At 32.1% G+C, this 72,089-nt stretch overlaps 5 protein-coding genes and 1 long non-coding RNA gene across 7 annotated transcripts in view; 4 read left to right on the top strand and 2 right to left on the bottom strand.

Moving 5' to 3' along the window:
- The window catches only part of LOC114177253 (uncharacterized), a 960-nt gene extending 402 nt beyond the window's left edge, over window positions 1–558 (top strand). The window contains exon 1 of the mRNA XM_028062526.2: window positions 1–558. This exon is cut by the window's left edge and continues 402 nt beyond it. Within this exon, the coding sequence (XP_027918327.1) occupies window positions 1–206 (206 nt within the window). The 3' untranslated portion in view covers window positions 207–558.
- A 3,515-nt stretch (window positions 559–4,073) lies between these two features.
- Window positions 4,074–5,215, top strand: LOC146887923 (uncharacterized). Its single transcript, XR_014993440.1, has 3 exons — window positions 4,074–4,420; window positions 4,577–4,678; window positions 4,946–5,215. It is a non-coding gene; the product is annotated as an uncharacterized LOC146887923 (long non-coding RNA).
- Window positions 5,216–6,976: 1,761 nt separating this feature from the next.
- Window positions 6,977–13,030, bottom strand: LOC146887922 (uncharacterized). Its single transcript, XM_085670467.1, has 9 exons — window positions 12,386–13,030; window positions 11,771–12,340; window positions 11,651–11,659; window positions 11,222–11,542; window positions 9,853–9,990; window positions 9,614–9,765; window positions 9,418–9,553; window positions 9,130–9,315; window positions 6,977–7,126 (listed from the first exon to the last, which is right to left on the bottom strand). Exons 1-9 carry the CDS (start codon window positions 13,028–13,030, stop codon window positions 6,977–6,979), a joined length of 2,307 nt encoding a protein of 768 aa, XP_085526593.1.
- Window positions 13,031–39,722: 26,692 nt separating this feature from the next.
- Window positions 39,723–40,582, top strand: LOC114177348 (STS14 protein-like). Its single transcript, XM_028062647.2, has one exon. The coding sequence runs from the start codon at window positions 39,810–39,812 to the stop codon at window positions 40,326–40,328; it is 519 nt and encodes a 172-aa protein (XP_027918448.1). The 5' UTR covers window positions 39,723–39,809; the 3' UTR covers window positions 40,329–40,582.
- Window positions 40,583–41,561: 979 nt separating this feature from the next.
- Window positions 41,562–46,945, bottom strand: LOC114175603 (uncharacterized). Of its 2 annotated transcripts, XM_085670543.1 has the most exons (13): window positions 46,507–46,945; window positions 46,353–46,423; window positions 46,201–46,246; window positions 45,771–45,843; window positions 45,223–45,306; window positions 44,952–45,068; window positions 44,117–44,584; window positions 43,433–43,839; window positions 43,219–43,318; window positions 43,061–43,120; window positions 42,873–42,959; window positions 42,586–42,714; window positions 41,562–42,208 (listed from the first exon to the last, which is right to left on the bottom strand). In XM_085670543.1, exons 2-13 carry the CDS (start codon window positions 46,360–46,362, stop codon window positions 41,906–41,908), a joined length of 1,884 nt encoding a protein of 627 aa, XP_085526669.1. In that variant the 5' UTR covers window positions 46,363–46,423; window positions 46,507–46,945; the 3' UTR covers window positions 41,562–41,905. The 2 variants fall into 2 exon arrangements, with proteins under 2 accessions (XP_085526669.1, XP_027916167.1); XM_028060366.2 differs by having other exon boundaries at window positions 46,353–46,945.
- Window positions 46,946–65,289: 18,344 nt separating this feature from the next.
- Window positions 65,290–70,736, top strand: LOC114176644 (glycine-rich RNA-binding protein 4, mitochondrial-like). Its single transcript, XM_028061753.2, has 4 exons — window positions 65,290–65,506; window positions 65,586–65,654; window positions 70,315–70,421; window positions 70,491–70,736. The coding sequence occupies exons 1-4, from the start codon at window positions 65,371–65,373 to the stop codon at window positions 70,596–70,598; spliced, it is 420 nt and encodes a 139-aa protein (XP_027917554.1). The 5' UTR covers window positions 65,290–65,370; the 3' UTR covers window positions 70,599–70,736.
- The last annotated feature ends 1,353 nt before the right edge of the window (window positions 70,737–72,089 follow it).

The raw sequence follows: 72,089 nt of genomic DNA, 5'->3' as shown, positions 1-72,089 counted from the left end.
ACAAATGCCGCTCTCGCCGCCAACAGAGTCTGCTTTTCCCCTGCGAGGAGAATGCCACACCTGGTGGGAAAGAGGCGCCGGACAGTCGTGCCGCCGCCGATGCCGCTGATAACCGTGTGGCGAGGAAAGGAATGAATAAAAATGGCGGTGTGAGGGGGAGGGGGAAATTCACCAGGACGTTGAGTTCCATACCGGAGCAGGGGTAGTTTCGGAAGAAAAATAAGACGTGCTCGCTGGGATTTTGTATTGCTGTATATATATATTTAAAAGAAAAAGAAAAAAGATATATTAATTTTTGAACGTTGTAGAGTTGTTTCATGAGAAACAACCATGGAGGTCTACGCGTTTAATTAATTATTTAATTAAAACCGGTGTTGTTAAAGGGCTAATTATGTGAAAAAGCCTACTGTAATTCACTTATTATACTAACTTCATTCTTAGGAAAATACTAATGTGTGTTTTCTTTTTATTTTTACCTTTTCTTCATCTCTGTTCATTTCCTTTGAACTTTACCTATTCACAATTCATTTCAGAACAAATATATGATAACTTTTACTATTTCACTCATGTACGTTTATGATGTACTTTTCTTTTTATTAAAATTGTACAGAATCATATGTAAGATTTGTTAACGAATCTTGTTAAACAGTATCTTTAAAGAAATAATTATGAAATTAAAAGTTTTTTTTTTTTTGTACTTCAATAAAAACTCTCCATTCCTAGTTTCTCAAGGAGATTTGTCTTTGTCGAATATGAGATGAAATTGATAAAATTAAGGTTTGTTAATAAATTTTACTCTCACGGCCTATGAATAAATGTTCTGTAAAATGAAAAATAAATCATAATTTTTTTTTCATTTATACCTAATAAGTTGTTCATTTTAGTTTTTGCAATATTTACACTCTTAGTAAGTTTCAATTTAATTTTGCAATGTATAATATCAAATAATAAGGTCAGGTACTTAACATTATCATTCACTTTCAACTTTTTAATAGCGAAAAAGTTTATGTCTAAGAGTATTTTTTTAATATTTTTGTTAATTTAACTTAGATATAAAACTTGTTTCTGATTAATCATGTGATGATTCGCTTTTCATTCCAGGCTAAGAACAGAGTCATTGGCGATGGTCGATTTTTGTAGGTTATTTCAGAGGAATTCTAGAATATGAGTGAAATTAATTATTGTGTAAATGTTTCCAGGCAAGTGCCTTCCACCTTTGGAGAGGGTACTTCATTGGAAAGTTTAGAGACCGAGAAACTAGTGAAAATTTTTATATCCTGACATTTTTCATGTTAAAGTTCTGTAAATCTTTTTAAATTCACACAGAAAAAAATATTTAGAAAACCAATTCATTAAATTCGTACGAAATTAAAAATTTTGGTACTGAAAGAAAAAAAAATTGAATATTTTAAAAGGATCATCAATAATTTAGTAGACACACAGCTATCCAAATTAATTAGTGTGTTTGATACAATGTGTTATCATATGATACAAAAGGTAAATACTAATCTATATTACATTTGCATTGAACGTTGAGTCTTGTAAACTATTTTAAATAAAAACTAATCGAATTTTAAACTATTTTAAGATTCAACATTTTATACATGGCAATAATAATTTGTATAACTGATTGAAAATTTACATTCATTAGACAAGGTTAACATTACCAGTTCTTGAAATGCTTAAGCCATGGTTTGGTAACTCGTTGGTTCACATGGACAGAACAATAAAATGAGTGCCTATCGTACCAAACACTGCTTCTATCATACCAAAAAGGGTCTACCATTTCTTTTATCCCTTTGTTGTTAAATTACTTAAAACACATATATTTCCCTCTTTTCATCTTATCACTAAACACTTTCTTTTCCTTTGTGTCTTTCTCTTTTCACTTGAGTGTATACACGTAGGGCATCAACTTATCATCATTCAATAAGAGAATTTTTGTACGCATAGTTTTACAACCCCTCTTTATTACAAGAAAGAAAAAACAGAGACCAAAAAGTTATAACGATAAAAAAGATTTCTATAATACCATCAAAATTTGTGATTTATTTTGCTTAATTTAAATATTTTCTTCTTTAAACGATCGAAGATTCCTTTTATAGTGAGGAGTGACTGTGACATATGAAACATCTTGCCAGAGAAGTGTTACTGAAAACTCTCAACCGCACAGGCGTTTCTACTTGAAATTTGAACGTAAAAAGAAAGTTAACACAAAAAGAAAAAATTCCACCCCTCATCCATTTCATTTTTATTTCTCTCTTATTATATTCTTCATTCCATTTATCGTTTTCTCTCAATCTTTTTCCTTTTACTTATCTCTTACCTAATCTTTGGGAGGACATAACATTTTCCGAATTAAAAATGCAGAGCGAGAAGCTTCCTTATCCTTAATCAGTTGTGACACCTGGTTGAGTAAGTGTAAAAATGGATAAACCTCACACGTAAAATGCAGTAAAAAACAACATCAACAACAGAAGCGAAATTAATATTTGAAGAAAAGAAGACGGAAGTGTTATATTTGGGTCGGTTACATAACATTACATTACACCTAAGAGATAATAACGAAAACAGAAACCTAGGTATACATCATCTACATAGAATAGGTTGAAGAACAGGAACTTATCCTCGCATATTTGTCAAGGGTAGAAATGCCAGCGACAAGGAAATCTGCACAGAAGACGCTCTTTCCTTGTTTTGGATTTTTCCTTCAACATGCATGAGCGGCTTCAGAGACACTGTCACACTGGTGACTACACTGTATTTCGTGACAAAAAGTACAACAACAGATCTGCTACAAATAGTAATCTAGTTGTGCGTGTGAGAAAATACACAGAAAAAAGGTAAATGATGAGGGTTGAGGAAACCTATTGGACAAAGGTTAGGTCTATAAATGAATGTGCCAAGTTATCAGATAATCTTTTCTTTAAATATTTGTGTATATGAAAATATATAAAATAAAAATTAGGGTTTATAACAAAAGAATTAACGCGTAGAATTTGGCACTTATATATACGCGGTTTGTTATTAAACGCAAAAAAAGGAGTGAGAAGGCACAATGTTGGCATTAGAAAGAGTCGCTGTCTGTGATAGAATTTTTATAAGTACAGCTGTAAAAAACGTATACAGTAGTATCGGGGTACGTAACTAACTACATAAATATGTATAGTAATGAATAATAAGGTTGCGTTTTGGTATATGGTTAGTGAATACGGAAGAGGGTTTGGTGAAGTAATGAGATATTTAGATTTGAATTTTGCGATATGTGACAGGGAGTTGCAGAGAAACAATGGAAATGGTGTGTGTGCATGGATGGTTGGCACAGCACGAATTTGCAGGCACTTGTTTTAGCGTGTTGAAGACATGAAAATGACGTATGTGACGACTCACTATGTACTGTATTTTTTGACCTGATTTGAATGGAAGCTGCTTTGCCCTGCCGTTTCTTTTTCTTTCGCTCGTTTAGTTTAAGAAGGAGCAGTAGCTACCATGACTCAAAATCAATAATAAGGACAAAAACAAAGATTCTATTTTCAACCATTCTTATATTAACCCTCTCATTATCTCCGATTAATACAAACATTATGCTAATAACTAAAAAGGACTTAATTTTTTTTTTATTTATTAATTTTCTTCTGATAAAAAATTATCTTTCTATTTATTATAACGCGTTTGGTGCATGGTAATGAATGCCCTGGGTGGTGAACTTGTGTTGATGAGTAATGACAGATCATACAAATTTATGAAATGAATCATATTTATGAACATTTAACTTTCTTCATCATTACATTTCGTTCGGACAATACTATACGAGATGATGGAATTTCATAATCAGGTTTTGTTTATAATACCTTGAGTTTGATGCCAGTAAAGCTCATATATCGATTAATAAATGATGCGATATCATCAAAGGAAAATAAAAATTAATACTGGGATGAACAGGTCAAACTTCCAAATTTGAACGTGTGATGGATGCGTAAGTCACATATGTATTTAAAAACCCCAATGGAACACGTATTTGATAAAAATAATGAAACTACATAAGCCGGAGAAAGACATGTGATAATCGAATTTAACGATAGAAAGAAGGCAATTAAGGAAAATTGAGTGTAGCATTGAATTTGTAAGAATGGCATTATGTTTATATACATATATAGGCACACACAGGGTGCGTCATTCTCCGTATCAACGAACTAATTATTTGAAGTTGAAGATGATACATGCATGAGATTGGACCTTTCAGCAAAGAATTTAAGAAAGGAAACATGATATGAATGAATATGTGCATAACTCGTTGTTGGTTTTAACATTGATTATGAAGTAAAGCCAGCTGGAGGAGGAATCCGATGTTGATATCTCATAAAAAGACTAGCATTCATTTAGTGCTCCATATTTGGTTCAACCTTTTGAACCTTCAAAGGTGTGTTTGCAAGAAATGCATTAATATTGTGTTTATGAGGAATTGTCATGCATTTTTCTTGATTTCGTGCCAATGAAATTTACGCTTTCAACTTAATTTTTATTTACAAGAGAATTATAAAAGAAAATTTGTTAATTGTGATTAAAATTTGGGTAGGAAGTAGCACGTGATATTAGTTGTTGAGTTGTTGTCCACTTGATCACCAACAAGTGGGAAAGGCAATTTCTCAATCAGGACGAACATTTTTATAATTAAAAGGTACGGCTCCTTCTTCTGTGGTCCTCACTACTCACTCACTCCACATAAGTTTGTTTTTTTCGGCTGTGAAGTTTGGGAGAAAGTTACATGTTTCAATGGTAGAAAATGATACAAGATAAATAAAAATTACTTTCTATCAACTTAAAATCATCGTTTATTAATAATATTATTAATCATTTTGTGAATTTTTCTGACACTAAATGTTAATTATCCAAAAATTTATATAACATGTGATCCAGCATTAATACATATCATTGAACACTGCAGACAAGAGTGGTCCTAATATAGACAATTTGGCATTAAACCTAGCATAACCTAGCATGGTCCAGAAACCTGATTTGGAAGGAGGAGGTGGAGCAAGAGTGTTTTGCCTCCATCATCTCTATCTATCTATATAAGCGTTTAAGATGCTCCTTCTTTTAGAGATACTTACCTTAGTTCATGTCTTTTACCCTACTGTGGTAGTTGTAAGAGGTTAAATCTTCAATTCCAGGAACTGCTTCCCTTAAAAGAGTTGGGGTCTGTACATGGTTTTCGCTTAATAAGCCAATGTCAAATTTCATCATGGGATGGAGACTCTTATCTAATTTACTATAAATATAAATAAATGATAACTATAAAAGAAATTATACATATCTAAATAATTATTTTTTATTTTTCAAGATTTTTAAACTTATTAATAATTTAATTAGAACTAAAAATTTTAACTATTTCTTTTTTAGTATAAATAATTATATTGTCGATAATAACCTTAAGATAATTTCTCTTATTGAACAATTAGATTATTAGCATCATAATTCAGAATATGCAAAGATATTTAATTTATCTTGTTTTCATATATAACTTATCTTTTGTCATTTTTAAAAACTGATTCTATTTTTTTTATTCTTCAAAATGTATACCTATTTAAAAAAAGCAGTTTAAGACTAAAAAATAATTTATCGTAATCTAATAAAAAATTGAGAAATGTAAATACTAAAAGAAAAATATATGATAATCAAGTTACAAGTAAAATTCGATTATAAAAAAACACACAGTACAATATTTTTTGTTTTATATTCATAAAAAATAATATACAAATGCTCATGAGATAACAAAAAATAATATTAATTATTAAACTAATATTTTACTATTAAGTGAGACAAAAGAGAGTTATTTTTTTTCTTTAACAATGAAAAATATATATATATGGAAATGAGAGTATAAATAATGAGTATTTTGCTCTTGAGAAACAAAAACAAGTAGGTGAGAGTGAGAGACGATAATGTAAAAAAACTCAAAATACAATGGGAGACAAAATAAAAAATATTTTAATAATTTTTTATTTTTTATTATATTTGATTTTGTATTTTATTATTTATTAACATTAAATGTTGTGCTTTATAAAAAAAATAAAAAGATATTTAATTCAATTCTCATCAATTTCCAATATGCTATATATAATTTAAAAAATCTAAAATTTTTTGACTACATATAATTTTTAAAAAATTTCAAAATTTTTGGCCACTACATATATATTTGAAAAATTTAAAATTTGTAGGGGAGTCATGAGAGTCATACCCTACTAAACACCCACAACTATATAAGTGCATATAAGATATTGACATCATTTTTAATCTAAAACTTCAACATATTGGGTTTATTGGTTTTTTTTTTTTTTATGTTTGACTTTGTCATCTACCTAAATATGAGATTTAAACTAATACTTTTATTGTTTCTAACATTTTGGAGTACATAATTTTTATTTATTGTAAGTATTTCTTTATTATAATAGTTACTTTAATTAAAAATATTAAAATTTGAAAAAGGTCAAATTGAAAAAAAGGTTAAATTTAAATAAACATGATAAGATAGTTATTTTAATTTACAAAAGTTATTTATTAATAAGCAAAATTGAAAAAAAAATGTGTATACAATTTTTTATATAATAGTATAAATTTAATTTTTTTTTATTTTATTATGTTATCTAATAATATAATTAATTATGTTATACATAATACATTGATATTAAGGATAAAATTGTAAAATACTATCTTCTTGCATGATTTTTTATCTATTCTTTCAAATAATCACACAAGAGTGAGACAGTCTGGGTAACGGATTATTAAAGATAAAATTGTAAAGTATTATCTTTCAGCGTATATTTGTCTTTATTTTTCACACAAGAGCGGGTAGTCCTTGAATTCCTTCTTCGAAATCACAAAATACAAACGTATGAGTTTCGTTCAAAATTATTTATGAACAGTTATCACCTGAATAGAAAATTTCTATTAGTGTTTGTACGGTTGGTTTTCATGTTTACTTCATCAAATTCTTCCCATCTTCAACAAGAGTATACGTACATGGAAGCACTATAGAATCTTTGTCACGTCTTCGAGTGTAGCAACACATATATAGCAGCACTTCTAAATCTTTACAATCCCAAATCAAAATTGCAATAATTTCAACCTGCTCATCCGTAAAATTTAAGTAATAAAAATTTTAGAAAAACAACATTTTTCACTAAAATTAAATGTCTCATTAGCAATCAATTTTAATGACAAAAAATTGTTAGTCATTATAGTGATCAATTTATATACCAATTTATAAAAAAATAATTATTGATTACTAAAATAATCATCATTATGAATAAAAAATTATAGTTGATTGTTAAATTGTTCACTAATTAATTAAAGACTAATTTACAAACTAGTTCATTTAGTAGCAAAAAAACTTGGTAGTTAATATTTAGTTACAAATTTTCTTTAATAACTAAAACTTTTGTAGTTAAATTTTAGAAATCAATTAAAAGATCAATTATAACTTTTTATTTATAATAGTAACTATTTTAGTAATCAGTAACTTTTTATTTTATAAATTAATATCTAAATTGATTATTATAAAATTAAAAAAAAAATTTATTAAAATTAATTGTTAATAATTTTAGTATTCTATTTATTTTGTTATACTTTTTAGTGACCTAGTTAGTCAATCAAAATCAGTCCACACTGTAGCATTCACGAAAGTCTTAAAGTGGGGATGGTGGATGATTGGATGTCATAGTTTTTCTTTTTTTTGCATGTTTTTTTCGCTCTACTTTTCGTCTGTTCAACTAGCTAGCTATGTAGCCATGTTTCGATACTTTTAAGATTTTTTCTTCTCATTGCCAATGCCACATTAATGGCAAGATAAGTCCATACAATTCTATGGCTTAGATCAAACTTATAACACCCACCACTCAACTCAATCATATCAATTGGTATAATATAATAACATCACTTCTAGTGTATAAAAAAGTTATATGAATCGTAATCCAGGAATAGTTTTATGCCAAAGAAAATTCGTTCAATGTAAATTTCAATACTTTATTTATTTGTCCAACTTATCATGTCTAACATTTTTTTCTGGTTGTTTTTTTCCCTCTTTATTAAAAGCACTATCAAGTGTCACCTTTTCTCCGATCCGAAAAGACACAAACAAATAGAATAATTGTATTAAATACTTCACGTTTGATTTGACAAAGCTAATTGATTAACGAAAATCAATAACAAAAAAACATATCCTCAGAAAATTATATAACCATATCACTTATATTCCTGAGAATAGACAAGAATTGTTGAAGTTTCCTCGCAATGGATCAGATGGCATACCGAAAGAGAACTTGAACTTAAATTCATATTTGATTCTTATTTGCGATTGTGATAGTGTTAAAAATTTAAGTGTGAGTCACGTTGGTTAAAAATGAGAAAGTAGAGTATCATATAAGGATCCTATAAATTCATTGTCATAAGATTTTAGATTGAGAATGGTGTCAATGCCTTATGTGGTTGGGTTTAAGTCTCATTGGTGTTTGTTCTTTTCAGTAATACCTCTCCTTAAAAACCTAACAAGTGGTATCAGAATCAATGGTTAAAACCGACTGAGACGAGTGCAATAAATAAGTACTCATGATTGAAAATATGTAACGTCCCATTTAATTTATAAACGCAATTAAAGGAAACGCAACACATAAGATAGCATGACAACGCAGTCCTGGGGTTTCCAACATCACCCCTACAAAACTAGGCACACCACGATGCCAACAAAAGTAGGGTAGCTGTTTAACTAAAAGTTACAATCTAAAAACCACGAATACAGGGCCATAGCCCTAAAGGCAGTACTTCATCCCAAGCCCCCAGATGATCCAATATGCAAGTCCTCAACAAATCCTCTAATGACTGGATCGTCCTCTCAGACTGGCCATCGGTCTGAGGGTGATAGGCTGAACTCATGGTGAGCTTGCTACCCATAGCACTTTGTAGCGTTTTCCAAAACCGGGACGTGAATCGTGGGTCTCTGTCGGAAACTATACTCGAGGGCACTCCATGGAGTCTTACTATCTCCTTAATGTACAACTGGGCTAGCTTGGCCATAGACATTCTCAAGTTCATCGCCAAAAGGTGTGCATTCTTGGTCAGTCGATCCACTATCACCCAGATAATGTCATGTCCCCTAAAAGTCCGTGGAAGATGAGTCACGAAGTCCATGGAGATGATATCCCATTTCCATATTGGTACCTCCAACGACTGTAGAACGCCACCGGGTCTCTGATGCTCCACCTTCGCCTTCTGACACGTCAGACAGGCGGATACAAACTGAGCCACATCCTTCTTCATCCCCTGCCACCAGAAAGTCTCCTTGAGGTCCTGGTACATCTTAGTCATGCCAGGATGCAAGCTAAGACGACTCTTGTGTCCTTCCTCAAGAATCAGCTTTCTCACCTCGGCATCATCCGGTACACATACTCTGCCCCGAAACCGTAGTATATCATCATCACCCAAAGCAAAGTCTCTAGCCTCGTCCGACCCAATCTGATCTCTAACTCTGTTCAGACTGGCATCCAACAACTGTCTCTCTCTGATCGAGCCCAAGAAGTCACTAGATATAGTAAGGGTACTACACCTAATGGACTCAGACCCCAACTCCACCTGTATCCTCGTATCTCTGAACTTTTCTAGTAGCTCTACCTCTTTTATCATGAGATGTGCCGTATGTACCGTCTTTCTACTCAGAGCATCTGCTACCACATTTGCCTTCCCCGGATGGTATAGAAGTTCGAAGTCATAATCCTTCAGGAATTCCATCCACCTCCTCTGCCTCATGTTCAACTCCTTCTGATCAAACAAGTACTTGAGGCTCTTATGATCGCTGAACACTCGGAACTGAGCACCATAAAGGTAGTGCCTCCAGATTTTCAAGGCAAATACTATCGCTGCCAACTCAAGGTCATGAGTGGGGTAGTTACGCTCATGTATCTTAAGCTGCCTCGAAGCATATGCCACTGCCTTCTTTTCCTGCATCAAAACACACCCAAGTCCGAGGTGAGAGGCGTCACAGTAGACTTCAAACGGCTTACCGACATCCGAGATCACTAGTATCGGAGCGCTAGTCAATCTTCTCTTCAGTTCTTGGAAACTTTCCTCACACTTATCCGTCCAAGTGAAAGGTTGGTCCTTCCGAGTAAGCAAGGTCAGAGGCGCCACTATCTTGGAGAAACCCTCTATGAATCTCCTATAGTAGCCCGCTAGTCCCACGAAGCTCCTGATCTCTGTGGCTGACTTCGGACTCTCCCACTTTACCATTGCCTCGACCTTTGCCGGGTCTACTGCAATTCCCTGAGCGGATATCACATGTCCCAAAAACTGAACCTCATCCATCCAGAACTCGCACTTGGACAACTTGGCATACAGCTGCTTCTCTCTCAAAACACCAAGCACCAACCTCAGGTGTTCTGCATGTTCCTCCTGAGTCCTGGAATAGATAAGGATGTCGGTGTTGCTGGTAAAGAAGAAGGACGGGAGTTCACGTTTGTGTGTGGACTACAGGCAGCTGAACAAGATGACGATCAAGAATAAGTATCCACTTCCGAGAATTGATGACTTGATGAATCAGTTGCATGGGTCATCGGTGTTCTCGAAGATAGATCTGCGATCGGGTTATCATCAGATTTTGGTAAAGGCTGATGATGTACAGAAGACAGCCTTCAGGTCGAGGTATGGCCACTATGAGTACGTGGTTATGCCGTTTGGTGTGACCAACGCTCCCGCAGTGTTCATGGACTACATGAACAGGATCTTTCGACCTTTCCTAGATAAGTTTGTTGTAGTCTTCATAGACGACATCCTTATCTATTCCAGGACTCAGGTGTTCTGCATGTTCCTCCTGAGTCCTGGAATAGATAAGGATGTCTTCTATGAAGACTACAACAAACTTATCTAGGAAAGGTCGAAAGATCCTGTTCATGTAGTCCATGAACACTGCGGGAGTGTTGGTCACACCAAACGGCATAACCACGTACTCATAGTGGCCATACCTCGACCTGAAGGCTGTCTTCTGTACATCATCAGCCTTTACCAAAATCTGATGATAACCCGATCGCAGATCTATCTTCGAGAACACCGATGACCCATGCAACTGATCCATCAAGTCATCAATTCTCGGAAGTGGATACTTATTCTTGATCGTCATCTTGTTCAGCTGCCTGTAGTCCACACACAAACGTGAACTCCCGTCCTTCTTCTTTACCAGCAACATCGGTGCTCCCCAAGGTGAAGTGCTGGGTCGGATGAACTGTTTCTCCATTAGATCCTCTATCTGTTTCTTAAGCTCTACCAACTCTGCTGGAGCCATACGATACGAAGCCATCGATACCGGACCTGTGCCTGGGACTAGATTGATGGAAAATTCCACCTCTCTATTGGGAGGCAACCCTGGTACCTCCTCCGGGAACACATCCACAAAATCCTGAACGACTGGTATCACAGACGTCGTCTCTCCTCTGTCCACCCCCATATGTGTGAAGATCATGTAGCACTGCGCACCGTCCTGTAGTTCCCTCATAACACCCTGGGAGGACACCAACTCATGCCCCTTTGAGTCGGGAAACAACAACTTCTTCTCCCGACAATCTATCAGAATGCGATTAGCAGAGAGCCAATCCATCCCTAAGATTACCTCCAACTCCTGTAGAGGTAGGCATATTAAGTTCACTCTGTACATGCGCCCCTCTACCTCCACTGGAAGCCTAGCACACAAGGACGACGTCCTGACCAAACCCGACGCCGGAGTAGACACCGCAAGCTCACACTGCAGCTCGCGCACCGGCAAACCCAACCGTTCCACACAAGCAAAAGACACAAAAGAGTGTGTCGCTCCAGAATCATACAACACACAACACCTCATCCCAGAAATCACACAATAACCCATAACAAGGTTACCTGAACCTGCAGCCTCAGCTCCGGTCATGGCATAAACTCTGCCTGTCGCCTGAGGCCTGTTGCCTCTATCTCTCCGCTGATGCTGGTGAGGAGTCTGAACTGGAAGGCGTGCTGCTGCCCTAGCAAGGGTGGGACAATCCTTCCCAAAGTGGCCCTCCTTGCCACAGTTGTTGCATCTGCGGTAGCCCTCCATACGCGGACAAGCGTACCTCGGGTGGGGTCCTCCACATGTGTAACACTGCACTCGACCCTGCTGAGAAGGAAGACCCCTAGACCCCTGAGACTGATGGTGGGGCCTATCATACGGTCTCCTCCGCTCCTCGTGCCTGGGCTTGGACCCAGATGGTCCACCGATCCTCTGAGGCGGCTGTGGCTGTTGTGGGCGCTGGCCTTCCACCTCGCGCTTTATCTTCTCCATCACCCTGGCCTTCTCTACCAGAGCGGCGAAGTCCTTGATGGACAAGGGAGCTACCATCAAACGGATGTCACCGCGAAGCCCATTCTCGAACTTCCTGCATCGCCACTCCTCATCGAGTGGTAGGGTGTAGAAGCGGCTGAGGTGTTTGAACCTCTCAGCATACTCAGTAACAGTCTTCCCTCCCTGGGTCAACTGGAGGAACTCCACCTCCTTAGCGTATCGGATGCTGTCCGGGAAGTACTCGGAGAGGAATCTATCCCTGAAAGTTTCCCACGTCACTGGCTCATCCCTCTCCTCCAGGATAGATCGGGTGCTGCTCCACCAATGCTCTGCCTCCCCCGTGAGCATATACACAGAGAACGCCAACCTGTTCTCTGCAGGGCACATCTTCGCATCATAGATGCGCTCCAGGTCCTTCAGCCATTGGTCTGCGGCGTCAGGACTAGTCTTCCCGTCGAACTTCGCCGGGTGGTGTTTTAGAAAGTCCTCCAGGCTCCACTCCCTAGCTGCAGGTCGTGGTTCAGGACCAAACACAGGAGCAGCTGTCCTGTTCTCCTCCAACTGGTGGAGGGCCTCCATGTGCTGCCGATGAGCATCCTCAGCAGCCACTCTCGCAGCCTCCATTTGCTGCATCACAGCCTGCTGCTGCTCTAGCGACGCCGCCTGTCGCTGCATGGATGCCTCATGCTGCTGCATCATCGCAGCACTCTGCTGCGTCATAGCTGCTACCATCGCCTCTATGGCTCTGGCGATGTCTGGTGCGTCCCCCTAGGATGATTGAGAAGCTCGGCGAGGAGGTGCCATAGTCCACTGGCACACAGAAAATCGCTTGGTTAGGCTTGATAAAGGCATGAATTTTAACTAAACACTCAGAGACACACAGAGAAAGCTAAGCGGACAACCTAAGTTCACAGACCTAAGGAATGACCGCTTTGATACCATAAATGTAACGTCCCATTTAATTTATAAACGCAATTAAAGGAAACGCCACACATAAGATAGCATGACAACGCAGTCCTGGGGTTTCCAACATCACCCCTACAAAACTAGGCACACCACGATGCCAACAAAAGTAGGATAGCTGTTTAACTAAAAGTTACAATCTAAAAACCACGAATACAGGGCCATAGCCCTAAAGAAAACACGAAAGGAAGAAGTGTGAGATCCAGCCCAGATGGCTAAGTAGCGGAGTCGCCATTCCCTTGATGCCCATGAGAACCTCGCCCATCTGCTCCCATCAACCAAGTTGATGATCATCGCAAGAGAGAACAGCCACATACATCACAACCATGCAACAAAACGGGTAAGCTAGAGCCAACAACATATTCATCGTGCAGTCAAATATATTTTCCTCATCTCATATCCACATAGCAACCAAACATGTTATGACTCTTCATTCAATACACTACGACTCGACTCATCCGGATACGTATAACTTGGTCGGATTCAGCGGACGCTCGCACTTGTGGTGAATACCCCTGCTCGACTCTGAGCTGCTCATCTCCGAGCTATGTGTTACAAGTGTTACGATGAATCAAATCTCTCTCACCACAAGGTTAGCCCTTAATGAATTTCAGGCCTCCTGCTACTCTCACCACAGGAGTCAGTCTGCTCTAAGTGAGACTAACTGGCCCCTTAGAGTGTCAGGATGCAGTCCTTACCTTGAATCCTTACCTAGTTATACAGATGGGGCACCACCATGGGCACCCACTAATAGGGGCCATGGAATTACGTCCCGACCACTGAAGCGCGACCCCAGAGGTCTCACCTAGAGACTCCAAGGAATTACACGCTGACACGGACCAACATTCATAAAACAACATTAGGAGAACATCAAAAGCATGTTTACAATTCCATACTCATCCATGAGATTTATTCCTCATACGCATCACATCTTGAATCCATACCTCTGATCATCACCGTCCCATGAGTCTAGGGTCTCATCTCATGTCAATACCATGTTCTTTTAATTTCAAACCACACATTCAGTTCACATGCTAAGTCTCATACCAACCCATTCATCCACAATTCATGAATCATACCAAAAATATACTTCATGCTCCATTATATACATGTCCATCATCACACAATCATACTCAACCAAGATAAATTCCTCGGGAACCATCAAACATTCAAATCACAGCACTGTCTCGCCCAGCACCTCGCTCAGGCTGAGGGGTCTCGCTCAGGCGAGACATGCTCGCTCAGGCGAGCCCCCCCCCCCCCCCTCGCCTAGGCGAGAGCACAAGAGCAGAAGCAAGAGCAACGCGAGATCTCGCTTAAGCGAGATCCCTCTCGCCTGGGCGAGTTGCCTGCTCGCTCAAAAGATGAGCGAGCCGCCTGGGCGACTTTTCGCGCAGGAGCTCTAGGTGAGCTCCTTGTTTCATCTCGCTTAGGCGAGACTGACTCGCCTGGGCGAGATTAACAGGTCTCGCCACTGTTTTTCACTGCACAACCATGTTTTTCCAACCGAACAACACATACAAAGCATTTCACACGTCAAAACGACAGATCCAACCATACAATTCAACAACCAACACAAAAACAGTTCTAAAAGAGTCGAAACTAGAACCCTAACTTCCCGTACCTGGAAGAGGGTTAACGGAGCTTCAACACGGGACCTCGAAATGCACTAACCCAAGGATGGCTCGCAGAACTGGCAGGACAACGAAAAGGTATCAAGGAAACTGAGTCAACAGAGGCTTGTTAACTGGAAATATGAAACAAGGTAGCGAAATGGGAATCAGTACGGCTGGGGAAGACACTTACATGGAGTGGAAGCCCCTTTAGCTTACGTGACAGTCGAACGGAACCCTAGCGGAAGTGAAAGACGGCTACAGTTCAAGGCAAGGGCAAACTTTCTGAAAATGGTAGAATACATTAGGTTTAGGGCAGACCTAAGGTCTTATACTGTGGGCCGGCCTTTAGGCCCAATACTGTAGGGCAACCCACTAACTTTTAGGGCTGAGAAAAGAAATGGGCCTTACAAAATACTTCCGCTGGAGGGGGAGTGTACCAATAAACATAACCTAAGATGGATAATTGTTTCATAGCTTTCATTGAGTAGTCCAAAATAAAAACGTCCATCATCAATTATTCTCAAAAACAGTAGGAAGTACGATGAAGTAAATTGAATTTGGATGTTACTGGCCATAGTAGACGTAACTATCCAGTGAAAAATAAATATATACTCAATAGTGAAGACGGTGCAATGATCTTGTTGATCAAGTTGTTACTTTTGATCAAAAGTCACACTCAAATATATATGTATGATTTTGAAATAGCAGGTCACAAAGTAGGAAATAAACTCAATTCTATACTTAACTTTCACATAACTTCATAATTGTTGTCCATTACTGAATAATAATTGCATATGAAACCAAATATCTGATTGTGAATAGATATGGTGGATGAGAAATAGTGTCATGCAAGTTGAGGGGATATATAAGTCCCTGTTGGCTGTAGTATTAGTTTCTGAGTCTATCGAAATAAAAATAATAATTTTTTAATTTGTGTGTGTTTGTGTGTTGTCTTAGTTTATAATAAGTAGGATTTTGTACAACTGCAAACTTTATCTCAAAAAAATCATTTTGCAAACTCTTAAAATCACATCATATGGCCATCAATTTTTTCGATATCAAACCCTACTTAAATCACAACATAACGAGATACAATATGTCGTCACACGTGTGCATTTCTTTGTAATAGTATGAATTGATTTTTTTAAATTTTTTTTGTAAAGCAGTGACTAAAATATCAAATATCAAATAATTAATTGGATAAGGAAGAGAATAAGAGAAAAGAAAAAGAAGGAGGATGAGCAAGACGAGGAGGCAGAGGCATCGAGAAAAACAACAACGACAATTATGAAGGTAACATAGACAAGTTAGTAGTGACACAATAAAGGAGGAAGAGAAAGAAGAAGAGTTGGAGAAGGAGAAGAAGTTAAAGGTAGCAGATAAAACAACGATAACAACGATAGTAAAGGAGAAGAAGAAAAAAGGAAAAAAAGAAGATAAAAAAAGAAGAAAAGAAAGAGGAAGAAAAACTAAATCATGATATTTATTGCAGGGCAAAACATGTCGATGAATTTTTTTGTCTTTAATAATTAACCATCTCTTTGATTCGTTAATAAAATTCATCAACAAAGATTTTATCAATGAATTTTCGATTTTGAAACTACCAAGGAATTTGTCCGACAAACTTTGAAACTTAATTTTTGTGATGAAAAATTACTTTTCTTTCTGTAAGGCCCATTAAAATTGGCTTAATACTTTCTGCCCTAAAGTAAAGGGGCTGCCCTTGTAAATGGGCCTAGGGTGGCCCAAGTGATAAAACCCAACCCTAATCCGCCCTAACCCACTCACTTTCACTCCTTCACAGAAACGTAGCCGTCTCCCTCCACTGCCAAAAGAGCTCTGTTAGGGTTCGCTTCTTCATCTCGAACAAGTCCGCTCAAGCTCAGTTTTTGTCTTCTGCTCCATGTAAGTGATCCCCAATCCCATGCCTTTTCCATGTAAGAGCTCTTTTCTGTATTCCTTCACTTAAGGTCCCATAATAATGTTATTCTGCTACTGTTCCGCCAGTTTTCCAGTCCATCTCTCGAGCTGCTGTGCTCCGTGGCCCAGTGTCAAAGCCTCGCGTAAACCCTTTCCAGGTACGAGAAGTTAGGGTTTTGCGAAATAATTGATGTCCATGATTTTATGAAATGTATGTGTGATTTGACGATCTGTATGTTGTCTTGAGTGTGTGGAATGTGTTATTGAACTGTTTGGCTGTGTTTCTGGTCTGTTACGCGCATGAGCAGTGGGCGAGGACTGATAATCTCGCCCAAGCGAGCTGTCTCGCCCAGGCGAGGTGAGCTGAGGCTTGCCCAGTAATTCTCGCGCAAAGGGTCGCCCAGGCGACCAGCTCCATTTATTTGAGCGAGCATCTCGCCCAAGCGAGGAGGGTCTCGCCTAAGCGAGACAGTGTAGAGGCCATTGTTCCAGGATTTTGAGCTCTCGCCTAGGCGATGAGGTTTCGCCTGAGCGAGAGACTCTCTCGCCTGAGCGAGACTTCTCTGCTTGAGCGAGGGGCTGGGCGAGGGTGTTGTCTAATTTGGTATTCCTTTCCGTTTTGGATGGTTGGCATGTGATTAATAAGATTATTGCATGATGGTATGATGGGTTTGAATATATATATATATATATATATATATATATATATATATATATATATATATATATATATATGATGAGGGGGGCTCATATGTGATGACGGGTGAGAGTGGCATGATCTTACGTGAATATTGCATGAGTGGTTAGATATGTATGTGATCACAAATCGGGCATGAACAACGATGAACCTTGGTGATTGGTAATTTTGTGGCATGATATTGACATGAGGGGAGATGTTTCCTCAAGGTTGGTGATACGAGCTGGTACTGATTAACATGTGATATATGGGGGTTGTTTATGGATGTTGGTATGAATCTTCCATGCATGGTGTATGTGATTATTCCTAGATGATTTTATATGTTGGTAAGTGGTCAGTACGTAAACCCTTGGAGTCTCTAGGTGAGACTTCGGGGTCGTTCTTCAATGGTCAGGACGTAATTTCATGGTCCCTGTTAGTGGGTGTCTATGGTGGTGCCCCATTTGTATAACTAGGTAAGGATTCTAGGTAAGGTTGCATCCTGACACTCTAAGGGGTCAGTTAGTCTCACCTAGAGCGGACTGACTCCTGTGGTGAGAGTAGCAGGAGGCCCGAAATTCATTAAGGGCTAACCTTGTAGTGAGGGAAAATTGATCTATCGTAACACTTGTAACACATAGCTCGGGGGTGAGCAGAGGTATCCACCACAAGTGCAAGCATCCGCTGAATCCGACCAAGTTATATGTATCCGGATGAGTCGAGTCGAGTCGTAGTGTATTGTTTGGAGGGTCGTAATATGCTTGTGTGACGTATGTATGATGGACTGTGAATATGTATCTGACTTCATTGATGAAATGATTTTATGCTCTAGCTTACCCTACTTTTGTTGTGTTGTGTGTTCCTGTTGTGTGGTACTCTCTTTCGCGATGATCATTAACTTGTTGGTGTGAGCAGAGACGAGGAACACCCGTGGACAACAGGGAGGTGATAATTCCGCTGCATAGTCCGCGTGGATTGGACTTTAGTTTTCTTTGGGTTTTTCTTTAGGGTTATGGCCCATGTATTCGTTGTTCTTGGATTTGTATACTTTTAGTCAAACTGTTATCCTGTTCCTAATGGCATCATGGTGTGCCTAGTTTTTGTAGGGGTGGTGTTAAGAACCCCAGGACTGCGTTGTTATACTAATTTATGTGTGGCGTTTCTTTTAATTACGCGTATTAATTAAATGGGACGTTACACTTTCAAGTTGAATATATAAATTTTTTATTTTTTCTTGAATAAAAAATATATAATAGCATTTTTAATTTATATTTACTATATTTCACAATAATATATGCAAGATTACTAAGTCAAAAATTTCCAACTTATTAATCTATTAAAATATCTTATATGAAACAACAACTATTTTATGCTATATATTAAACATATTATAAATTGTATGACACCCATTATTTAATTTTCCATTTAACTATGAATGTAAACAAAATTCAGTTTTCTATATTAAATTCATCAAATAAAAATACATGAGTAAAAGTAATTAATTAAATTAATTCGCCGGTAAATAGAATATATATATATATATATATATATATATATATATATATATATATATATATATATATTATAAAATAGAGTATTGGCTTCAATTTTTCTCTTTATAAAAAATAAACTTAAAATATTTTCATAATAACAATTCGTCCGTGTAAATAATATTTTCATAATACAGAAGTAAAGTAAAAATTATAATAAAGTATCATACTTCAAATAAGTGATGATATGACTCTTATTTATAATCTTGATGAAGTAAGGACGGTTGAATTAGTGGAATGATTTTGTAATGCAATTTTTCAAATTTTATAATTAATATCCTTTTATTTTATTTAAATACTATATATAATGAATTTGAGTCAAAATATTATAAATTAAAAAATATATAAAGTCAAGGTTGAAATTGCATATAGATATAAAAAACAACTTGCATCCAATAGAAGTTGAACCTATACCTAAGGTTTAGGGTTTTCATGAGTTAGAACGTTGCTAATCTTTTATTGATATCATTAACTATGTAGTTTTTAAAATTGGGAACCAACTAGGTTCCATATCCAATCGAACATTAGTTTAATAGTCAAATTTTTAAGTTCAAAAATCAAATCAGAGTCTTAAACTAGCCAAACCCATTTAAATTCAAGCAAAGCTCAAAGCTCTGTTTCTTAAGAATATTTTTTATTTTAATTTGATCTAAAATACTTTAAAATAAATAAGAAAAACGCATACTAAAAAATTGTCCATGGATATACATTTTTTTAACAATTAATGTTTTTTATTTGTAGTAATAATTAATTAATGTAGTAATAATTTGTAATTGTTTTGATTTGTTGAGAAAATAATTTTGGAAAATGTATAAGTACATGTTTAAGTAATTTAAGTTAATTATTATTTTTGTTGTTGAAACTTTGTAAAGTAGCAATTGATATTACGGTTGATTTTATAAAATAAAATATTTTTAAATGTATTATTTTATGTTTTTAAATTATTCAACAATAGGAGATGGAAAATCATTAATTAAGAAATGAAAAATATATACGTATAAGGTAATTTAGTAATATTTTGTACCTGTTGCAAATTCTTGAGATAATAATATTTGAAAATGTATATGGTTAAATAGTTTAAGTTCAATATTATATTGTCGTTGAAAGTTATAAAGTAGGAATTTTCTACCAGTGCATTTTATTTAAAATTAGAAAATTAAATTCAATGTATAGGTTATTAAAGTTATAGTTTAAAAATATAGGAATAAGTAATTGGACCAAAATTTATTGTTTAACAAAAAAATATTAATTTGAATTTATTTAACGAAATTAATTTGAATTAAATTTGATAAATGTATATTAATATAGTTAAAGAATAGTTAATAGTAAAATTACTTTTACACTATGAAAATATATTTAAAATCGAAATGGAAATAAATAACAATTCTTGAAAAGCAAATATACCTAATAAAGTTGACGTAATTGAAAATAAATTTAAATAGATGAATTACAATATTCGTCTAAAGAGATAACATGTATATATTATAGTAAAATACATTAATTAGATGTATATATTTATAAAAAATTACCTTACAAGAGAAAAGAAGAAAAAATGAAAAAAAAAAGGGAATAAGGTAAGAAGATGAGAAAAGAGGATAAGGTAAGATTACTTGACCTACATATAATCTTGACTTTTAAAATTCAAGATAAGATAGCAATATTTTGAAGTTATAAATACATAGACATAAAGAAAGAGAGAAGGAGAGAGACAAAAAGCAAAACAAAGATAAAAAGAGAGAAACATAGAATCAAAGGCAGTGGCGGAATTTGGACAAAAAATGTAGGGGAGTCAAATAGATTTGTTATATATAATTTTTTTTAGTTAGAAAAAAAGCTCTTCATCTTTTCTCTTCATTTTCTCTGCTTAAAATAAGCACACATAATAGTAGAATTTTTAAAAAAATATTACTATCATTCACTATTATATCATGTTATTGTTTTATGATACCAAACCATGAATACCATTTTAGATAAACCCTTCGTACCTTATCAATTTGATTTTGTGGTATTGTCAAATTTGAGACCGTTTTTCTCGCGTTGTAATGAATTTTTAAATTCATTATATTATAACTTTAAGAACTTTAGATATTTGTTTTTTATTGTCTTGAATTCTTGGTTCTCATAAAACCTACCTCTTAAAAAAAAAGAGAATCAATTTTTTTACTTTTTATCATAATCTTTCTAATATAAATTTATCATCTCTCACCTATCTAAAAAAAATAAAATTTATATTCAGAAATCACAATCATCACAATGCAAAACATAACAAAACTCATACCACTTTAATTAAATAAGCAACACCGTATGAAATTCAAAACTTTTAAAAAAATTTACCATAGGCAGCAAAAAACACAAAATCCGTAAATTTCACAATTAAAGATTATAATAATATGGGGAAAATTATAACTAGGGTTCATACCAATTTCATAAAAGAATCCCTAAAATCATAATTAGGGTTTTATTAATTTAGGATCAACTTAATTTGGGATAAACATTCTAAAAAAATCATAAATTTAACATACATAAATCATAATAAAATATTAACCTTGATCTGAGAGATCATGCAATAATGTATATTTCAATCTCATTTTATGTGTTTTTCAACCTCTATTTCCCAATCTATCTCTTTGTATTTATTTCTCTTCACACACTTTCATCATAATTTACATGGTGGAAAGATCTTATGGCGAAAAAAAAAATCCTAATCTCTTTTATAAATCAATGTCTCCATTAAATTTTTTTATTTTATCTTTTATTATAATTTTTCATAATATAAACTTAATATAAATAATATATAAATATAATTTAAAAATTATATAAATACATATAAAAAAAATCAAAAGAAAAAAAAATGGGGGAGCCACAGCTCCCCCCTGTCACCACATAGGTCCGCCAGTGATCAAAGGGGAGACAAATACAAAGATAAAGAGAACCAAATAAATATAATTTAACTCCAGTAACAAACTGGTCCATGCTTTTCATTTTTGATTTAATATATCTTTAGTTACATTCAATATTGTTTGATCACTAATTAAATTTTCAATAAATACTTACAACATATCGAATGACAAAATAATATTTTTTTACTATTATAACACAATTAGAAAGGAGTGGAGACATATGACTATTAATCTTGACGAGTCCATCAACTCAATCTTGAAGAAGAGGAGAAATCTTCCAATCTCTTATATGGTTATAGCAATATATACCTATTGCAACAAATTTTTCACTAATAGCGGTAGACAAGTCGCAACCATGATATTGATCATGTCTACTCTGAAGTTGCACAAAGGTTAGAAGATGCACAATCAAAGGCAAACACTCATACAGTGCTTCCTTTTGACTCGAGGAGTACCATATTTTTAATACAAGAAGCACAAAATCCAAGTGACATATATGTTGGAAATATTTTAATATAATTTAAAAATATATAATTAAAATATTATCCTACGGATACTTGTATTTTTTATGGACTTTTAATTTTACAAGTAAATGATGTTATTTTTTGTTAACGACTATATTTTTATTATGAATTAATATTTTATTTAATCACTTATTACAATTGACTCTTAAGTCTCTTTTTATTACCTATAAATACTCCATATTTGTATGAGAAACAAAAAACAACAAACACTAGAGCTCATACAAAAGTGTTTTGTATTCTTCTCCATATTATATTTTAAGACATTAGTGTTCATAAGGTTAGGAGATCATTAGTTGCACTCAATTGATGTGATAGGTTGTTATATATTGGGAGAGAAACGCATATGATTTTGTTTTGGATGTGCGTAAGGATGTTTTCTCTCTCATGACATCACTTTGTCTGCCTCAACCCAAGATATTTGTACTTCTTTCCTTATTTATTTTTTATCTATTCTTGTTATAAGAATCGTTGGGTTTGATTAATATTCTTTTATTCATATATATGTCTTGGTATTATTATTGCTTTAATAATAATTATATTATTCATATTTTTTTATTACTAGTATGTTATTTGTTTAATCATTTCTAACATTCTAGGAGAGAAAAATATTTTTCATTTCTAACATTAAAGACAATATAGAGCAGAAGAATGAAAACATTCTTTATGAACTATTGTGTTTGTTATAATTATAATTAAATCAGTCTCAACTAAATCTAAAAATTTAAATTTATGTGTATAATTGTTTTTATTCCTTAAGTAACATCTTCATATCGTGCTAATCTAGTGCAGTGAAAGAAAAAAAAATGCTTTGATATGGTAAGTGTTATTCTACAAATTCTAACTCATTTAAATTTATATGAAGTGAAATTTTATATTTTGTTTATCATATTCTCAAATAGAATTCCTTGCAAGGTTGTGATAAAATTCTTGTGAGTTACAAAAAAAAAGGAGAGCCACATTTAAAATATTTCAAAGTGTGGGGGTGTCTTGTAATGGTTAATATACATATTAATAAAAAATAAATAAAATTTCTTGGTTATATATTCTAAAGTGAGTGAGAATATAGTACTATTTTGCCTTCTAGTGATAATGTTATTTGTGATTCTTCTAGTTATGGCATTCAATATGTCTAATTTCTTGAGATGATTGAATGATATATTAATGTAAATTGGATATTATTTATGGTGACACAAATCAACTACTGATTATGGTTATGTTTTAACCTTGGATGGAGGTGCACTATCATGAAAATATGTTAAAAAGTTGTTATTCTGTCATGATCTATTATGCAATCATAAATTGTTTTTATTTCAATGCATCATGACAATCAAATTTTAATATTTATTAAAGTTTCAAGTAAAAATGTCAATGAAAAATCAACATACGAGAAATATAGACAAATTTATTAAAAACTTAACTATTCATGATATTATATCTCTTGACTTTCTCAAGTCAAAAAGAAATATTGCAGATCTGCTTATCAAAGGGTTGATGCATCAACAAGTACTTGAGTCGTCGAGGGAAATGAGACTAAAACCCATAAATAAGTTGCGACAATAGACACCCATTTCTACATGAATGGTGATCCCATGGAATGAAGTTCAATGGGTAACAACAAAGTTGTTGTTAACTAAAGTTCACCAACTAATTTGATTAAATTTTGTCTCATTCCTATGATGAGATGTACTATAAATTGTGGCAATAATTAGGTTGAAGTATCTGCATTATTATGCTTATATATATATATATATATATATATATATATATATATATATATATATATATATATATATATAAATACCTCTTAATAAACCCAATGAAAATTATTGTGGAGGTCTGAGTCACAAACCACCCTTTGAGGGTTTAACTAGTGAGTGTGATGGTGGGGTTGCCATTGTGAGACCTGGACAAGTCTCTAAGTCACACTCATAAAACAAGATACATGCAAATGACCGTAATGTGAAACCACTAATTAGAATATAAAATGAACATCGATATGTGTTCTTTACTAAAATCCGGTCATAGGGGATGTAGCTCAGGACAATTAAGTCTGCATTTTCTCATGTGGAAGTTTATAAGCACTAGGTGTAAGACTCAAACCCGGAAGGTTCTTTATACTGAACTACAATAATTTATTTTAAAAGATAATACATTTTCTTTTTATTTTATTTTTTAAATTATGTGGGAGATTGTTGAAAATATTTTAATATAATTTAAAAGATATATAATTAAAATATTATCCTACAATTACTTGTATTCTTTATGGACTTCTAATTTTATGGGTAAATGTTATTTATTGGTTAACAACTATATTTTTATTACGAATTAATATTTTACTTAATCAGACTTATTATAATTAACTCTTAAGTTTCTCTCTGGTACCTGTAAATATTCCCTATTTGTAAACAAAAAAAAAACAACAAACGTTAAAGCTCATATGAAAGTGTGTTGTATTCTTTGTATTCTTATCTATATTATCTTTTAAGACATAAGGCATTGATGTTCATAAGATTCAAAAATCCTTCGTTGTACTCGATTGATATGACGGGTTGTTATATATTGAGAGAGAAACATATATGATTTTGTTTTGTCCTATGCAATAGGGGCATTTTCTTTCTAAGGACACCATATGTGTGTCTCAACCGAGGATATTTATATTCCTTTCCTTGTTTATTTTTTATCTATTCTTGTTATAAGAATTGTTGGATCTGATTAATATTCTTTGATTCATATACATGTCTTGGTATTATTATTGCTCTAATAATTATTATTATATTATTCATATTTTTTATTATCAATAATGTTATTTGTTTAATCATTTCTAACAATATGACCATCAGGGAGATTTGCAGTCCGCTTATACGAATTGTGGTTTGACTGTGGTAAATTCAAAAAAGTACACCTACCATGTGCACACATGCTTGTTGCATGCAAATATTTACACCACGATTTTGAAATCGCACCTATGTATAAATTGGATCAAGTCTCTCAAGTATAGGAAGGCTTATATGGTGAACTCAGAAATGGAGATTATTGACCTCCTTACACGGGTGACAAATTATGTCCAAATCTACAAATAAAAAGAACATCCGTCAAGTCGGATAGGAACAGAAATTGACTTAACAAAACAATATATGGTGGGTCCAAAAACTGTTCATACCGTCAAACATTAGGACACAATAAAAGAACATACATAACTGAGATATCCCCTTCTAGCTATCGATTATGTTTCATTTACCAAGGTGTAAATCAAATCATTAATTCAAATCATAAATATACATTTGCTAAATTTATTTCAAATCAAATCCCTTCATGCTATTCTTTATTCTTATTTTACTATACATCTACCAATAACTTCAAAAAAAAACAAAATTTTATGACTAAATAATTGATTTCTTCTAATTATTAACTTTAATTTAATAACCAATAACTTCAAAAAATTATCTAATTTAAATTTAAATTTGATTTTGATTTTGATTTTTTGAATTTTTATTTTTGTTTAATGTTTTACTCTTAACTAATTTATAAAAAAGAAAAATTTACATTACACTATAAAAGTTTTAAACTTTTAATTAATCATTTTTAATAAATAAATGTATTTCAAAATATTTATTAAAAAGAAAAGAAACAAAATGGTATAATCCTCAAACTTCTTAACATTTAAACAAATTTTAAAAAGTTGCAAAAAGAAAGGTCCAACTTCTATTTTTATATTTTTTCTAAAAGTAAAACTTTTTGAATAAATTTTGATACATTTTTTGTATTTTAAAAATTCAATACATTTAATTAAAAAATTGATATTTTGTTAAATTTTTAATTCCTTTTTTAAATAAAACTTTTTCTGAACAAATTTATATTTTTTTTAAATATATATAAGTTTAAGTTTTTATTTATAATTTTAAATTATGTTTTCTTAAATAAAAAGTTACTTTTCCAGAAAAAGAAAAAAAAAACTGCATTGAATTCGGGATACAGGATCCGAATTCTAGCAGTATTTTGCTTTCCAATGCACAAAATACTCACTTGGAATTTTGTGTGGGTGGAACAGAAATTCTAACTAACATATTAAAACGGTCAATTCAGGGAAATAAACTGAGTGGTCTAGTACATAGATAAGAAAAGTGGGTTACTATTGAAAAAAAAAAAAAAAAACTCTTTTGGTTTATGCAGTTTGCATTTATTAGTATAATTGTTAGGTATCTTTTGAGGTAATTTTTTTAGCACTTCTCTCTTCTTTTTACATCTTCACAGCCATGGAAAAAGTTTAATTTTTTTTATAATTTATAAATATTTTGAATTATATAATTTAAAAATAAATTTCACATAGTACAATTTCAAATTCAAAAAAAAATATTTTGAATATAAAAATTTATTATGAATTATATAATTTACAATATTTTTTAAATTGCATAATTTAAAAAAATATTTTAAATTATACAATTTATAATTTGTTTTTTAATTATATAGTTTAAAAAATATTTTAAATTATACCATCTAAAATATATTTATAAATTACGAAATATGAAAATACAAAAATGTAAATATATATTATTGTTTTAAATTACATCATTTAGAATATATTTATGGATACGTTGCATGAGTACAACAGATATTTGGAAAACAAACACGGGTTGTGTAAATCGTAATTCTCCTATTTGGTTCTTTCTCAAGGTAACTACTTCCTGCATTGCATAATTTTTTCTCCTCCCATCAGAAACCTGCCCTTCCGTAAAAGGGGAGGACATTAAATTTTTGGTCAAAGTTCTGGAATTGTCTTTTATAGGTTAAAATATATTTTTTTCTAATTTTCATCAAATGTTAAATCAGTTCTATGTATAAAAATTAAAATTTATTTAAAATAAAATTAAGACTGATTTGATAAAAATTAAAAAAATAAATATTTTAACTTTTTTGTATTTCAAAAATAAATTTTGAAATTGATAGATACATGAAGAAAATATGGATGCAGAAAGTAATTGTCCTTTCTTAAAAGGTAGTGTTTTATAGAAGGTGGCCCATTCAAATAAGGAATTTGTTATTCACAATACTTGTTTAGAGGTTTCTTTCTACACCTCCTAACGTTTTTTTTTTCTATCTCTAAATGTTTTCAAAATTTCCTAAATGATCGTTGATAGGATAGCTCTAACGTAGAGATGGCAAATAAACCCGTTCCCGTGGGTATTGCCCGAACCCGTCCCCGTTTTGACGGGGAATCCCCGCATTGACTGAGTATGGGTATGGGTATGGGGAATCCCCGACTTTTTCAGTTGGGTATGGGGATGGGTATGGGGATATACATATACCCGCCATAATACCCGTCCCTGCCATATCTCCATTCTCGTTTAAATTATTAAAATATTAACAATTAATCAAGTAACCCCTATATATATATATATATATATATATTCTATTTTTTATTTCTTTTAATTATTTCATTTGTCATGAAACTCATTCTCATTCCAATATATTTTGTATCTTATCATAACCTTTATGTAATTATGTTAAAATGATGTATGTTAATTAAAAAAAAAATTATGCCTCACATTTGAATATTTATATTATTTTTTAATATTTTTATTTATTATAAATTTTCCTTTCACATGAGAATGTTTATACTCTCAATTTAAGGTAATATAAAAAAAATTCTTTACTTATTATTATTATTATATATATGTTTAATTTGAAGAACTCTTTTGTTTCATTAAAATAATTTTCGTTATTTTTCAACCATTAAGTATATATGTTGATATTTGAAAAGTTGTCTTAATTCTCTAAGATATTTTTCGTCTTATCATACCTTAGTTATACATTTGATTTCCTTTGTGTGATTTTTTTCGATAGTCTCTCAAATTATTTCTAAAATACACATTTGTTAGTTTTTTAATATTTTTATTTATTGTTTTTATTTTCATCATGTAGAATAATATTTCGATATATTCTATCTAATTATTTTTTATTTTATAACTCATTATTAATCATAATGTAAATTTTTCACTTTAAATTCTGTTTGAAGTGGTTAAAATTATATATATATATATATATATATATATATATATATATATAATGATATTTAGGAATAGTATATGATAATTCACTACAAGAAAAACATGAAATGGTGACTGATTTAGTGAGTAACCCATATCAGTCACTATTTTTCGTCATTGGTGGTAGTAGTTGATTTATTGTCTGAATGAATGACTAAATTAGTGACCGATTCAATGATCAAATCGGTACTTGATTTAGTGACCAATTTAATTACTAATTTATTTGTAATTTAATGACAAATTTTTTGGTCACTAATGATATTTTTATTTAATTTTAATCACTTCAAACATAATTTAATAATTAGTTCTCTAAGGTATTTTTCATTTTATCATACCTTAATTATACATTTGATTTCCTTTGTGCGATTTCTTTCGATAGTCTTTCAAATTATTTCTAAAACACACATTTGTTAGTTTTTTAATATTTTTATTTATTGTTTATTTTCATCATGTAGAATAATATTTCGATATATTCTATCTAATTATTTGTTATTTTATAACTCACTATTAATCATACTGTAATTTTTTTCACTTTAATTGTATAAATAACTTTTATTTACTACAATATAAAAATTTAATGTAATTGCTATGAATATTTTTTTGTCAATATCCAACATATATTGAAGTTCAAAAGATACAAAATCTATGTCAAAATTTTATTATTATGTTTATTATATGTTCTTTGTGTCATTTTGATCAAGTGATGTATTATAACTTTTATTAGTGTATAAAAAAAGAGATTCATTATAATTTAAAAAATTGAAGTAAACAAACATTTAAAATATATTTTAATTTGAATATTTATTTTTCTTTTATTATTATGTTTATTATTTGTTCTTTGTGTCATTTTGATCAAGTGATATATTATAACTTTTATTAGTGTATAAAAAAGAGATTCATTAGAATTTAAAAAATTGAAGTAAACAAACATTTAAAATATATTTTAATTTGAATATTTGTTTTACTTTTATATTTTTTTGAAATATTTTTTAATTTTATCAACTAAGTTCATCAATGTTGTAGTTTGCAAATTTAATAAATGTTTTGGTTCACATGAAATTTTATTTGGTATTCTAATATAAAATGTAAACAATTATAATTTATTTTAAGGTATTTGGCATCGAAGAAAATCCTCCTAATATTGAATATTTCATAATATTATGTTTTCTTTACCGTAATTTTTTTTTTTTTATAAAAATTAATATTGAAGTAGTTAGAACACGGGTACAGGTATGGGTACGAGATTATACCCGTTACCCGGTGGGGATGGGGATGGGAAAAAAGTTTGATACCCGTTGGGTTTGGGTATGGGGATGGGGATGAATTTTTTATGCGGGGATGGATATGGGATAGCGAAACCCGTCCCCGCCCCGCCCCGTTGCCATCCCTACCCTAACGGCCTCTCACACTTTTCTTTTGATTTAGAGAAAAAAATGTTTAAGAAAATACTATTTTAAAATCTGGATTAGACAAAAATCGAATTTCAAAATCTGATTAAAAAAATTGCAGGATTTCGAGATTCATTTAAGAACTACCAGATTTTGAAATCCAATTGAGATAATTATCAGATTTTAAAATCTTATTTAAAAGGTTACCAAATTTTGAAATCCGTTGATTTTTTTAATCAAATTTCAATTCAGTAATTTCCTTAATTAGATTAATTAGATTTCAAAATTTGGTAATTATATGAATTATATTTCAAAATCAGATGTTTTCCTAAACATATTTTGTTCTCTAATTCGTGAGGTAAGTGTGTGAGGGGATGAGTGCTGATGGATAAATATAAAGAAAAAGAAAATTACTTTTTACTTTGTCAAAAAAATTAACTGATTTTGGAAAAATTTAGAGGTGGGGGAAGAAAAGTTGGAGGTAGAGAAATCACACAGTTTTCATTACCCGACACTCTTTATTTTCATTTTCATACCTTTATTCTCCGTCTTCCACCAGAATTAATTAACTCTGCTTTTTAACTTTATTTTTTCCAATGCAACAAAAACTTTGCATCAACACAAACGGAAATGAGAGTTCACTATGTATGTTAACAATATTCATAAAAGCTGTTCGACGAATAATTCATTAAATTATGAAAAATGATGATATAATAGAGTATTACATTTAAAAGTTGTGCAGCCGTCGATTATGGCAGATTATTTTTTAATTGTGGAATTGTCTAATTTTCACTTAAAGTTTACAAATTTTTTTTCTATCATTACTTTGTGTTACTCCTTTATGCCATTTTGTCACATTATTTTTACAACATATCATAGATGGTATGACTTTTGCATATTTTGTTAATTTTTTTTATTAGTCAATCTTAGTTGTTAATTGTTGTTGGTGCGAGATTTGTGAGAATTGAATTCAAAACCTTTCTCATCATCCTTTTAAAGACACTAAACCAATAGTATTTTTTCAAATTATTAATCAAGATCAAACTCAACTTTTTCTTCTTTTTCTTTCCATTTAGCTACTAAGACTTTATTATAGCTTTTCCTTCAAATAAGTTATAACTCATTCTACCATAATTTTTTTCTCAAAATTTTCATCGTGAAGAATCCACCATCTCTTGTTCCTCCAAAATAAAACTTGCTAAAGTTAATATTCATTTCAATAATTTATCTTTGATGTTGCGTAGATGAGACATTTAACATTGATTAAAAAAAATTAACTTATATTCTAAAAGAGAGAATAATTTTTACCTTATATATCGATTTTATTATAATAGATTAAGTTTAAATTTACTTTTTAATACGATAATAAAATTGATCTTAACAAAAAGCTTGTTAGAACCTATCTTGTCGCATGTTATCAAAACCAACCAAAATTTAGTTTCATACATAAGATATTTATGAGATCCTAAAATAAAATAAAATAATTAGAAGAGAAGATGAATCTTACAAGATGTGTGTACAGATATTATCAATAAGAAAAAGCAAGGAGAAAGGTATATATAGATATCTCTAGAGTCACTTTCATTTTTTCAATTTCTCATAAAGCTTCTAACCTCTTAACATAGTTATCTGGTAACTCTTTTACTTATCTCTAAAATCTTGATTGTGTTTCTAATCTTCTTGAAGATTTGAACATGGTCTCTGTGATCCTAGTAGCAAGGACAATTATTCCAACCAATCAATTTCAAGTATATGATAAGTTCTATTTTTTCTCTATTTCTAGAGATAATGCTCTATTTCTACATATAATACGTGTTAAGCCTTTATGTGACTCTAAGGGTGTTGCATGTGTGCAACAAATTCTTTTAAAATTCTTGATCCTCTATAAATTCAAAGGTGTGTTCAAATCATTAAATCAAAACTTCTATTTATGTTTAGAACCGTTGGAGGAATATAGGACTAAGGGTCGAGGTTTCGTTGGGAGCTCTAGAGGTAAGGGAAGTTAGTTTGATTAAACATTATATAATTGTTTAAGCAAATAGTTTTGATTAGACATTACTGTTTCTAAATTTGTAACTACAACGGATGAAGTCAACTGTGTTAAATATGTAAAATTGGAGATTTTTGGTTTATGGTTGTTTGATTTGTTGAATTCAATTAATTTAGTGAGAAATTGTTTGAAGATATTGAGGTTTGAGCAATTAGCCCCTAATGGTACAATTTAAATGCATATTTTTATCTACATATGATTGTAAGAGTTATGAAGTTAGTTATTCCCAATGAGGAATACTATCATGTTGGTTTGTGGTTTGTGGATTGTGTGAGATGTATTGATGATAGGGACTGAAATAAGATTATCTTCTACTAATCCTTGAAATAAAATAGAGGAAAATGGATAAAGGTGAGAGTCGAATGAGGTTCTTGTCTAGAGTGTCTGCAAAAGTTAAGCTCGATAGGCATAAAATTCACCTTGTCATACTTTATAGATCAGGAAAAGTCCGAACATGTTATAGCTATAACTCTTATGAAGTAAGAGTGATTGATCAACGACATGTGCAAAATCTTAGGGTGCTAGTCAATACATCAGTCCTCCAGAGGTTGTGTTAGTAATGATATATATTGAATGATTCGTAAGAGTTTGATAACATGAAAATGGATGAGAGATGGTTTGACCACTACTAGAAATTCTCATATTACATGAGATTTTTCTTACAAATTTGTTAAAAAAAATTACAAGAAAAGACTTTTTTCTGCCATTTTTTCTATGAATCTTAATTGACAGGTAATTCCTTCGTAGATAATTATTTACTACAAAATTATAAAATTTGCAAGTATTTCCTACAAAATTTGTTGCGAAAAGTGTTTTATACAAAATATTTTACAAAAAAATTGGTAGCAATTTCTTGCAAAAAAAAAATTCACAACAAAATTTGTAAGTATTTCCTACGAAAAAATTTTCAAAACAAAATTGACAGTAAATATGAAATTTTTTGGTAGTGGACATTGTTTGTAAATAACCAAATTTATGAATTTGTAGCTTTGTTCTATTTTTTTGTTATTTAAAACTTATAATTTTTAAATAATCTCTAACTTACCCAGTGTATTTTATGAATGGTATTTTTATCTATCTGTTGTGATCATGATAATTTATTTGAGCAGATGATAATGTAGGTGTGGCAGATGAGTAACTGTGGGATTGGTTTGGAAGGACAACTAAGACCGGTAGCTAGTTTTGAAAAGACCGCTTATATTATGGTGTATTAATCTTTATCTCAACTGCTTCTCCTTTGAACTACTTTTAAAATTTCATTAGTAGTGGGATAGTTGTACTATCATTTTTTTTTCTCATGTCATAATATAATATTTATGTAAATGCTTTCTTATTAATATTAGTAATATTTATGTCTCAACATAAATGTGTAATAAAAATTTTACTTTAACAAAAAATAAAGTGAAGACAATCTTATCTAATTATTAATCCGATTTTCTAAATTTTATAAAAATAATTAAACTTCAAATCAATTCCTAAGCACAATGACATCATTGTTACGTGGTATTTTTTTACTTTCATTTCTTTCTGTTTTGTATCTATCCTCCACCTTCATTCCTTTTTCAAGGAATCTTCTTTTGTAGATTCAATGATTTTGAATTTTTTTGAAGAATTTGTGAAATGTGGATTTTTAGTGAGATTGCTAAGAATAATGTTGTTAAGGATCTTGTTTCAATTTTGAACATCTTTTATGGGTTGCTATAGATTTTAGTTGTGGGGTTGTTTGCGATGGAGGGTTGAAGATGATCTGTGGTTTCACTCATGGTGGAGGCTCTCATGGAATGTTAAGAGGAAGAACCGATTGTAGAAAACTAATTTTCATGGCAGGAGAGAAGGTCAAATCCCACCATTGACCACTATCAAGTAACAAACACAATTAATTAGTATCTCATTACATTTCTACATCACACACAAACCAAATTTTCTTACTAAGCAATATGGATAAAATGGTACAAAATGTCACGTCAAATTTGTAATCTCTGACGAGAAAAATAAGAAATTGAAAATTGATATGAGTTGAGAAAAAAAAAATCATCCACATTTGAAACTAAGTTCTTAAGAAAAAAGAAAAATTATGTATCACTTATCCAACCTCGTGTTAAAATTTGTTTCAATACAATATATACAAGTATCATAAAAATATAATAGAATGAGATTTAAAAGGTAAATATGTATCAGTAGAGATGAAATGTATATAGGTTTTGATGGTAAAGATAATAATAATAATAATAATAATAATAATAATAATAGTTTTAGTGGTGTTAATTATTATAATGACAACAGAAATTATAGTAATTTATTGTAATATTGATAGAAATGATAATAGTTACATTTTAAAATATATATTAAAAAGATATGAAATTTACGTTGTTATTAATTTAATTATTCATTTTATTATGATAATAAAATATTTTTTTAAATATTTAATTATTATATATTACCTATCAATTAAAAATATATAATAAAATTAATTTAAAATTTAATTGTTTTATTCTATTCTTTCCTTCCAAAATAAATTATTAAAAATTAAAAAAAATTATTTTACAATATATTAAATTTAAATTATTTTAATTATTATTACAATATTACTTATTTTAATTATTTATTATATTACTATTTAAACAAATATTTTATTATATTTATTTTTATATAATTTATTATATTCCAATATATAATCAATTATGATGGACCGATTATATATTTGATGATAATCAATCTACAATGTAAATTTTCTTTGCCGCATAAAAGATAAAGTTTAAAAACAATAAAAAAAAATGTTTTTCATGTACATTTATGAAATTTCTGTATCTTTCCATGCCTCTCTTTGTTTTCATAGTTGAAAACATATAGTAATGGTTGTTATAGCATCTAAAATAATATTTGGGGTTAAATATATTTTTTTACTTAAATTTAAGTAAAAATTAAAATTAGTTTGTTTCAAAAATTTTGATTCAATTTAGTAAATCAATTTTGAAAATATTTAGATTTAGTCACTTTAAACAAATTTTGTTAAGTTTATTTAAAATTTTAAACACATTTTCACCTAACATTGAGGCGAAATATATCATACGAGTGAACAACTTCTATTATTAAATATATTTGAAACGTTAAATAAACTTAATACAATTTAGTTAAAATAACTATACATATCTCTAAAATTATAAAACTAAATTGGATCACAATTTGAAAAAGAAACTAATTTCATTTTTTAGTAAAATTTAAGAGTCCAAAACATATTTAATCTTGATATTAACAATAAGATTGTATGTTAATAAAAGTTTTTAATCACAATAATAAAATAGTCCTAATTGTCATAATAATTATTTTGATATTAAAAATTATTGTTGTCATAATCATCATAATAATTATCATTGAAATAATAATAATAATAATAATGAATTTTATGATAGTGATAATGAAAATGTTGAAAATAGTATAGATGACGATAATAGATGTAATGATTGTAATCAATGGCGGATCTTGACCACTAAGTTTGGGAGAGCCAAAATAATATATTCAAAATTCAAAATTTATATATTTAATTATTGTTACTAATACAATAAAAATAAAAATGAATAAATGATTTAGTATGATTGTACCTACAAAAGAAATCACACATATACAAAGGATTGTCCTTTGTTCTTTCAGATTTTTGAACCCATCAATAATTGAATTAAAACTAAAATTTTCAACTATTTATTTTTCAATGTAAATATAAACACGTTCCAAATAATTAATATAAAACATGTTTCTCTAATTGAACAATATGATCATTTGTATCGTAATTTAGGATACATTAAGATAAGGTATTGAATTTGAATTGTTTTCATCGTCATGGATAACTTTCTTTTTATCACTTTTGAAAAATAATTTCATTCTTTTATTCTGCATCAATATATCTATTTCTTTTTTAAGTTTATGATTAAAAAATAATTTATCATAATTTAATTAAAAAATAAAAAATTAAGAGTCACTAAAAGAAAAAATTAATGACAATGAAGTTCCAAATAAAAGATAATTATGGAAAAACATATAGAACAATCATTTTTTTCTCTCTCATAATCATAAAAAAAATGAATATAAGACTCATATGGTAAAAAATAATGTTAACTATTAAACAAATATTTCATTATCAAGTGACATCAAAAATTTGCTTTTTTTTTTCTTCACAAATGAAAAAATAAAACAAATGAGAAATGAAAGCAAAATTAATAAATTTGTATTTAACTGTTTTTTTTTTCAAAACAAAAATTAAAAGATGTGAGAATGTGAGATCATAATAAGTTGTGAAAAACTTAAAAATACAATAAAAAAATAAAAAATATCTTAATAAATATTTTTATTCTTTGCTATATTTAGTTTTATGTTTCATTATTTATTAATATTAAATGTTATATTTAAAATAAATAAAAAATACTAAATTAAATTTCTATAAATTTTACTATATATTACATATAATTTGAAAAATTAAAAATAATTAATATATATATATATATAATATAATATAAAGAAAATTAAAAATTGAGGGGCCATCGCCACCCCTGCTCCAATAAACTCCACCATCGATTGTAATAGTAGTTATAATTAAATTAAGTTATGAAAAAAAAGACAAAAATTAAGTAATTTATTTGTATTGTCTTCCAATACAGTTTTTTCTCAATTTAAAAAACAATCTATACTGACCAAACAAAATGGGTAATATGTAAAATAAAAAATATTATATTATTACACCAGAATAGAGTAATATCCTACTAAAGGGAGTTAAAGTATAGATTATATTTAAAGTCGTTAATTGAATACCAAAGTTTCGTTTTGTATTTTTCCATGTTTTCCCATTTATCCAATTATTTTTCTCAATTGTTGTAATAATTACTAAGCTTAGCGAAAAAGTTGGTATAGTCATTTGTGTTTTCATGTGCACTACGTATAAATCATATTGCTTAAATTGAAAGTCTTAATGTATTAAAATCATCAATATTTGTATATATTCCAAAAACATTAACTTAGGTCTAAAACATTAAATGAGGTTATATTCCATCACGTGTGATGCTTGTTCTTATTGCTTAATTGTTAATATCCATAAATAACACATTCACCTTTATTACATTACGTTTCAAAACGAAATAGTTAATGTGTACTGTTTAAACCAACACATGTTATGTTATAAAAGAAATATATTTCCAATGTTAATAAAACATAGTTATTAATGAGTTTGAAAATTGTCTTATTAATACAGAAAATTTATTGAAAATTTGACAGAACGAAAAAGGATAACTAAGAAACTCTATTGTTTCGTTTTGACTGCAGCAATATTTATAATTTTGTTGATAAAAAATGATAAGAATATGGTGTTGGTTGAGTAAGTGGTCCTCTGCCCACCACAGACATGACAGTGGCATTGTTTGAGGAGTTAGCTCACACACCCATGCGCTGACTTTTCACCCTTCCCAACCGACCCTCTTAATTCATTACTGCCTCCAATAATTTTAGGGAATATAAATACGTAGAGAGGATGGTAATTTTGGTTCTTTTGGAAAATACGGATTTAAGAGTATAGTTTGTTCCAAAAAGGTTTGGGTTCAGAGGCCTACTAATTGATTTATTTATTTTTAATTTATTTTTTGTGATAAGCTTTTAATATTTTATAAATTAGAACAAGTTCATAAAATTAAGTAAAAATTTTAGAGAATTGAATGATAAATTAAAAATTTAATATTTTTATTATATTCATTTTCGTATTTTGACATACATAATGAATTTTTAAAATTTTTGTATATTTAGAAATACATAATTATGGTCTTTCTCACTTATACAAGAATTTGAAACACTTATGCAACAGTCCAAAAGAAAAATAATCAACATATATAACTGCAAGTTTTCTTTTTATACAGATCGCGGGCTGGCTCACTCTGCCTCTCCTTGGTTTGCACAAGATGTTGATCTATGTGGGTCGACATGCTTAAAATCTCAATTCATCCCACATTTTTTTCGTGTGGATTTGTGTGACGGTCTGTGTAACTCGTCCCACTTTGTCATTCTATATGTAAAAGAGTTAAATATATTTTTATTATTGTGCGAATAAGATGTTGGAAATATATTTTTATTATTTTTAGTGCTGGTATTTTTTGCATTTCATATTTTAAATTCTTTTATATGTTTGCAAATTTGATTATGGTACTAATTTTTCTTAAATTAAAAGTGTTTGTTATATAATTTTCTTAATAAAATACTTATAAATAACTAGTACGTAATTTTATCAAAATTAAAATATAAATCTCCTTAATTTAAAAATTAAGAGAATTATTAACATTAAATGTATATATTTTTTTTTATATTTATCGATAGACTTTTATCAACAAAAACAAATTCGTTGGCAAATTTAAATTGTTGATGAATTTTAACAACAAATATCAAAATTTAAATTATCAACGAATATTTTTGTAATTTAACGATTAATATTTTAACTTGTAATATATCTTATGATTAATTTTATTGGTAAATTTTGTCGTTAATTTGTGACTTTTATTAACGATAAATATTTTTGCTGATAAACCTATATGTAAAATGAGTGATAAATTTTTAATTAAATCTAATAAAAAAAATTGTATATTGAAAGGAGACGAACAAAAAGAAAGTAAAGATAAGAAAGAAAAAAAAAAAGAGAAGAAAGGGCAACAAGAGAAAGAGGCATGGTGAAGGGAAAAAGGAGGATAATTAGAGGATGGGAGGAAGAAAAAGAGAAAGAAGAGAAATAGAAAAAAAAAAAGAATGAGAGGAGGAAGAAAAAGATAAAATTATCAACAAAACGAATCAAATTTTTACTATATTATAATCCATCAATAATGATCGATAAATATTTATTAATGATTAGTTAATTTTTATACGCCTAAATCTATATTAAAAATGTTACATTTTAATTTGATATTTTAATATCTTCCCCTCTTATAAACATATACTTTTAATTTTTTTTTAATCCTACGCTTAAGTATTGAAAGGAATTCAAAATATTATCTAAGAGATTAAACTTAGATATTTTTAAGAATATATATATATATATATATATATATATATATATATATATATATATAAACCAAATAAGTATTACTATAATACTTTTTGAAGAAAAAAAAAAGCTTTCACTATAGCTTTTAGTACACCTCTATATCTTTTTCAATAAAAACAACATTAATTTCTTAATCAAGAAACACTAATCAACAGGCCTCTTAAAATAATAATGTATAAGAAAATAAAAACATTTGAACTTAACACATAGAGAGTTAAAAAACATTTTACAAAAGTATATGATCACAGTAAAAAGTCATGTTAGAAAAATATATAAATTGTATTCATATTAAAATTTTCAATAATTTGTTCATTAATTTCTTATCCTGTCTCTAATATGAAAGGACTTTTATATCATTGAAAAATTTACTACTGCAAAAACAAAACAAATTAAACAAATGACACATGAGATAAAGATGGCGCCTTGTCATCTATTTGTGTAATTTGGTTTGGCATTGCACCTTTTGGTAAATTTTTATTTTCACTCCAAAATGGTACAGAAAACCACATAACAAATTAACATGATCTTAAATTTTCAACCAGCTTTAACTTACAAAAGATTAAACATATTTCACTGTTGTATACACCATTTCTAATATTAAAAGTGTGATATAAGATAAATAATTAAATATTGAAATACAAAGAAAAAATCACAAAAAAATGAACAAGTAATAAAAGGAGTTAGGGACAAGGAATAATTGCTGTTAGTATATATATGGTACAATGTAAAAACAGTAACACAACAAACAGAAGACGAGTAGGCCACACTTCACATCAAAACCAAAATGCTTTATCGTGCACTGTTTCTGCTGGCAGCTCTCGCCACGTTCCACGGCTCATCGGAGGGAGAGACTCCGGCAGTGGCTGCCCCGCTCCCCGCGGCGGCGAGAGATTTCTTGGAGGCGCACAATGAGGCGAGGGCGGCGGTGGGCGTTGAGCCGCTGCGGTGGAGCGAGCAGGTGGCGAACGTGACGAGCAAGCTGGTGCGGTACCAGAGGGACAGGATGGGGTGCCAGTTCGCCAACCTAACCGCCGGAAAGTACGGGGCGAACCAGCTTTGGGCGCACGGCACGGCGGTGACGGCGCGCATGGCGGTGGAGGAGTGGGTGAAGCAGAAGCAGTTCTACAACCACACCGACAACTCGTGCGTGCCGAACCACAAGTGCGGCGTGTACACGCAGGTGGTGTGGAGGAAATCGATGGAGCTCGGGTGCGCTCAAGCGACGTGCGTGAAAGAGGATGCTAGCTTGACCGTTTGCTTCTACAATCCTCCAGGGAACTACGTTGGGGAAAGCCCTTACTGATTCTTCCTCTTCTAAGTATCTCTCGATCGGTTTTAGTTCCTTTCAAATATCTAGGTTAATGATGCTTGTTTGTGTCGTGAAGTTCTGCTAATTAATCCTCTGCAACTGATATATTTATATGTGTAATGTAATGAGTTCTTTCTGAAGTAGAATCAGACGCCATGAAAACCACATTGCATGGTGTGGTTCTTGATTTGGATTTCCTTAGCAGATCTTGTTTCCATGGAAAATTATAAAATAATTTTGTAAGTGTATCTTGATCTTGAAAACATTATAATAATAACTGTAAGGTGGGCCAGAGCGAGTGAAATCTAGGGATCGATGATGTTTGTGGAAGGTTATTAAGGCATTGACGTGGTGTTTTGTGGGGTTTTCGTCAACTGCATGCATGTCAGTAACTTTATGGCATGGATGAATTATTTGGGGGCTCACGTGCAAACGGGACGCTGTAGATCATCCCGTTGAACACGGAACTTTTTGTTTCATGTTTCAGCTCGATCCAAAATATCTAATCGCCATTATGTGCATGTACGTTATTTTTCTGTGTCTGTTTGCTTCTCTCAAATCCTTCACTGTTCACTTGTGACTCCGTCCGTAAGTTTTCTCAGCCTCTTGTGCTCTTTTCATGGTGAAAACTCCATTCTTTCAAGTTGGCCCGCAAATATCTAATGCTATAATTACGTTTTGGAATATTTTTCAAAGAAATTATAACATTTTTTAAAGATTTGACAAACAGAAATCACGACTATGATTAATTTGAAGTTAAACAAATATTTTTCCATAAACTGGACCATCTGGCGAAGGAAATTCAGTTGAGGTTGATAGTTAGGTGAAGAACTCGTCACATGACAACAAGCAACCATTGTCCATTAATGACTGGACAGACCAGTAGCGTGACGTGATTGCTATAATATTGTATGTAGCGATCTCAATGCACCTCTGTTTTTATACTCGGGAAAATGTTTTCTTTTGACACCAGTTGCCACAACCCATTTTAATGGATATTTTAGTCGTTAAAAGAGTTATTTTTTTTTTGTATTTATAAAAAAATAAAGATTGAAGAGTAAATAATAGATATAAAATAAGTGTAAAAATTTGTTGGGTGTCAAAATAATAGTATTTTTTATATTTTTAGGTAAGAAATTTTGCAAAGGTATTAGAGCAATGAATCACAGGCCAGTTATAAATCACAAAAAAAAAAAAAACCAAAATGACAATTGATTACACACTTCATTTATACTGCTAATATCATAATCTCAACTCTATGAATAAGCTTACATCAATTACAGATAATACAATGAAACTGTTACACAATGCATACACAAAATGCAACACATTGGAGTATTAGATTTTGCTGTTGCTGCTACCCTGTCAACTTTGTACAAAAGAATACATAATAGAGCAAACAATGTAGATCAAGGTTTAAAATTGCAGTGGCAGTCGTAGATGCAGTTCCATTGTCATCCTCGATATTTTGAAAAATTGCTGAGAAATTCGACTACGATTGCAGCTTTGGACTGTTTTTTAAAGCTTGATGTAGATTGTCTCCCATAATAAGAAGGAAGGCTAACAAGCAATTATTTTACCAGCTCCTTGGGTATGAGATATCGAAAAGTGAAGTTGTGTGGAATCCACTCTATGCTCTTCTTAGATTTTGCAAGGCAATATTTTTTAACACTCTTTCTTAGAGATTCAGGTAGAGACTTTTGGATCATCTCCAGGGTACCAGCAGAGCATAAACTCGAGTCTTTACAAAATGACTCCACAAGCTTAGGTAAGAGTATTTTCTGATCCTTACGTACCCCAAAGGTGGCTCGAATGTATTCTTCCTTTGCAGCTTCTAGTTCTTGAACTACTCTCTTGGGTGTATATACACGTACCTGCCATAGTTTTAAACAGATAAGCAACTCGTTGAAGTTAAGCATGTAAGAAATGGCTACGTAATCTTTATCTGTTTATCCATATCCATGAACAAGTTTATCCGTGAACTTTTTTGTTTTTAACACATTCCAAGGACAGGCTGAGACCTTTTTACAGTAAAATCCACATTACCTATGAAGGCATTAGAACCACTGCTATAAGGGATTTAATTCTTGCAGCCCAAACCATGTTTACTATATAATTAGACGAGTGAAAATGAAATTACTTCATGTCGAAATTATCTGTTATGTTTCCTCAATTTAATTTGTTCTCTGTTGAAAAATAGAATGTTACAAGTCTAATTAAACCACACATACAGAAGAATTGGAATAAGTACCGCTGGATCAGAATGGTTTCCTGAACAGAGAGCGAAGTGTAGAAGAGGCTCAGGATGCTCAATACCAAATGCTTGTCGTCCATCTCCAGCTTTGAATTTTGTCCTTGGAGAAAAGAACAAGCGTAGCCACTACAAGAGGATTCAAGTAAGAAGAAGTCACTCAATAGGATTTACAAAATAAATACCGACATTTCAAAGATATCCTAAATGCATGGCTATTTTATTTTATTTTTTTTAAATTTTCTGTAAGGGAAAGGTTGGAATTGCATGAGCAGATGAAGCACCACCTGTCCGGGGCGAGGCATCTGGCACCCGAGTATAGCTTTCTGTATTGTGTCTGCACTGACTGTATGACCACCAACATTATATGCAGCCTGAAAAGGGCATCCATAACACTGAGTATGTCACCAAAAGCAAATAGGCTAAACGGGTTCATCCTTTAATGGACCATTAAGCTACCATAGTTAGTTTTTACCTTCAACAGAAGGAGGACTCTTTTCACGTTGTTTTGCGGAATTCCATAAGCCAAAAATGCCTATTAGAAACCAAAGAACATATTACAACCTCAATTAATAAGTGACAAATGGAGAACTATTAGAGTGAAACATGGTTTTGAGAATAAATAGTAATTACATGCATCACCAAAGCATTGTGTATGTTGATCCAGAAAGCTAATTTCTCCTCATGTTTTAACTTCCCAGGATCTACATCTTCTAGTTGACAGATGAGTGATCTGAAATAACATAAAAGTGGATGGCCATTATAACTCCAAGAGACTGCAGAGTCCAGCTTAACTAAGTACTTTCACATGAAAGCTTCGATCTCAATCAGATATTGATAAACTCACCTGAAATTCTTGAGCAACTGCTCAGTATCACCCAATTTCTGATTCTCTCGGTAAATCCATGATACCTCAACCATGGTGCTGTATGGCCCACTAAACTCCTTGAGTCCTTCCACATGGAAAGGATTGTCTAACCTCACATCAAAGGAGGAATTCCTGAACCCTGGACTCCACATGTCTCCTTGATCTCCAATAGAAAAGCCACTAGTTGTAGACAAGGATGAACTGGGAGATGAAAGACCAGGATTTGTCGTAGATGGATCTGCGAGTTTGCAATATATAGCTGATATGCATTTGACCATATCCTCAGAAAGCCTATTAGGTGTATTTGGAATATGATCAGATATTCGAGTGCCAAGATGCTCTGCCAAACTGATTATTCTTGATGAAGCATCAACATTTTGGGCATACTACACAGATTAAACTGAGTCAAAATCCATAAAAGGTGTCCACAAAGATTATTCTCTGAAATCAGCACTATATGTTTACAAAGAGAAGTGTACATAACAGAACTTCACAACAAAATGAGTAGTGTCATGTATTCTTCCATTCCATAAGTATAAAAACATGTCAAAGTAACGAAGACAACTGTAATCTATAATGGTATGATTGGAGAAACTTAATGTGCTAGGAACCATACTAAATACAAAAAACAGATAAAAATATATTTCCATGAACATGATTTACCTCCATCATGGACAGTGGTTGGGAATGACAAGCACGCAGAGATTCAGTTAATTCATCTGCTGCAGGAGGTGATACTCTCGTTGTAAATGCTGTACACTGTGATAACGAGGAGTGGCAACGATATACGCCTGAGTCTAAATGTTTTCCTTCTGGTTGATGTACACTGTATTCTTTCCCTAAAGTCTGAGGTTCATTTACACTATATTCCTTTTGCGTAGCATCAAGCTCATGATGAATTGATTGTACCGCAGAGCTTCCTCTTTTGGTTAAGAGCTCAGGCTTAGATACTTCAACGAATATTGCTGTAGGTGCAGTTGGAGAAGACTTTATTTTTTCCCCCTTGGTGAATGGAACTACAGAGGGTAATTGTTCATCAAATGCTTTACGATACAAGGAGAGAAGATATTGTTCCAAATACACAACTTCTAACTCTAACACCGCAATCTCTTTAATTAATTGGGACGTTGGCTGGAGTAAAAAAAATAAAAGTAAAAAATGAGTCAAGACAATCAGAAAGACATACATGACAAGAAAATCATAGCAGACCTATAATCCTAAACAATGCATAATCATTTATGGCTACAAAACAACCTTATGATTTTCAGACACATACAAGGAAGAACTGAGCTACAAACATATCCGCCATCAGCCTAGATTACACAAAGAAAAACTCTAAGTACGTTTGCAACATCAATTTTCTTTAAATGGTTTAGAAAGCACATATAAAATCAATCCATTAATTCTCAGTATGATAGACCTGTTGGTAATCATGTAGAAATTATGACATCAGAAGAAAATGCATATTTATTGGCTAAAAATTTGTTGAAGTTCCAACCTTGGGCAGTATCTTGTCATTTGATGTAACAAGAGATTTAGGTCTGTATCCAAGAGCCTTTTCTAACGTGCATCTGACCTCAAATTGATCTTGTAGTCTTTTCTCTAATTGTAAAATCTGGCACAAGATTATTTAAACACAAAAATAGACATGGCTATTAGGTAGAAGTATCATGAAGCATAAGAAAAATCTGAAGAAAGATTAAAAGAAAATGACTGCTTGAGTAGAATATGCAACAAAAGAATTTTGATGAATAGTTCTGGTGTCGTACCTCTTGCTTCAGTGTAAGTTGAACATCATTTGTAGGGGTTTGTTTTTTCCTTGGCTTACCGCATTCCGTGAGGTACCCTGTATCCTGAAACCATATCAAAGCCACTCATAGGTGTGAAAACCTTTCTTCTAAATAATTGTCTATAAGTGACTTGTGACTGTGTACGATACCATTATATTAAATTAGACAACCATTAGCATAGATGTATGAGATGGAACTAATTTTGTCAGACATATATGCTTTCCACTTCAAAAAAAAAAAAAAAAAAACAGAACAATTCTCTGTTCGTCCATCCCTTTCCCATACATAAATTTGACAATTATTTTTTATAAAAATTTCTGGCTCCCCCTTGGCTTTTGTATTACCATTTATACCAACAAAACATCCCCTCACATCATCACCCCTGAAAACAACCAACATTTTTTCAGCATCATAAATGCCAAACATTCATTTATAAAAACAGAACCTCCAAATCCCTAATTAAAAAAAGAAAGAAAAGAAAAAGTGAAGGGGATATATTGATAAAATAACGTAGTGATTGATTATACCAGCTTTGTTCGATCTGAGGTCTCGAGGTGGTTATCTGCATTATCATCCTCCATTCTTTTCTTATCAGGAAAGCTGTCATACCAAAACAGTAAAACACAATTAATATGTATTATTAGTCGATGTCTGATTCTGTATTTTACGTTGTGGTGCTCTTCAAGGTCCCCAAGCTACATTCGTGAAACCCCCAATTCTCATCGATTCTGAGAGGTATGAGCCTTCAGTTTCACTTTCAACCAGAAACCCCCTTCTTCAAAAGGATGTGCTCCAATGGATGAGACAAGGAAAATATAATTGGAGAAACATTAAAATAAATGCAAAAGCATTATTGTCCATTTTCCCAGAAAAGAAAAAAAAAGACCCTAATGCCTGAAGTTCACAATCAAGAGAGTACTACAAGTGAAGTGAAGAACGTAAGGAAGAGAGGGGCACCTCTTTGAACGCTTGTGTCTTGGAATCAACCCTTCATACCCCATGCCTAAAAGCCATCCAAAACCAAAGTCATTTCCAGTGAACAAAGATAAAACAACACCAAAAAAAAAAAAAAATTGGGAAAAGAAAGCAGCACAGGGTCAGCATCCTACCCTGAAACATTACAGCCAAGAAATCAGGCAGAGAACAGTTGAGCAATGCAATGAGCCAAAAAGCCGAAACACTATATAGCCCAGATACCAAATTAGCCAAAAGAATCTACAAACAAAACTCCAAGAGTTGAGTTGATTTGACTAGAGTACTTGCATTTGAGCTGTGAAAAGCTTCCTTAGTACACACAAAAGGGATCATTTGCAGTGGTTGGTGCTAACACATCTTAGACAGACATAAACATAACTATAATGGGCATTGCATAGACCAAAGGAAACCAAATCCAACCCACGAATGCGTAGAATAGATTAATTAGGCTTTTGACGAATGAGCCTTCACTTTTGACAACCCTCTGGTGAGGTGGTAAGTGTTTCGTGCTATGCTCGTAGCCTTTATGCAAAGGGTGGCCTTTTGCAGTGGTAGACCGGTGTGAAATGTCAAAACGTTTACCAAAAGTTAACAAAATCTCCCTGTAAAAGCCTCAACAGATCCAAGGTCCCGTTAGAGAAGAAAATAAAATAGTGGCTGAATACACATTACATATTCATACGAGTTATGAATGACATAAAGTTGCCCACGTCTCATTCTTCAATCAACACTCGGCCTTATGTAGTTTCTACCAAACCTTTAAACAGAATCTCTCATCATCTTGAAAATGAAAAAAAAAAATTGTAAAAAATAACTGTAACGGAAGTGATAAGCTAATTTTTTTACACAAATCAATTGTTAATAAGTTTTGTGAATATTTCACACAAATATTAGAATAAAAATATATAAATTTAATAGCTAATAATTTTACCAAAGAAGTACAAAGAAGTTTTAAGTATCCATAAATCAGCACAACAAAATTTTTCATTAATAACTAATTTTAGACACCAAAAATTGTTAGTCATTGTAATGACTTGAAATACCAAGTAAATAGAAAGTTATTAGTTACTAAAATAATCATTATTATAAATAAAAAAGGCTTAAATACCTTTTTGGTCATCATTTTCGTAGTGTTTGTTGCGGATGGTCCTCATTTTGACATAATGTTTAAAATGATCCTCATTTTTACAGAATGTTTAAAATGGTCCTCATTTTCGCAATTCGTGTTTTATTTAGTCCTTTTCTGTAACGCTGTTTAAATCATTAACGGAGAATTGTACAGGTGGCACCATTTATATTAGGGTGTGTTACGTGTACTGTACAGGTGGCTAATTAACGTTAATTTTTCAATTTAGGGTAAATTTTGCAATTAGGAAAATTTTTTCATCTTCGTCTTTCTTGAGTTCGGAATGAAGTGGAGAGTTAAGCATTGTACTGCATTTGGACTTTCCTTAAACTTCGTTCAATTTTACTTTTGTCAAACATTGATGTAGTGCATTTTGATAATGATGAATTAATGTTATGAATTTAACTTCTTCTAGAGTTAGATCAATTTAATTTCTCCCAAAGCTTAGACCAATATCACTTACTTCAATGCTCAGATTAAGATGTCATTTTGAACATGTTGGGACTAATAACAACATAATCAAACTAATTCATTTCTTCATTTAACAATAGTACAAAATATATTAGACTTTAAAATCATTAATCTGCCTCATTTGTGTCATGATGATGACATCTTTTCATCAACACCACCATTTGAAAAAGTTGCAGCCCACATTATTGGAACCACCACTTTGTAAATCAATAAATCAAAAATTAAAACCAATTTATTATTAACACAACAATAAAAACAGATTGTACCCAAAATTTTCTACCAATATTCTTTGGAGTTTTTGCTATCCTTAAAGTCGTCATCCCTCCGCAGCTACAAATTGGAGTTAATCCATTTCTCGTTGAACCACCAACAGTGCACGAAGTTATACAACACGGTTGCCTCCAACGATTACAACTAGAGGTAAAGGAAGAAGATTGAGACCGTAACATACCTATATAATGTATAATGGGATTGTAGGAAGAAGAAGATTGCAGCAACAACACCACAATTGGGAATGGAGGAACAAGATTACCAAAACTCACAAACTGCCCAAACATTCCTTACCAAAACCCTAGCTCACTTGTTTAACCCCAAATATCTAATTACCACACATGTAACACCCTAATACAAATCGTGTCACCTGTACAATGCTCCATTAATGATTTAAACGGCGTTATAGAAAAGGATCAAATAAAACACGAATTACGAAAATGGGGACCATTTTATATATTCGGTAAAAATGAGGATCATTTTAAACATTCTGTAAAAATGAGGACCATTCGCAACAAACACTGCGAAAATGAGGACCAAAAAGGTATTTAAGCCAATAAAAAATTATAATTAATCACTAAATTGATCATTAATTAATTAAAGATCAATTTAAAAATTAAGTTATTTTGGTAGTCAAAACCTAAGTAACTAATTTTTAGTGATCGATTTCCTTTATTAGCTAAAACTATGGTAACTAACTTTAAAAACTAATTTAGAGATTAATTATATTTTTTATTCATAATAATTACTATTTTAATAATCAATAATTTTTTACTTTTGTGAATTGTTATTAAAATTAATTATTATGATGACTAATAACTTGTAATTGCTAAAATTAGTTATTACTAATAAAACATTTTATTGTAATAGATAAAATAAATGGACTGTAACGGTTTCACTTATAGTGCAAAGAATAGCATCAAATATTTTCAAACGTGAGAACATTATCGTAATATCTTACGACAATTTTATTTGCATGTAACAATTTTACAATATTGTTATATTTTTTTTTATAATAATATCAATTGTATAGTATTTTTTGTCTTAAATGTTCTGAAAGTAGTTCTTTTTTCCTTTATTTACATCCCCTTGCCAGAATGCATACATATATGAAAAAAGAAAAAAAATAAAGACAACAATCCTTTTAATAATTTCAAAGAATCCAAATTAATCACATCAAGAGTCACTTTAAGAATCATAACTAAACATTATATAAGTTTCTCATTGTCAATTTAATAACACTGACTATTTAATAATCAATTCACAACTAACTTAAATACACACTTATTATAAATCAAGAGCCCACTTACCATAATTATTGGTGAACCAGAACCAATTGCTGAATTTCAAGCTTCAGAGTAAAAAATTGCAATTTTATCCTTTCATCCTTTCATTGTGCAATTTATATGTCTATATCAATCTTTTAGTATTTTTTTCTTTTAGATTCAGAGGGTTATTTTGATTTGAATTAAAAAGTCATGTAACATGACTCCTCTGCAACTGAGAAGGTTTGTCCCGTTGCAAATAGCATTTGAAGATGAGTTACCAAAATTCTCCTTCTAACAATCAAACATAGATGATGAATGGATTGAGATAGAAGCATTCTCTTTCATTGACTGTGCATACGACCCTATACATGTTTATACAGGTGGCTCTCGTAATTTCAACATTTTCTGCTCTTGTTGGTAAGAGTTGGTGATAGTCCCTCCACCTTTGTCTCATTTTGCATCATATCTTTAATTATTAAGCCACTTGATTTGATTCACCAAAATCTAGTTAAATGAAAACGGTAACAGAGATGAAGATAAGATGTTTGTTTTTGGTCCCAGAGAGATACATTTTGACTGTGCCAACAGTGGTAGAACCATTTATTTGTTTAGGTGCATTGGATTAATCTGTATACAATGTTAGAAGGCTCGCAAATTGATTTGAATTCCTTCGTTTTGGTATGGTTCTTGTCATGTCCATTCATGAAAAAGGCATTTTGTTTGCACTCCTACCTGACCAGTTAGATTTTAACATATTGTAACCAATAATGGGAAACAAGTGACTAGGTAACAAAACAGTGGCTTAATTGCAAGAAGGAAAAGAAAGGGTTTATCTCAAAAGTGATGAAAGGTGAAGGGTAATAGACCTTAGATGGTAGAAAGGAGAAGAGGTTTTGTGGGGTTTCTCTTTGTCTAATTGTCTTTTGGAGGAATTAAGAGATGCCCCATTTTGTCCTTCAGTATCAAAGAGACTAACGTTTGTCAAAGAATCCACAAAATAATACAATATGTTGATTAATGGGAACTTGACCTTTGCCAAAACCAATACAAAAAGAAAAGGATGGGAGTGCGGGAAGGTGGCCAGTTCTCCCTTTTTGTCGTCACATTAACCTACTCAGATAAAGTTTCCTTTTTGCTGCACACATTGCTTAGACAGAGAAAAAGAAATGAAAAAGGAGGGGAACAGGCACAGGAAAAAAGTCTAATTGGTGAAGCTGGGTGAGAGAAAATTCTTGAGGAAGGATTTTGTTGGTAAAATCTAGTCACATGCAAGGTTTTTTTGATGCACATTTTATCATTATCTTTCAACTAATTCAAGATTGGAGATAAAAGGAAAAAAGATGGACAAATAAGAAAAACATGCACCTTGTGATAGCATAGTGTCCAAATTTCTCTTTCTTTATTGAAAGTAAGAGTAGTTAATTCATTTAAGGTATAAAATAAAGGGCTTAAGAGATAACAAAGCCAAGAGAGACTACAGACAAAGTTTAGTAAACATCTGTAGTGAGCTTAACTGTGTTGAATAGTTATTTGCTCAAACAACATTATCTTGATGAAGTAGATTAGTTACGTGTGATATATAGAATTAATTAGTTGTGCTGTTGGGTAAATGACAAAGTGTTCTATCGCATTCAAACTTTGTTTCCCTTTAAACTTGGCATAGTGACAAATTTTTTAAGAGCATCGTTGGGTTATTTTCTCAGTTGAGTGAGTAAAAACAAAACAAACATGCAGGGGTTCTTCTTTGGACAGATATAATATTCTAAACTTCATTACAGAGTCGAAAATTCTGGTCCCAATAAATAAACAAATGAAACTTCTATTTTATCTTATCGTGGAAATTTCATATAAGTCAGATGGACGAATTTCTATGCCACAAAACACCAAGATTACAAGAAAAAACAATGTGTAATATGTGGTTTCAGACCAAGTGAGAGGATCCGTTTTCAAATCAATCTGACAGACATGCTTCCTAGATCCATGTAACCGTCGAAATTGTCTAATTAGATTCTCTAATTGAGGATTGCAAAGCATAGTATCCGTAAGATAAGGATCTAAGTTCATAGTTTCTATATACAAAGATGAGATTCTCCTTTGAAATCTGCTAAAGTCAGTTTTATAAACACATTGCTTAAATGGTAAAATAGTTGTTTTGCATAAACATTATATCTTGAAGGCTTCTACTAGAGTGCAAACACTAGCTACCAAGATAGGATTTGAAAGGGTGAAATGATTTGTCTGTTTCATTTGCAGAGTTGGTTTATCTTACAAACTACGAACAATTATGAATGAACTGATAAAAAGACAAATTAGAAGTATTTCATTTGAATGTAAATTCAAATGAAGCTTGGAGGGCTTCCACACTTGTCTGAAGAGTGGTACTTGTACTGTGTAATACGAGATCTCTTGTCTTTGTGTTCCTAGTCATATTTTATTAGCTAGCATTTGTTTGTTTTTCATCGGAAAACAAACATAATTTTGAATAGCTGTAAAACAAATCAAACTTGGTTTTTGTATCAACTAGATATACGAGGTCACTTTGTGTTTGTAAAATAAAAAATATAAAAAATTGCATATATACAACAAATATGTAAAAGAATTGTAAACAGAGAGAGAACAATGTTATGAAAAGTATTGAAAGGATATAAATTTAAAAAAAAAAATGAATTTAGTGCTGTTGTTACTTGTACTTAAGCAGATTCATTTTCCTGAGAATTCAGTGTGTGTTGAAGGGTTTTGTTGTTGCCTTGTTGGTAAAATTGTCACTGGGGAAATCCGTCTACTTCAATGCACTTTATGAGTACAACTAATTAAAAGTGACTTTTGATACCAAAGAGTACAAATGTTGCTCAAATCATAAGAGCATGATGAAGTGCGAAAATCAAAGTTGTTTCCAAACTCTGAATTAAAAATTGGCTGGTGCAGTATCAAACATAAATCTGCTACTCTACTGAGTATGGAATCTGATGAATAGTGTCTCTCACTGCCTCGTAATGGCAACACCTAAATCCACAAATTATGTCCAATAGCTAAACGTGGAGGGAAAGAAGAGAGGGGACACTCTGACTCACTGTTCATTGTCAGTCTATTATGGACTCCTTTTTTATTCACTGTATATTTTTCGAAGGCTAATGTTTCTCGGTTTCATTTAATGGATTAACATCGTAGTGTAACAAATATGTAGTGAAAAGAATCAGAATCAGTTATCAAAATGTTTACCGTGTAATTGGTTCTTTTGATGGGTAATGGGTACCATGTTGATCGTGGTGAAAAACGGTTTAAGAAAAAATGTTTTGGTTTTGAGAAATTTTGTTGGAATCCCGGTTGCGTGACATAAAAGGCGAAGTTTCCAAAGACGTTTAGACAAGGCAGTGAATGCCAATCGTATATTACAAGCAAAAGGCATCTCTCTCAGTCTCTCTTTTCCTACTCCTACTGTCCCCACTTCTCTCCTTCCAAAGATGGTCCAAATTCCATTATCTTAATGCCTGCATATACCCTCCTCCCAGCCTCATGAACTTGTTGTTCAAGCTCCAAACCTATAAAATTTAATGTTCTGCAATACTTAACCATTGCTCTCCAACACTGATTTCATTGCCCTTAGTATTTATTTCCTTAATTCCCATATTACAACAATTCTAGTATTAATCGTTATAGCAACCAACATCTTCTTTGTCTTGTTTTTTGGAATTATTCATTAATCGAAGATAATATATAAGTAATCATAAATCTCAAATATTTTTAAAAATAAAACTACTAATTTATAATATATAAAAGAATGTAAACTTATTTTACAAGTTAATTTAAATTAATTTTGTAAAATTTAGTTAAATTTAAAATTCATTTCATCTTATTTTTAAATTTCAAACTTCCATTTAAATGGATTTTTAGCAATTTAGATCACATGAGAAAAAGTAGGTCCTTTTGCAGATATGAGATATATACCAAAAGGGTATTTCCGCAGGCTTTAACGTCAGTCACACAACCTGGTGAAGAGATGCTTGCGCGGAACATCTTCTTTGGCTCCTAATGCTTTTTATGTTCCTTTTTCTCCCTTTTTCATACTTCTCTGTTTTTGACACCTCTTTTCACCAAATTCTCTGCTTCGCTAATCTCCTAATTTTTTTTTCTTTTAATTTAGAAAACTAACTCTTACATCTACCGCATGTATGATGATGTACGTATCCATGCACCTTCCCCATAAATGAGTAATAATCGGTGGCACTAAAAGTTTTACTACTTTTGACAATTCTTGACTTTAGCATCAAAATTATGAGCTATGAAGTAGAACGGTTGACTAAAACAAAAGAAGTAACATAATGCTTCATGTTTCCTAAAACCCTATCCTCAATCATTGCGCAAGCTGTTCTCAACATATACCTAAAACTCACGTTAAAGAACAACAAAACATTTGTTGAACCATTCTCCTTTGTAGAAAATAAAGAGCATTAGGATATGCAAATATTATAAAGGCTATAGAAGAAAAAAAAAAAGTGATCATGGAAAAAGAAGTTAGCTAAAGTAAATCAGAATATAATCTCCTTAACTTTGAAGTCTTTTTAAGCAGATATAGTGTCTTATCTCTTTTACCTCTTAAAAGCAATCTGATTCCATTGGAGTTAATGTAAAAAAGACATGAACTTCGGTCTGTGTAGTGACTCACCAAGAATAGAATAATACTATGAAAAAAAACTAAGTCAAACAGATGAAATCCATGAAAGAAGAGACTTTCTTCTGTTCTTGAGGAGTTGGTGACACCCTAACCGAACAACAACTATAATATGACATACATAAAAATAACCGTTACACATTAGTTATTAGTTAGAGCTACCAACACCATTACTTAGTGGCGGCTCTAAACAAAACTGTTATAAACTTTGAGTGGTAGAGAGGGTAGTTGAGGAGAGGTTGAAGAGATGAAGGAACCAAATGAAACATGTTCTGACATTAATGTGTTACTTGCTTCCTTTCCAAATTGCAACCTGAAATGAATTGAATCAAGCAGATGAAGTTGTTGGGCCACTCGATGCTATCAATAATGTTTAATGTAACAAAACAAACTAACCCAAAAAGGAGTTGTTGCTGGATTAAGAGTATTTCATTTTTCAAACTACATTTTTTTTTATAAAAACTAATTATATTTATTTCTATTCTAAAAGATAATGTTTTAAACTTATTTATTTTGTACTACTGTTTTAGTTAATTTAAGACCTATAGAAAATTACATATAGAAGACTTCTTTACTTTTCTATTATCTATTTCCTATTATTTTTTATATATTTTTCTCTTTTTGTGTGTGGATGTCAAAATAAATTTGAATCTTGAGTCAATTCAATACACTTTTAAGCCGGATTGGATTGAAAAAATAAGTTTTTTGCTAATTAAATAAATTATGGAACAGAAACAATCCCAACCCACACCTAAATATATAAATTAAATAAATTTGAGTTGAATTATTAGCATTTTGATATTCTAAAACATAAATAAATTATACAATATTGTCCTGTTAAATGTCTAATTATTTGAATCACATAAATGTTTAATTTACTTTAATACTTTTATTTACTACATATTTATAATTTGAGTTGAATTTGTATTAGATACTGAATATTAAAAACTATTATCTCTAATTTAAAATGGTTTAAAATAAACAGGTGTTTATGTATTTGAAATTTAGTAAATAAACTGAGTCTAATAGGTCAAGAGTATGAATTTTAGCATGCCGTGTATGAAATTTGAGAAAGAATAAAATAACGTGAACGATCATATAACCGTCGAAGTTTGGTTGCCTTTTACTTCCTGCACCTCCTAAATTTCGTCGGGCATCCTTTAAAACTTTCAAAATTTACCTTATGAAAAAGTTACTTCGGGATTACATATATTTCCGGTGAAAATTTTCAGAGTGTCTAACATAAAACAAATTGAAGTATATAAAGTAATTTCCAAAATAAATTATAAACTTGTTTTCTTTAGATCCAAAATAACATATTAAGATAAGTCAAACTATTTGTAGTGTATAACATTACTTACATACTAAAAAATTCTCTAAAAATAATATAAAAATATAAAAATATAATTAAAAAAAAAAATATATATATATATATATATATATATATATAAAATGAGAAAATTTTCCCTTATAAAGAAGGTTCGTCCCTTAAAACAAGCTTTTTAAAATTTACAGAAATAATTTTTGAAGCAAAATTTCCAAAACATAAAATGTGTTCGGAAATAAATTTTCCATAATGAAACTTCTGAAAATAATTTTTCGAAACTCATAAAATGCATTTTGAAATGAGTTTTCCGAAATATCCATATATAAAATATGTTTTGGAAATAACTTTCTCAAACACGTAAAATATGTTTCAGAAAAAAAATTGCTGAATTTTTTTTTTTTTCATTTTTTCCTTCTTCTTCTTCTTGTGCAGTTTTCTTCCTTTTTTTTTTTTTTTCTTTTTTACATAAGTGGCCGGGAGCGATAGTGGTAAAAGTGATGATAGTGGTTTGGTGCAATGGTGTAGTATGGGGTGCAGTTAGTAATTAGGGAATTGCAGGAAGCAGTAGCTATTTTGGGTTTGGTACATTACTCAAGCAAGGCCAACACTGGGTCTAGTTCGGAAGTGTAAGGCTCTACGGCCCATCAATAAAAGGAGTCCAATGTTTTTAAGAAATTATGTAATTTTATTTTTTTAAATATTTTCATGTTAGATTACGAATAAATTGAAATTGTTGTTTTATTTAATACTTCTTTTTTAAAGGAAAATATTATATGTTGTTAAAAAAATATTACTAGGTAAGTTGATAGTTCTATTAATGTGTTACTTTATATACCGATATTTACTGATATTGAATGACTTTTTTTTTTTTTTCAGTGTAACCTATTAATAGGTAATTGAGTTATGATAAAATATTTTAAAGTTTTTTTTATTAAGATAAGAAATAAAATTTAGAACTCAAAGTACAAGCAAAATCAATTAAAGGTCGATATATTAATGAATAAACAAACATATATTTAAGTTATAAGAGGAATGATATTTGTAAATAGACATGTCAAAGTGAGCCAATCCGGGTTGGCTCATTACGAGCCGGGTTGAAAATGAGTGAACCCAACCCGGCTTACTTTATGGTGAGCCAGAAATTTTGTAACCCGGCTCAACCCACCACGGGTTGGTGGGTTAAGTGAGTTGACTCACCAACCCACTTAAAAAATTATTTATTTATTTTTTAGTATTCAAATATTTAAATAAATTTTTAAGTAACCCATGACATAACAATCATAGCAAAATCAAGAACCAATATTTTGATCATGCTCACCACCAATATATGAAGAATTATTTTCAAGAAAGTATCCATATAGTCTAAGAAAGAATGGCTAATATTACAAATTTTCTGTCATGCTATTCAACAAAATATAAATTAAAAAACTATACAATATTTTTCATGCTAATTTAGAAAAAAATGTTTATAAGACTGTTACTTGAGTAATTTAGTATAAAGATTATAATTAAAGATTAAAGTATCAACATATATAACTCGACAATCAAATTAATTAAACATTCAAACTATTCAAATATAATTAAACAACATTCTAGCATTTAAAAATATGAAATTGTGAACAAATATAATAGGAGTAGTAAATAATTATTAAAAAAATTTAAAAAAAATTAAAAAAATTAAAAAAATTGTAAAAAAATGTTGGTGGGTTAAGTGAGTCAACCCACCTTCAACCCGACTCAAACCCGTTTAACCCGTGTGTTAAGTGAGTCGGGTTGAGTTCAACCCACTTTTGAAAAAGTTGAATTTTTCTCAACCCAACCCGGCTCGAACCCGTGGTGAGCCGGGTTGGCTCACAGGTTGAAACTCATTTTGACATCTCTATTTGTAAATAGTAAACACAAATAATAATAATAATAGAAGAGATAAAATATTTATTAAAATATATTATTAAATTAAACTATGTACATAAATTTGATAATTCTATATTTGTGATAGAAATTTAGAGGCTTTATGATCATCCTTTTAAAGAAGTAATTGTAATTGAAGTTAATTTAGATTGTGTTCCGATTTCAAGTTTGATGAAGAATAGTTGTCAATCGTCATACCTTCAAGGTATTGTCTTCTTTTGAGCGTGTGTTTGGTCATGGATTTGTCTTGAAAAGATGCATTGGAGGTAAGGATGGGCAAAAAATTCAATTTTTATGATCCAATCCATTTTTTCTATGATCCAATCCATTTAATATCCATTCTATTAAAAATTCAATCCATTTAAAATCCATTTCATTAGATCTGGATATCAATATAATCTACATTTTATATATTTTATGGATTGGATATCCATTCTCGAAATCTAGATTTTCAAAATGGATAATCCAAATTTTCACTTTATATATTTTGTTAAGTTGGGCTAAAGGTTGAGACGGACTAGCCCAAATTTAATCGTATTTGATTAAGTTGGCGTGACCCTGTACAAAATTTGGCCAAATTAGGCCAAATTCTGTCAAGTCGGACCCAATCGAGATTTGACCCAGTTGGTCCTGGACAAAATTTGGAAGTATTCGGCAAAATCTGTCAAATTCTTTGGTTTCAACCCTATGGACACAAATTTGGATCCCCATTCATTATTTGGATCCAAAATGGATGTATATTAGATTTTCTATAGGGTTGACACCATAAAATTTGGCAGATTTTTTGTCAAGGCCAACTAGGTCAAATTTTAGCATGGAATGAACTTGGATGACTTTCGAACGAATTTCGGTCGGGGACGACGTGACCAAATTTGGGCTAAGGTCGACTCGACAAAATTTCAAGCAAGATTGACTTGACTGGATTCGACTAAATTTTGGCCAGGGTCAATTTTGCCTAATAAGACCAAATTTTGGCCAAAGCCGACTTGGCCAAATATGGCCACATTTGGGTTAGGGCCTGATCAGTCAAATTTCGGTCAGGGTTGACGCCACTAAATTCTTCGGTCGGGACCGACTCGACTGAATATGGCCAATTTTCGATCACAACCGACTAAGTTGAATATAGTCAAATTTCGTTCGGGACTTAGTCGACCGAATACAGCTAAATTTGGGCAAGTGACGACTTGATCAAATTTTGGTCATGACCAACTCAACTGAATTTGGCCAAATTTAGGTTAGGATCGGCTCGCCTAAATATGATCAAATTTCGGTCGCGATCGACTATGCCGAATACGACCAAATTCAGGCCAGGACCAACTCGGTCAAATTTTGGTCGAGGCCAACATGACCGAATTTTGACCGGAGCCGACTCGACTAAATTCGGTCGAATTGCGGTCGTGGCCGATTCAGTTGAATACGGTCAAATTTCGATCGTGACTGACTGATTTGAATACGGCCAAATTTTCACCCTAGGCCGTCTCAGCCAAATACGACCAAAATTGGATCAGGGCCGACTCAACCAAATCTCAATCGGGGCCAACTCGATTGAATTCGACCAAATTTTGACTGGAGCCAACTAGGCTGAATACAACTAAATTTTGGTCGCGATTGTCTCGACCGAATACAGTTAAATTATGTCTAGGTCGACTCATCCCAATGTAGTCAAATTTGGGTCGGGGTGAACTCAATCGAATACTTCCAAATTTTGTCCAGGACCAGCTGGGCCAAATTTCAATCAAGACCGACTTGACAGAATTCGGCCAAATTTTGTATAGGGTCACACCAACTGAATCAAATACGACTAAATTTGGACTAGTCGGTTTCAACTTTTAGCCTAACCTAACCAAAAATATAAACTGAAAATTTGGATTGAATATTTTAGATTATCCATTTTGAAAATTTAGATTTAGAGAATGAATATCTAATTCATAAAATATATAAAATATATATCAGATTGATATCCATACCCAATAAAATGGATTTTAAATTGATTTAATTTTTAATAAAATAGATATTAAATGGATTAGATCATAGAAAAAATAGATTGGATTATAAAAAATGGATTTTTTGCCTACCCTTGATTAGAATTTTGTGACACATCTCTTCGCATATTAAATGTCGGAACAGAAAACCAATAAAATAATATTGTCTGCCAACATCTAAACACTTTTCTAAAATCATCCATGTAATGATAACATACATCTGCAAAAGCTTCAAATTAATGTTGTTGCATAAGGTTAACTTTCCTATTTCCGGTAAAATAATGTCATTTCTCTTCATTCTTTCGATCAATAAGAAACTATTATCTAAAGAAGGATAAAGAGCAAAGAAGAACTTTAGCTATACTGCAACTAGTAAACCAAAGCACCATTATTTTACGAAAGAATCAAGTATTTCAGTGCAATAATGTGAGACGTGCAACGTGGGACGTGGAAGGTGAGACGTGGGCGTCATACGTGGGACGTGGGACGTGGGACGTGCGACGTGAGACGAGAGGCGTGAGACGTGAGACGTAGGACGTGGGACGTGGGACGTGAGACGTGGGACGTAGGACGTGAGACGTGAGACGTGGGACATGGGACATGGGACGTGGGACGTGAGACGTGAGACGTGAGACGTGAGACATGAGACGTGAGACGTGAGGCGTGAAACGTGAAACATGAGACGTGAGACGTGAGACGTGGGACGTGGGACGTAAGACGTGAGACATGGGACGTTCGACGTGAGACGTAGGACGTGGGACGTGGGACGTGAGACGTGGGACGTAGGACGTGAGACGTGAGACGTGAGACGTGAGACGTGAGACGTGGGACATGGGACGTGGGACGTGAGACGTGAGACGTGAGACATGAGACGTGAGACGTGAGGCGTGAGACGTGAAACATGAGACGTGAGACGTGAGACGTGGGACGTAAGACGTGAGACGTGAGACGTGAGACATGGGACGTTCGACGTGAGACGTGAGACATGGTACGTGAGATGTGAGACGTGGGACGTGGGACGTGAGACGTGGGATGGGATGTGGGACGTGAGACGTGAGAGACGTGACACGTGGGACATGAGACATGGGACGTGGGACATGAGACGTGAGAGACGTGCGACGTGATAGACGAAGGACGTGGGACGTGCAACGTGAGACGTCCGTAAACACTAAACCTTTAAATTTATATTCATAAACTTTAAACCTTACAATTTAATTAAAAAATTTAGAAGTTTAATAAAAGAATTGTTAATGTATCCATAAATTTGTACTAACAAATTTAAATTATACTTTTGTAAAAAAATGTATTAATAAAAAAATATTAAATACATATAAAAGTGAAATAATAAAAATATGAGGGTAAAAGTAATAATTAATGTTTATTTAACACCTATAAATAAAAATTATGAGGATAAGAACAAATATTTATATTGATTGAACTCTTAAATAAGCGGAAGGAAACAGAGGATGATCTGAAAAGTTAAACTAAGGATGGGCAAAATATATAATTTTCATGATCCAATCCATTTTTTCTATGATCCAATCAATTTAATATTCATTTTATTAAAAATCTAATCCATTTTATTGGATTTGGATATCAATCTGATCTATATTTTATATATTTTATAGATTGTATATCCATACTCTAAATCTAGATTTTCAAAATGGATAATCCAAAATATTCAATCCAAATTTTCATTTTATATTTTTGGTTAGGTTAGGCTAAAGGTTGAGACGGACTAGCCCAAATTTAGTCGTATTTGATTGAGTTGGCGTGACCCTATACAAAATTTGGCTGAATTAGGCCAAATTCTGTCAAGTCGATCCCGATCAAAATTTGGCCCAGCTGGTCCTGGACAAAATTTGGAAGTATTCGGTTGAGTTCACCCCGACCCAAATTTGATTGCATTGGGCTGAGTCGACCTAGACAAAATTTGACCGTATTCGGCTGAGGCAACTGCGACCAAAATTTGGTTGTATTTAGCCTAGTTGGCTCCAGTCAAAATTCGGCTGAATTCAATCGAGTTGGCCCCGATTGAGATTTGGCAGAGTCGACCCTGACCCAAATTTGGTCGTATTCGGCTGAGACGACCTAGGATGAAATTTGGCCATATTCAAATGAGTCAGTCATGATCGAAATTTGGTCGTATTCAACTGAGTTAGCCACGACCAAAATTCGACTGAATTCAATCGAGTCGGCTCTGATCAAAATTCAGTCGTGTTGGCCTCAACCAAAATTTGACTGAGTTGGTCCTAACCTGAATTTGGTCGTATTCGGCAGAGTCGATCGCGACCAAAATTTGGTCATTTTTAGGCGAGTTTGTCCTGACCTAAATTTGGCCAAATTCAGTCGAGTTGGTCATGACCAAAATTTGGTCGAGTCGGCACTAGCTCAAATTTAGCCGTGTTCGGTCGAGTAAGTCCCGAACGAAATTTGATTATATTCAAATTAGTCGGCTGTGATCGAAAATTGGTCATATTCAGTCAAGTCGGTCCTGGGTGACGAATTTAGTGGAGTCAATCCTGACCAAAATTTGACTGATCAGTCCTTGGCCCAAATGTGGCCATATTTGGCCAAATCGGCTTTGGCCAAAATTTGGTCGTATTAGGCAAAATCGGCCCTGGCCAAAATTTAGTCGAATCCAGTCAAGTCGATCTCGACTGAAATTTTGTCAAGTCGACCTTGGCCCAAATTTGGTCACGTCGTCCCGACCGAAATTCGTTCGAAAGTCATCTAAGTTCATCCCATGCTGAAAATTGGCCTCGTTGGCCCGACAAAAAAATTGTCAAATTCTATCGTGTCAGTCCTATGGACACAAGTTTTAAAAAATTTAACTTGAATTTATTTTATGAAAAATGGATTTTGGATTTTGAATTTGATCCAAATATTTAGATCTGGATTTAAACTTGATCTAAATATTTGGATCTGGATTTTAAAAAAATCCAATCTACTTTTTTTGAAAAAATAGATTTGGATCGAAAATCTAATCCAATTATTTGGATCCAAAATAGATGTGGATTGGATCATTAAAAATCCAATCCATGATCACGCCTAATTGGAGGGTGGAAGAAGGAAGAAGTATTTAAACTTTCTTAAGTCTTAGTTGCTAAGCGATGTAGGAACTATTAGGCACGATAGGAACATAGACCCCCTAGTCGAGGTCTACAAGGAATGAATGAATCATCACCAATGGAGGGTTTAAGGGACCGATAGTTCGATTATCGGCCCAGAGGTGGGCGCTAATGTTTCGATCCCAAGTTTGATGATAGAATTATTGTCGATCACCATACATCTAAGATAATGTTCACTTTTGAGTATGTACTCCGTCACAAATTTGTCCTTAAAATGTGTTTTGAAGGGTGGAAGGAGGAGGAGGTATTTAAACTACCTTAGACCTTGCCTTCTAAGATATGTGAGACTATTGGGTCTTAAAACCTCATTACCAACCCCATAGGTGGATGCTAATGTTCTGATCCCAATTTTAATGGTAAAGTCGTTGTCAATCACCATATGTCCAAGGTATTGTTCGTTTTGGGACGTGTGCTTCGTCACAAGTTTGTCCTTAAAAAACGTCTCGGAGGGTGGATGGGGAAGGAGTATTTAAACCTCTTAAACCTCGACTTCTAAGCGATGTAAGACTATTGAACGTGGCAGGAATAAAATGTAAATGAATTTCTTTTACATAAAAAAAAATAATAAAATACATTTTGAATGGAAATTTTTTTTATGAAACATTGAGATTCTATTAATACATCATATAATATAAAAGATTAAATGAAATACTACCAATAACCATTATTAGTAAAGATGCCAAAAAAATTCATATCCGCGGGTATCTGTAGATAAAACCTGCAACAGGTAGAAAATGGATACCCGCGAATAACATGTATGTGTATTTTTTATATTCACATGTTAATGGGGTGGGTACAGATATCATAGTATCCGTACCCGTGGATACCCATACCCTTTATACTCTAATTTAAATATAAAAAAAACATGATTAAAACATTAACACATGGATTTTGGATGGGTTATTTTTTATCAATTGATTTTAAAAAATCTTCATTTCTTTGTAAATTATCATCGAACAATAATTAAAGGAGTTATTTGCACTTTATTTGAAATTTATAAATATTATGCACTGTATTTTTATTTGAATTTATGGTTACAATATATTGTTAAATATTAAAATTTTCTTTTGTAAATATCCGTGGATATTAAAAAATATGCAGGTACCCACATAATGGATACTTGTACAAATATAGATACAGATACGTGATAGATATTTATCTAATTGGTAGGGTATGGGATAACTATTGTCCATACTCTTCCCGCCCCGTTTACATTCCTAATTATTATCATCTATTTACTAATGAAAACAAACAAAAGCATTAAATATTATTGAATACATATAAAAATAATATAATCTCTTCGTAATCATATATATATATATAATAAGTTATTTTGACTTTTATATTAAATTCATACACAGTAAAAAAGATATAATTTTTTTTATATAATTCAATTGTTTTATGTTTAACACAATCAATTATTTCTCTCATCTCTACTTAAATAGTGTTGAAAAAGAAGCATGTAGTTTAATTCCACAAAAATCATATAATAAAAGAGAAATAATTATTAACAAGACCATATAATAACATAGAAATAAATAAATGTTAACAAGGATATACAAACAAATATAACGTGATAACTTCAGATAAAAAGAAAAAATCACAGTCATTGTTCAAAAGGCAATCAGAGAATGATCATTGTGTATAAATTTTACAACACACAGAAAAATACTTTTAACCATTTGATCTTAAGTACACTCACACTTCTCAAAGCAAAAATTTAATTACCTCACCACACTCTACTTACAAGAGTATAAAAAAGTCAACACTAACTTAAAGTGTTTTTAATTTGAAATAACTAAAACCTTGATCCTAAAGTCTATTATATATCCATAAACACTCACTCCCTTACTTAATCTAAAATAATAAAACTTTACAAGATATATATTTTCATCGTTCTAAAAAAAAGGCTTAAATAAAACATGTATCACACCTCCAATGCAACATAATACAAATAATGTCACCTGTATAGTGTTTCGTTACTGATTTAAATGGCGTAATAGAAAAGGACCAAATAAAACACGAATTGCGAAAATGATGACTATTTTAAACATTTGGTAAAAATGAGGATCATTTTAAACATTCTATCAAAAGAAGGACCATCTGCAACAAACACTACGAAAATGAGGATAAAAAAAATATTTAAGAAAAAAAAAATAGTATGTCTTCCCCTTGAATATGTTTGCTGATGATGCGCGATAAGTTTCGTTTTAAATCTTCAATCAATAAATAATCTAATACTATGGAACATATTTATTTTATCCTATTATCAAGTTTTAAAGTTTAACTTATAAATTTTACACTAGAACTCCCCCACTTATTTTCGGGTTCTACCAGCTTATCCATTATATTATTGTTATCATTTCTCTTTCTCTGTTACTCGAATGCCTTTCTATTGAAGTCTTTCGAAACATAAAATAAACAAGTATAATGATTTATGGGTGCCAAAATAAGTATATTAATATCTTGTTTAGACTTTGAGAGAAAACGAAAATGATATGAATTATGCGATTAGACAAGAAGTGAGAGTTAAGAAAAAAAAAAGTGTAATAGATGTAGACAAAATCAAAGTGTTTATGAATTATTTTTCTAAGATTAATTTAGCTATTTTCTTTCCATTTAAAAAAGTTTGATGGTGTTTTCAATCAAATTTAAAAAGCTTTTTATTTTCAAATTTAAAATATTCTTTTAGTCTCTCAAGATTAAGAATAAAACGTTATTTTAGTCAATAAATATTAAATTTAAGAAATTAAAATAATTTTTTAAAATTTAAAGTTTAAGGTTTTAAAATTTAAACCTACTTTAGCCTCTTAAATTTAATGTTTTGAAGTTAGTACTATACTTTTGATTTTATTTTGAAGTACTATCTTAAAAAAAAAAAATTTTGAAGGATAAAAACTAAAACGATCCCAACTTGAAATAGCTAAAAAAAAAAAACTGGGAAACCAATAGCTTTGTTGGAGATGTAAAAACAGAGATGTGGCTTTTTGATTTGGAAATATGAACAAATCTCTGGCGTTTATTGCTACAGCCATTTCGACAAGGTTCCGCGTTCCTCTTCCTCTTCCTCAAATTCAATACCGATTCAACTGTTCTTCACCCTCTCATCCTTCATCCAACAAGCTCTTTGTTGGAGGTCCCTTTCTTTCTCTCTCTTTCTTTGTGTGTGTGTTATGTTCATTCTTTTGATTTTATTGACTCTGTGGTTCTTTCAGGGTTGTCATGGTCAGTGGACGAGAAGTCGCTCAAAGACGCTTTCTCTTCCTTCGGAGACGTCACTGAAGGTAATATGCTCCTTAATATTCTTCTAGGTCTTTGTCTTTTACCAATGTTTCTGACATGAAGCTACGTGTTCGACGTTTTGTCTCACTGAACTGTTGTTGCAAGCGTTGGGACTTATGGCTGTCTAGAAGTGTAATTTTTTAACATGTGAAATTTAATCTGCTGTTTCATGCTCATAAGACTCTGATATCATTGTATATTTCTCTCTACTCCCCCATTTTCTTTCCACCATTCCAGAATCACCGTAGATGTTTTAGATTCTGATTGCCTTGCCTTGTGGTTTCCCAAATCGCAGACAAATTCAGATAACTTGCAAACCACACTTTGAAACCTTGATTCTCTTTATACCTGTGATTACTTCTACTTTTGATCTGTTATTTTTTTTTAGCACTATTCAATTTTTCCTTCCTTGTTCTTGTATTTCATCTGCATTTGGTCAATTTTTTTTTGTCTCTTCTCACAAATTTGACATACTGTCATGTAAGTTGCACTTGTCATAAGTTCGCGTTCACCCAAGTGAATGGGACAAAAAGACCAAACATGCATACATACATGTAAACACCTGACCAAAATTCAATTTTCTTCTCGCGTAATATGCCCCTTCGTAAAATTAATTTGAAGAGAAAAAGTTGAACTCAATTTGTCTGTATTATTCTCATCAATCAGTGATGTACTGGCATATGGGCTCATGTGCAGGGGAAAAGTTAGTAACTAACCAATTCTAGTAACCGACAGCTAGATTCAATTAACAAACTCATTCCCTCCTTTTCCCCGTTTCTTTTTTTCATCATGTAATACCCCGCTAGCTGAGGCCCGGTAAATATTGACCATTCCCAGCTTAGAAACCTACTGACGGTAGGTAACAAGGATAGAGATTCTTGTAGAAGACATGAGCAGTCTGATCACCGGTAGAAATGGAAATCAAATTCATGAGGATTGTAATATGTTTCTCCGGAACGATGTGACTGTCATTGTCTGTTTGGCGCATTCATCAAATACCGGGTTTGCAGCAATACGGGGTGCACATTTACTGTCACTGCATTGAACAGGTTGCTTGAGACTAGTGACATGTTTACAGGTGGCAGGAGCAAGAGCGCGATACTGTGCCACTGATGAAGAACGAGCTATAGTTGGTCTTTTAGACCGCCAACACAACAAAGATTATCCCAAGAAGAAGCAATAACCTGTAACCGAGGGATGAGCATGTAGTAGGAGTATACATAGTATGGGTCGGGATGGGTTAACTTACGTTCCTACTCGGCCGAAATTTTGATAGGGTCATTTTTTAAAACCCGACCTGATCAAGACTCAACAATATTTAGGACAAGACAAGACCTGGTTAACTCGACATTACAAATTGATCTTAAATTTATATACATCTAAATTGTTGAATTAAAGTAAAACACAACTAAAACATTGAATATTCTTATATATATATATATATATATATATATATATATAAAAGATAAAATGACATCAGTGTAATTATAATATCATATTACAAAACATTATTTGTTAAGTCAAGAAGTTGAATTGTTTGTTTATACATTATTTTTTAAAAGATATACTTTTCAAAAGAATGTACAACATGAGTTCGGGTTGGAACAGTTGTAACTCGAAGCCATCCTCAAAATTCACTGGGTCTATTCTTAGATCCGAATCCGTCAGGGGCAGCTTCTTCCTGCATTGCCATACATTTCAGCCTGTTTGTGAAATGACCCATTTACCGTTATCTTCTTCCCTTCATCTTCTTTTTCCTGCACCAGCTTGCACCCATCTCCCCCATGCTTCATCTTCTTCTTCTTACACCAGCCCTGCAGCCCTCTCCCCCACACTTCATCTTCTTCCTAGATCAACCTCGCACCCTTACTCTTCTTCTTTATGTTTACTGAAAAATACATTCTAGATTGTGCAATCCATTGAAAAATTTGTATTATGGATTGTGCAATCCGAAATGAAAAATTTGTATTATGAATTGTGCAATCCAAAATGCATTTTTTGTATTCTAGATTGCATTATCTAGAATGTATTTTTTGTATTCCGGATTATGCAATCAAAATGCATTTTTTATTTTTGTATTTTGGATTTTGCAATCTAGAAAGTATTTTTTGTATTTTGGATTAAACAACCCGGAACTAAAAATGAAAATCCTAAACTAGAAGGTAAATTTGGAACTTTAAAGTTTATGGGGTGCCAGTTGAAACTATGGAGGTGCAGGAAGAAGTTGCCCCGTCAGAGTCCCTTTGGGCTAGGCTGAGTTAGTGGGATGGGCCAGATCGTAAACACCCCTAGTATCCAGACATCCACTCAATTTGCATCACAGAAATGCAATGTCTGCAAGGAAGAGCAATGCGGAAAGCAGTGGCCCTTTCCATGTGTACCCTTCGAGAATTTTGAAATGTGTGCTGCCTTGATGTGAGATCCCAGCTAACAATGATCTAAGTGATAGAGTCCTTGTTGAAGCTCGCCAACCAATCATCCTCAGTTGAATGTCCTGAATTGAACATGCATTATCAGCAAATAAAAATCTGTTATGTTCGTATTTTGCAAGCTGTGATATTGACACCACGTTAAAATAGAACTGTAGCTGGCACAATTAACCCATCCTCAGGAATAAATTGCTGAAAATTTTACATCATCAGCAGATCCAGCATTAAAGACATCATCATTTGTCCTTTTAATTGACATGGTAGTAATTCTATTGTATTTTTGTGATAAAGATAAAAGAAGTGCACACTTGTTCAGTCCAGTCAACATAATCTTTATCAGATAGACAATAGAAGACCTGGCTGATATCTATAGATGCAGCAACCCAAGGATTTAAGCTGTGCCTCTTAACTTCTATAAACTTAGTTTACTAGATGTCCTTCATTTTAGACATGTATAAAAGATCACAATAGGTGGCCGAAGTGTAGATTGTTTGATTCTTATCCTATGAGTAGGTCAAGAGAAAGACCAAAAAGGTGGTGGAGGAAGTCAAGGGAGATCTTAGGCTAAATAATATTTTTGAAGCTTTGGTTTAATCGGAACAACTGTAGGGTGATCCATGTGGTCAATCTGTTACTCCGGAAATCTTAAGTTCATTGAAATAATTTGTGAATGGCAAAATATTTGCTGGAAAGCCTACATTTGTCGTCCATTTTCTGTAACTCTTACCAAATTTCCTTGAGGGAATCTCTCTTAAAATTCCCTCAATGCATCGTAGGCAAGATCATCGTAAACTATAATTTCAAAAATTGAAGGTGATACAAATTTCAAGATCCAGGAGATTACCAAATTGTTGCATCTCTCCCAGAGGTCATAAATCTGATCAAACTTATCTAACATTTGAATGCTTCTGTCAACGAATTTGAGTTGTTTCTTCGAAATCAGCAAACACCTGATTGAAGGCGCACAATTGTTGGAATTTTTACCTGTTAGCGGAGGACAATCTAGAGTCCTTGCATAGTAGGATTTTCATTCTAATGAACAAAATTGGGACTGGTTGGATTTGACTAGGGTTTATAGCAATTGAATTGGAATTATTTTGGCTTGAATTGTTCAAACTCCTTTGATTGGTTCCTGGTAACAAAGCTCGAGATAAATCTAATTTAGATAGAAGTTGAACTCAATTGATTTGTATCATTCTCATTATGGGGTTGAGTTAAGCCCTGTGTCCAATTTTTAAGATAGTACCAAAGCCTATCATAGATCTGTTATTGGGCCGCCACCTTCCTTTGCCACCTTCCAAGGTAGTAGCCCTAAGTGTGAGGGGAGTTTTGAAAGCCACCTTAATTGTGGTCACCCCTATTCTGCCTTAGGTTTGGCTTCTTTGGGATTGCCTTAATTGCAATCTCAAGAGCGGTGAGGTTAGTCCCACATCAACTGGAGCAATACACTTACTGTCCTAGAGGCAAAAGTCACCTATAACACATACAATGCATCAATGCACTAGCCGTCCTAGAGACAAAAGTTTCCCACAGAGAGTATTCTTCTGCCATTTATAACAATAAATAATGGGATTAGAATTCAGTTTTGGTATCAATATAAAGAAGTTACATTTGGTATCAATAAATAAAGGGGTTATTACTTTTTAAAAACTCACTTTTGGTAACTATTTTTTGTTGTATAACCGAAGAAATGTGGACACAGCTCAACAAGGCCCTATGTTTCCCCTAGTATATATATACTCCAAATAGATTATTTTCACAAATAACTGTCATCCTATATTTTCTAATATAAAACTTATTTTGTTCACATAATCCTAAAATTTCCAATAAACAACTGTTTTCTAATTTCCTGCGCGCCCTAAACTTGAGAAAAAAAATTAAGGAGGTATGAACTGCTTCGAAACCCAAAGGTTGTGCCATGTAAAATCTTGGGAGCAAATTTGTTTACACAAAAGAGAAACTCGGGCAACAGGACGTGGAAGATTGTTCAACGAGGAATTACACAATTGGGAACAAAGTTGATGAGCTTTTCTGCGAGTCTGATGATGAATATAAGCTATGCTTATGTTTGACATTGTGTATATCGAGAGCTTTTAATTGTCTTTAGCTGTTCTGTGAACATGTTGTGTATCTCTTATACCTTTTCCATCATCTGATTTGTTCCTTTCCAGTTTACAAAATCTGTTACTGTCTTGATCTTCTGCTCTAAATTATTGGAGACCTTTTCTTGTAGTGAGGATAGTGTATGATAAAGACAGTGGCAGGTCTAGAGGTTTTGGATTTGTCATTTTTTCAAATGAAGATGATGCCAAATATGCAAAGGAAGCAATGGATGGAAAGGTCAGACAAAGAATACCATATTATATCATTTCCTGTAGAAGTTCCTTCTGAAGGTGATGTTTTTTGCAGGCATTGTTGGGCAGACCATTGAGGATAAGTATTGCACTTGAGAAGGCCCGAGGTGTACCTGTTGTAGTTCCTCGACTTTCAGATATTGGACATTTGAACAGGCGCTAAATTTAATTTGCCTCACTAAATCCATGTAGGTAACATCATATCTATTGTTAGCTGATGCCTACGAAATTTGTATTGATTATCGTGATTAGCAGTCAGAGAAAATGAAATTTACAAGCAACTGGAAATCAATTCCTTAAATCTGGGCAAAAGTAATGTGTTAAATTCAACTTATTTTACAAAGCAATTGCATATTTTTGTTAGAATCATGGTGCTTTTTGAGAAATGAAAACGATTTAGCCAAACTAAGCCCAAACAAAAATGCATATTTAAGCAGCAGGTTATTGCAAGCAATGTGACTAGTTAAAATGGATTTCAATTATAGATCCAATATATTTTATTGGATGTAGACCGAAAATCCTATCCATGACCACCATTACATACTAGCATGTGTTTGAGTTAAAAGGTTTACATTGGATAAAAATGAGTAAAATGAACAATGTATTAGTAGAATGATCCAAATAATGTTGTAATGTCTTATTCAAGACTCATTGATTGATTCTCCTCAATTCTCTCTTAAAAAACCTCACTACATACATATACAACACTAAATCAACATAAAGGACTTTGGAGTCAAAAGTTTCTTGTGTAGGAACTAGTCATATTCAAAGTGGCAGTCATTGTTTCATACAGCAACAGTGAAAGAACATAAAATGTAAGAATACCCTACATGCTTCGTAAATCCTTACTTGTCGCAAAGAACAACAACTGTTGCTACATATGTGGTGGTTCCCTAAGCCTCACTCTTCACCTGACCCATCACTTTTCTTGTGATTGCTGCCTCTTAACTTGTTTAACTATCATTCAGATATAGACCTTTAGAGCGGTAATAATTTTGTTCCACAATACTTTTTTTTTGAACCACAGGTATCCATGGTTTCTATTTACTAGTCAACTAGTTTTCTTTTATCAAATTGGTTCATTTTGAGGTGAGATGAAAAGTGAAAATATCTTAAAAGAAAACAAAAAAAAAAATGGAAAATATCATAGAGAGCTATGAAGTAGCTCTTTCCACCGCGACTTCATGTTTAAGTTGAATATCAAACTTTAATATATTTAGTAAGTGATCCAAATGCATCATCATTTGTGTTTACCAGTTTTCATAATGAAAAATTATATTTTCATACCTAAAAATTGAACAAAGTAAAATCTGTGTATATTTTTCATACCATGAAATGGAACAACATAAAATGCATATGCATGTGTGTTTTATGTTATCATGTATTTTTATATTTCTAACAAAAAATAATATTCTTTTAAAGAATTTTGTTTGTACTTGTGTTTCCTTAATTAGTACATAGGGACTGATTAGCATATTTTACTATTGTATGGATTTACCTAATCTTGTGAAATAGTGATAGCTTTGACTTATTGTATGGTTTTTGATATCAATAAGAGGTAATTTTACTTTATGAATCCAAGCTGCACACACACAAACAAATTAATTATAATTCATGGAAAATATTTGTTATATTACTATTTTTTTTTTAAATA

This window comes from Vigna unguiculata, chromosome 3, assembly GCF_037176805.1.
Source record: "Vigna unguiculata cultivar grain cowpea cultivar isolate G323 ecotype 2 chromosome 3, ASM3717680v1, whole genome shotgun sequence".
Taxonomy (NCBI): domain Eukaryota; kingdom Viridiplantae; phylum Streptophyta; class Magnoliopsida; order Fabales; family Fabaceae; genus Vigna; species Vigna unguiculata.
Note: the sequence above shows the minus strand (reverse complement) of the source record. Positions and strands in the feature narration are given on the sequence as shown.

What these genes read in the sequence shown, in the direction of transcription:
- LOC114177348 (XM_028062647.2), top strand. Translation starts at nt 39,810, where the DNA reads ATGCTTTATCGTGCACTGTTTCTGCTGGCAGCTCTCGCCACGTTCCAC.
- LOC114175603 (XM_028060366.2), bottom strand. An exon ending in CCTCAGATCGAACAAAGCTG is followed by an intron (nt 45,307 to 45,770) that starts GTATAATCAATC and finishes ATATGGTTTCAG; the next exon opens with GATACAGGGTACCTCACGGA. An exon ending in CAGTTGCTCAAGAATTTCAG is followed by an intron (nt 43,319 to 43,432) that starts GTGAGTTTATCA and finishes ATGTTATTTCAG; the next exon opens with ATCACTCATCTGTCAACTAG.
- LOC146887922 (XM_085670467.1), bottom strand. Translation starts at nt 13,030, where the DNA reads ATGATGCAGCAGCATGAGGCATCCATGCAGCGACAGGCGGCGTCGCTA. An exon ending in AGGATACAGGTGGAGTTGGG is followed by an intron (nt 9,554 to 9,613) that starts GTCTGAGTCCAT and finishes GGGCTCGATCAG; the next exon opens with AGAGAGACAGTTGTTGGATG. An exon ending in GTGTACCGGATGATGCCGAG is followed by an intron (nt 9,316 to 9,417) that starts GTGAGAAAGCTG and finishes TTCTGGTGGCAG; the next exon opens with GGGATGAAGAAGGATGTGGC.
- LOC114176644 (XM_028061753.2), top strand. Translation starts at nt 65,371, where the DNA reads ATGAACAAATCTCTGGCGTTTATTGCTACAGCCATTTCGACAAGGTTC. An exon ending in CAACAAGCTCTTTGTTGGAG is followed by an intron (nt 65,507 to 65,585) that starts GTCCCTTTCTTT and finishes TGGTTCTTTCAG; the next exon opens with GGTTGTCATGGTCAGTGGAC. An exon ending in CTTCGGAGACGTCACTGAAG is followed by an intron (nt 65,655 to 70,314) that starts GTAATATGCTCC and finishes CTTTTCTTGTAG; the next exon opens with TGAGGATAGTGTATGATAAA.